We start from the raw sequence: 72,089 nt of genomic DNA, 5'->3' as shown, positions 1-72,089 counted from the left end.
GAACATCTTTAATGTAAGGGGAATTGAAAAGTCAGAAGAGAAGAGCCCTTAATTCTGATCAGTTTCCTTTATTTATAGAGGTTGGGATGCTTCAAAAAACCAGCTGAATGAGATTAGATACAAATTGGAATGTGTCCGTATCTCTAAAAAGTCGAAAAAGATAGGCTTTATCTCAATTAGGGAGTCCTCAGGCCAGGCCAAAAATTTGGGCCAATTGGCACTTGAGAAGTGCTGATCCTGCCGAGCCCGCGTTTGAGTTTTGGTCCAATTTAGACTAATTTTTTGAGGATTTTTGACCTGAGAATTGTACCTAGACGCATTTTAATCCTATTCTAAAAATTTACCCCTTTTTTTTGGATATTCAGGTAAAGTGATAATTATAATGTAGATAAATATTCCAAAAAGGCTTGATTATCCACAACTTCTTTGTTATTTGATTATCCACTTTATCCTCATGCAAGCAAGTCAATTTTTAACACTAACTAAAAGCCAATCACAAAATTATTTAATTAATTTTAATTGTCTAACTAATCAGAATTAATTCGTGGTTAGTTCCACCCAAACAAAATGCATGTAGACCATGCAAACTTGATAAAGTGATATTTTTCAATCCGAAGGTCCGATTTCGGACATACCGTTGCGACCATTAGAACCTCAAGATCATTTTTATGATACGAAATGAATAAATTAATGCATGTAATGCAACTCTAAATTTTGCATATATGAATGGTCACTCTAGTCATCTTCCAAGATTAAATTATGGGTGAAAATCGAGTGTCTACAAGTCTTGAACACAACAACAAAATAACAGCATCTAGAGTCAAGAGCCACTATCAGGTTGCTTATCTTCCTAAACCATGCACAGAGGACTGGCTCTTAGCAAACCTCATTACTTCCATGTACCTTGATGCATTACTAGTTGCATTGAGAATCTCAAATGTGACTGCCCTGCTTTTCTTTTGCCTTTTCTGGCTTAGATTAGATGTGGTATCACTTGAGTGTGGAGGTGCACTTTCGAGGTTAGCAGTGTTGGCGGTTGGAGGTGCACTTTTGTTGTTGGCCTACAAATAATCTGAGGTTAGTATAGTTATTATAAAAAAATATGCTACTTCTATTAAAAGGCAAGAGTTTAGACATTTTACTTGCTTAGTCCTCCTATTAGTTTGCTTGGCATTCCCTGGAAGGGAAGAGTTCCCCCTAACTTCTCCTTTGCAGCTTCTTCTATTGTAACCTAGTTTGCCACAATACTTGCACTGCTTAGAGATGCCTACTCCCCTTCGTTTCCTTCCACTTCTTAGCTCATCAGGCTCGTTAGCTCTCTTCTTCTTAGGCCTGCCAGGAGGTTTTCTCTTGATAGGAGGTTGTACAGGTGGAAGGCCACTGTGTCTCCACATATTTTGCCCATTAATTGGATCTATAAGTGGCTCATAGTAGGCCTGGTAAGTAGTCACTATGTAACTGATGCGAACCTCAATCGACACGCTTTGAGACCCAACAAAAATATTGGAATACTTGCCCAAGAAAGCTAAAATTCAGATTTTTGATAGAAACCCTGACCCAACGTTTATAAACGAAACGCGAACCAAAGGTATAAGTTGACCTTGACCCAATGTTATAAAGAATCACGAATCAAAAGTATAAAGTTTGAATGCCACAAGGAAAAATCCTTGATAAGTTCACAGTTCTTGAAGAACCAAAAGAAGAGCAAAGCCTCACATTTTCTGATTTTTATTCAATAATATTCTGAAAAACGTTTACAGACTTCAAGGCCTATTTAAAGACTCCACAAAACTTGACAGACAAGAAAATATATTCTAAAATAACTCCTAATTGATACCTTACCATATCAGGAATCAAGTTTGACCTAAAAAGCATTAAATGCACCTAAAAACAAGGAAAATACCTAATAAACGTACTAAATAATAAAACCCTAAATAAAAGTTGATTTGGTCTGAAATTAGCAGATCCAAAATAGGAAAAAATCTGCCTTAACTGATATAGAGCTGGAAAGTTAATCAACCATTAATTCATGCCATAAATCACTCCTAATTAAGCCAGATCAGCCCTAAATAGCTTGAATTAAATTTATCACACTTTCATCTTCCTTTGGGCCAAGCTTGGAATGTCCTGCGTTAGAATTAGCCCAAATCTCTTGAATCAGCCCATTAAGTGCTTCTTGGATCTTCTTGGATCCTGCTTTTGTAATAGGCCCAACTGGAACATGCAATGGATCCTTGAATGCTTGTTGATTCTCATCAGTAACAGTCATGCGCATAATTTTATGCATTCTCTTTGTTGAAAAATATGCAAGAAATGATATGGGAACATGGTATAACTGTTATGTCTCATTTCCTACAGCTGCACTTGGATTCAGCCAGGTCCATAATGAAACTTTCTAGCATATTTTCACTTCAAAATTGGTTTGACTAGCCCAATATGCTAGCCACCTACTACTTCCCATTTTCACTTTATATATTCTCTTCCTAATCCTAGGACACAACTCTGACTCTACCTTCAAAATCATCTCCCTATTTGCTTGAAATCTTCCCATTAAATAGCACCTAATGCACTCAAGCTGCAAGCACATACAAATAGACAACAAATGTATCATTCGAAACACATATAACTAGGAAATAAAAACATATACAAATATAACTCATACCATGCTGATTATTGGCTTGCTTCTAAATTTAAGAATCCTACTGTTGAAGCTTTCACAATGTTGTTGAGCATTGTATCACTTTATCCATCCCCACTAAACATATGCCTAGCCCAAATAGTTGTTGAATGGGCATTAAGGCAATTATATGCATCTTCATCAACTTCTTTTAGTTCATTCATTGTCCTCTCCAACTCTTGTTTATATGTTGCCTTGGCTGCTTTCTATAACAAGTCTAATGAGCACACCATGATGATTTTTCCTCAAATTATTGTATAGATTCTTGAAACAAATCATGTGCTCATACTGTAGCCAATTATCGACAAAGGCTTGGACCAATCCCTGCCAAGAACAACAACTCATTACAGTTAATATAGAGCATATTCATATCATAATTTGAAAACCAAGTAGGTCACATTCAATACATATCTTTTGCTGTTCTGAAATGAAAGTCCATCTTTTGCCATCACCTATGTTAGCAAGCAACAAATTTAGAAACAAAATCCAGGAATCCTTGCTTTCAGCCTCTACCACTGCAAAAGCTAAAGGGTAGTACTCATCATTGGGGTCTCTGCCAATTGCACTAGAGTGACCATTCATGTACGCAAAAAACTCCTCTTGAAACCCTCTATATATATATATATAATCTTTCAAAATAGGGCACACCAACTGTCAAGCCCATCTCAGCTGCTAAATCACCCTTATTAAAGGTATGGACCTTCATCAGCAGTATGCTACCAGGACTGCACCTCCCCAACTCTTCACAATACTCCTACAACTGGTTGTATTGTTGTATATGAGCCACATCAACAAAATCTTGAGCCTTCTCTAGAGCCCTGCTTGCTTTGCCTACACTTATATTCACTATATATTTCTCATGGACAACATCTAGAATATCTTTCAGTTTGATGTCTAGTTGTCTCCTAACTTTCTTCACCAACTTTTTTCCAATGTATGTAAAAGAACACCTTGGATTTTTATAACTCCTGGTGCATGTGTGTTCAGTAATCAGTGTTCGTAATTAATAGCTCATCTCCCTTGTCACCTTTGTCAAGCATGCTACAAATTTGCATCCAGGATGGGAATGGGCTCTAACTCTCTGCAGGTCAATTTTTACAAACCTTACACCACAAACTCCATTAACTGCATAATCAATAATAACATCCTTAAATTGCTTAGGTGAAGTAAAAGCATATCCTTCTCAAACCTAATATGCTCAGCTTTATCTACTGGCTTAAATATTGGAAACTTCCTTCTCTTGACAGAGTTTTCTACCTCATCAGTAGCAGAATGATCTTCATCACTATCATCCTCACCTTGAGCAGTGTCAGATGATGATTCATCAAGACTATGCAGCTTCTCACTCTCATAATTTGAATTCATTACCCCAACACCCATTTGGACTGGTTCATCATGAACATCTTCCCTGTTGTTTTAACTCGTAACTATCACTACTGTCATCATCAAAACTCCTTCTAATAGAGTGCAAGTCTGGTTCCTCTTCTAGGTCACTTTTCCTAGTGCCAGTACTATCCTCTACAGCTTCATCAGCCGGCTCCTCTTTTTGCTCCTCAATGATTGGTTCTTTACCAGCCCTCTTAGAATAGAATTGTTTAGCATCTACCTCAATAGGATCATCATGGTTATCATTGTCATACTCCTTATTATCATGTCCAAACTCACCACTATCATGTCTATAGTCCTCATTATTCTGCCCATACCAATAATCATTATCATTGAAGTCAAAATTATAATGATAATCATCTTCATTAGTAGCTTAATCATAATAATGATCACAAACATCACCTTTAGAATCAACCTCATCTTCATAATAGCTAGCATTATCATTATAATCTACTGGGTCATCAACTTCAACAACTTCAGGGTCTACAACTTCTAATGCCTAATCATTCCCAACTTCTGCTCCTAAGGACTCAACACTAGCTTCTTCACCAGGTTGTAATACTTCTAATGGCTCAATACCCTTAACTTCTAACTCCTTAGGCTCATTGTAAAGTTTTAGACCCCTTAACACAATATGTTTAACCTAGTTATTTAGCCAAATGATTACTTAGATAAATTATTCAGTTTTAGGTTAACACATATAAATCATATCATGTAAATAATGCGGAAATATAAAGAACACAACGATATGATAACTCAGGAAAACTTAACCGGTAAAAAACTTAGGAAGGATTTAACCTAGATCCTCAAGGTAAAAAGCAGATCCACTATGAAAGAATTGAAGTTTTTACAATAAGACTTAGACCACTAACATCCTATTGCTACCTCGTGTAGAAAATTTATTACAATGACCACGTGACAGCTTCGAGTCCATGGACTACTTCTTTTCTTGATCTGCTGCGACCATAAGTTCTCCTACTTGTGACTTTGAAACTCTACTCAAAGGTTTCAGATCTTCTTTAAATTCTTTAAGTAGTGACTAAAGCGATCATCAAGCTCTTGATATGAATCTTGATCTTGATAACCCTATGTGTGTGTATGAAGGTAAACACCTCAAGATCTCACAAAAGATTCACCACACAACACTCAAAAGGCCTATAAAACGTAGCTAGGGTTTTTCCTTTTATATGTGAAGTAAAACATAAAACCCTACACGTCAAACGGGCTTGGGCTGAATTGAAAATTCTGCAGAAAATTAAATTTGCATGAGTTTCGATCGATCGAGTCTAATTTTCGATCGATCGGGCCTTGCAGATTTTGTTCAATAATTTCTGCAATCACTCGATTCCAATTTTACAATTAAACATACTTTGAGCAAGCCTAAACCTAGACTCTATGTTTTGATCATGGTTTTCCAACACATTACATATTGAAGTTATAATACATTAGTCCCTAAAATCTTAGAACTTAACACTCATCTACTGGATGATCAACATATATGTGAATCTCTTCATGACCTTGTACCAAGTCCATCATGAACATTGCAACATCATCATCATCAATAACTTTGTGAAAATTTGCATGCTCTGGGTTCACACCAGGCATTTTAAACCATAGAGTACTCATTGCATTGTACCCAAAATCCCTATATATACCCTTAATTTCTACCTTTGACCACTTATCAGGGTCACAATTATCCACAACACTAATTGTCCCTCCCACATATTGTTAGGAGTCCCAAGTAAGATGCCCACCATGGTGTATAGAGAGTAAATAACTCATCCATCCTGCATATAATATACAACCAAACACTTTTCAACCAAAAAACTAATTTTTAAATTAATAAACTAATAATAAAATAATTAATATACAATACATCCAAACACCTTTCAACTTATATACTATTTTTTAAATTAATAAACTAAGAATAAACTAATTAATATACAATACAACAAAACACTTTTCAACTGATAAACTAATGTTTAAATTGATAAACTAATAATAAACTAATACAACCAACCACAGGAACAGGGGAACACATGGACTACGAAAAGGAACCATCAGAACACAAAAAGCAACAAACAAAAAAGACAAACAGTATTATACAAATTCCAAAACAAAATAGTCAAACTTATTTTATCATTGTGGTCCACACAAAGAGATCGAGAGAGAGAACATACCTTTAGGATAAAGGGTCTTTTTTCATGTTTGTCTTCAGATCAATGTGGGTATTTCGCTTTTTTTGGGTTGGCTTCTTTTGGTATTTGGCTTCAATGTGGGTCGATGTGGGTTTTCAGAGGAACAATTTCTTTATTTTTTTTTGATGAACAAGGGGGGGGGGGGGGCGAGGGCGACCATATGTGGCATACCCCCAGGGCGTGACCTAATAGGGACACCCCCTACTAGGGAATGTTGGATTGAGTCATAGCTATTGTGATTGGGGTACTATAGACCTCACCCTAGCACCCTAAGAGAGCCAGCAGATGAGGCGCAATGCATGCCAGGAACCCACCCCCCATATGGTACCCGCCACGAGTCGAGCGAGGGACCTCATGCATGCACGCGAGATCTCACACCAATTGGGTCACCTCTCCTAGGACAGGAACAATTTCTTTATCGATGTAAGGTTCAATCTAAGGTTTCATTAAATTTGGGTAAGGAGTGTGGCTGAGGATGACAATGATGGTGAGCGTATTTTCTAAAATTAGGGTTTAACACTAGAACATTTGGGGTTTTGTTTGTCACACGCTTGGGTTGGACGTGTGAGTGTGTCATGTGAGGCTCACGTGCAAGAAATTAAGGTGGGAAGGTGATTTGGCAGGAGTAGTGACACATAAGAGAGAGAAAATAATATTTTAATCCGCTGTTTGTCACATATGATAAATCCATTAGGGTACTGACAATAGGGACTTAAACGGATGACGTTTTTCTAAATAGAGACTAAATGTGGTAAAAATAAAATGTAGAGATCAAAACGGAAATCAAGCCAAAATGTAGAGACGAAAAGTGCATTTTCATAAAAAAAATTAAAATATTATTTAGGTCCCAAAATTTTTCATCACTAAATTTTAAAAAGTTTATTTTTTGTGCCTAAATTGTTGAAAATTGTTTTTAGTTCCTAAACTATTAAAATGTTTTACTCTCTGTGCTTAAGATTTATTAAAAGTTCTTTTTTAGTACTATTGTCTTTAAAAAAACAAAAAAAAATAAAAAAACAAAAAAACAAAGAAAAAGAGTTATTTTATTTTTTATCTTTTATTTTGTTTATAAATTATCTAAAAAGCTCTTTACAAATCTTAAGGATGAAAAAAGGTTTTTTTTGAAATTTAAGAAGGTAAAACAAATATTTGATAAACTTTAAGAATCAAAATAGTATTTAAAATAAAAAAGGAAAAAAATGGTAGCTTCTTTGTGCCTCCATCAGTAATAATATATATATATATATATATATTAGTCTCATACTGTGCACAGACATTTTACAAGTATAAGCTTGAATAAATTAATCTCATACATGTGCAAGGACAATTTCGGAGTTTCCTCCTAGCATGAAGTAGCATTGTAGGAGCATTGTCTTAAGCCTTAATACCACCGGCTTGTCAACTTGTTGACTTCTTCTTCTTCTTCTTCTTCAATCTTCACCAGATCCATTCAGTTTCCAAGTATGGATTCTACCGGCGCCGAACCAACCACTGTCCTCCACGCGGTGGCGATGCCTTTCCCATTACAAGGCCACATCAACGCTATGATGAGCTTGTGCAAGTTATTATCTTCAAGAAAACACAACCTTCTCATCACCTTCGTTGTCACTGAAGAGTGGCTACACTGCATCGGCTCCGAGCCTAAGCCAGACAACATCCGCTTCGCTTCTATCCCTACAGTCATCGAGCGTGCAAAAGCTGTTGACTTTGGCGGCTTCAACGAAGTGGTCAAGACCAAGATGGAAGCTCCCTTTGAGCAGCTCCTTGATCGGCTTGAGCCGCCGGTGGCTAGAATCATTGCTGACTTTGAGCTGCAGTGGTCATTTGGGTTCGGAATTCGAAGAAATATTCCGTTGGCCTCGCTTTGGACCATGTCCGCTTCTTTTTTCTCGTCGCTACATCATTATCATGTTTTCGCACAAGCTCAACCACAACTTTTGCCACTTCACTTAATAGGTTTGCGCACTAGTCCTAGTATTGCTTACTATACTATAATTTTCATGCTAACATATTTATATCTTTTTCTCATAAAATAATTATTAATGTTTTTTTTTTTATAGGAATTATTAATGTTTTAGTTGAAGCAGTTAGGAGACAATTTTTGAATCAAAATTTTTATCTTAATTCTAATGTGGTCAATTAAAAATAGTGGAGGAAAAATATTAAGATCATATGAAAGTGATAGTACATTACATACAATTGTCCTGTTTAATAATTTATGACAAAAGTTGTTGCAATTGTGCTTATATATAGAATATTTTCTTATAAAAAAAAAAAATCAAAACAAAAGAAAGCATAAAGGATAGAATTGTTGACTTTTCTAAGAGCAAGGAACAAACTGAGGCATCATAAGTTGAATCTTAAGAATATTCATTTTATACTCACATGATAATGATATCCTATAAATAACACATGACTACTCGAAAATCATTAAATTTCAATGTGAACTATATTAAATTACTAACGGTAGAATAGATCTACACCTTATTGAATATATTATTAGTGCTTCTGTTACGATGACAGTTGATCTTGTCTCATCTTTTTTATTTTTGGTGTTCTCCTTTTATTGGATAATTTTTTATATATGTTTTTCTTTGAATATCAAATTTGTTCCTGGACAATTTGACAGCCTCATGGTCTGGTACGTGTAATATAACGATGGTACCTTCCCCATCTCTCCATCCTTCCCTCTTAGGTTCTGTTTGTGGTGGAAATGGAACCTCGTTACAAAACTAAAAAACAAAAACAAAAGGAAAAACAAATAAATTTAATTCATCAGTGTTGTGTGCTATGGAATTCTCTCAATTTAATTTAGTACCAAATTAATGCCCCTAAAATTGAAGGTGGGGGATATTGAATGCGGTTCTATGTAACTATAATCTATTATATGCATGTTAAAGTAAGAAGGAATATATATATATAAAAGGAACAAAAAAACAATGTGAAAATGGATGTACTAAAAATATGTATCCTTCGAATTTCATTTATTGGTGAAATAAAGCCTTGAAAGTATAACTATCAAAAATCAGGGTTCGCTGCTAGACTAATAGTAAGCTAGTTTGCACCCTCCATTGAGTGGTTAAATTGATTTTACCAGCACTCTATACACATATAAACATTTAGTAAATTAGAATATATGTGTAATGTAGAAATATTCAAGTGGGAGCAACTTCAATTCTATTTCAAGTTTTCGTAACTAACCACTCTTTGTTATTTCACGAAGCCAACCAATATATATATATATATATATATATAGTGCAAACAATTGATTTGAGTTTGGTGCATATTTGCTTAATTTGGTGTGATAGATCAAGCAGAAGAGCATGTGGATAACATATCGGGAATTTCTTCAACACATCTAAAAGACTTACGAACAGTGTTTCATGAAAACGACCCACGGGGAATGGAAATGGTCATGGAATGCATTTCAAAGGGGTCCAAAGCACAATATCTTCTAATGAATTCTGTTTATGAGCTTGAACCTCAAGCCTTCGACACTTTGAAAGCAATATTTCATTTCCCTGTGTACCCTATTGGCCCTGCCATACGTTACATGGAATTTGAACTTGAACATAGTTCCTTTAAAACTACAACTAGTGACAACAGCCCTAACTATCTAAAATGGTTGGATTCCCAGTCTGCAGGCTCTATCTTGTATATTTCATTGGGAAGTTTCTTTGTGCTCACAGACACCCAAATGGATGAATTTGCAGCTGCGCTTCGTAATAGTGGTGTTCGGTTCTTGTGGGTGGCTCGTGGAAAAGCTTCTCGGCTGAAAGAGAGTTGTGGTGATACAGGGTTAGTAGTGCCTTGGTGTGACCAATTGAGAGTGTTGTGCCATCCTTCTATAGGGGGGTTTTGGTCCCATTGCGGGTGGAATTCTACTCAAGAAGCTGTTTATGCAGGCATTCCTATGCTTACTTTCCCCTTATTCTTGGATCAAATTCCTAACAATAGGCAAATTGTGGAAGACTGGAAGATTGGGTGGAGGATGAAGAGAGCACAGGTGGGAAGTGAAATATTGGTGACAAAAGAAGATATATTAGAACTCGTATAAAAGTTTATGGAGCTTGAAAACTGCGAGAGAAAAAAGACTTGGAAAAGAGCAAGAGAACTAAAAAATATGTGCCATCAAGCGATTACTGAAGGTGGATCATCTCATTCTCAGTTGGATGCATTTGTTAGTGACTTTTCAGAAATCAAAAACCATTAAGAAGTTTCGTTACCTTGTTCTGAATGACTGGAAAATTGTAGCCACTGAACAATTTTTCTTAACTTAATTATAATAATTTGGTCATTTGGACATTTGGACTTTGTTTTTTGCTAGTTGAACAATGGATTAGAATGCATATTTATAAAACCATGTAAATTTAATTAATGTTGATAAAACACGATTTCGCTTCGTTAGTATGTTTTTTGTCAGTGCAATAGACGACCTTGAGATCTTGATAGGCCAAGAATGTACTAACCCCTTATGATAAATTAACCAATTAATTAGCCAAGTTAATTAATTAATTTAATTAACATGCAATATGCGTGGTAGCATAAACAAATCACTAACTAAGTTTATATAGTGGAAAATAAAGTTGATAAGGTGATTTGTTTACGAATGGGAAAAACCTCCAAGACAAAAACCCTACTAGGTGATTTTAAGTCACCACTCCCAAGAATCCACTATTATCATAACAAGCGGTTATAAGTAAAGGAATCCCAGTACTTTATACCAACCTACAGTTGAACTCTTACCCCAATATACAATTGAACTAGTTTTGTAGTGACAATCTCTCATTTTCAATGCACGGCTCCCAGCATGTGACTAACTAATCGATGCACGGATCCCAATATGCGGCTTACTCACCAACTTGAGAATGATGTTGGCTGCAAAGTTCTTTAGTTCATCAACATGATGAAGATCACGAAACTCCTTGGTTACAAAACCCTACGGCATACAAGCACAACAGTTTCTTTAAGAGAAAAATGAACTAGGGCAAATTCTGTCTCCGATCACAATTTGCATGAACAAAACTTTGCATAAAGTTTCTTCTAGTTGCAGCAGCTTAGACAGACCTTAAAATAATCCTTATATATGTTTAGGGTTGTGAGAAAAGAAAGTCTAAACACATACACATGGATATGCATGAAATCAGATATGAAAAACTGATTTTCGTAAATCTCAATAGATTGGTTATCTATCGAGTAGCTATTGAGCATCGGGCTAAACAAGTCTTTTAAACCTCGATAGATGCTGGTTGTTGAGCTAGCTGTCGAGTTTTAAAATCCAGAACTTCTTCACTTGTTTCTTGGGCAGATTTGCATGGCTTCAATACTTGGACTTGAATTCTTGTTTCTTGAAGTATTAAACACATCCTAGATCTACCTAATTACATGTAAAGTGCGTTTTGTAATAGGATTAGCTAATTCTAAATGACATATGTTCTTAACATGATTCATATATGTCCTAACAGGTCTTGTATGAGAGAAAACACTAAGTAGATAATGACACCGGTTTGGGGCCTGCCAAGGGCCCTCCGATACTTAAATTAGCTTAAACTCTTTAGAAATCAGTAACCTGTAGAGTAATTTGTGTGTGTGTGTGTTCAATGTGTATCACTTACTTGTCTCTCCTGACTTTATATAGCCTTTGTGTGAGTAAATATCCAATCTATTGGCATCTCCTTACGTTGTACCTGAGCTGGAGGATTAATGGCTCAGTAATGACCAATTAATTCCAGCCCTTTAATGTTTGTAACGGCCATTAAATGCACAGAATTGGACAGTGGTAATGACTCTGCGCTCATTCATCATTTGGTCATTAAATGCTATCTAGGATTAATGCATTTACGCTTGTCCATATTTTTTCTTATCATTGGCATGGAAGGTTTGCAATATGGATGAGCATTTTATCGCTATCCGTCAAATGTGTCGAAAGGTTTATTTGTTGATCCAGTCAGTTTAATGTCATTGATGACCTTAAGTTGCTCAATTAAGGTGACCAATAGCATCATTGTAGTAGGAGAACTAAAAGAGATTTGTCATTAGATGATTAGTGAAGGTGGGTCATTTGATTCTCACTTGGATGTATGTGATAACAACTTTTTAGAAGACAATAACCATGTAAAAGTTTCCTTATTTGTTGTTAGTGACTAGACTGAGTTGTAATCATTGAACAATCGTTCTTAAATTGTGTTCATTGATGAGTCAGGAAATCCTACTCTTCTAAACATGGCAATGGACGAGGAAAGAATCATAGATGAAGCACAGGACCCGAAAGGTAGCCAAGGGAGAGAAGGCTCAAGGAGAATAGAGCAGTCCAATGAGGCAAATAACGACCTCCTGAGAAGCATGAGGAAGGAGATGGATGAGCTCAAGAATGCTATCAAATTAAATAGGTTAAAGAATTTGGATGGGATGGTGAGAAGAACTGATTCCTCGTTCACACAAAAAGTCCTAGAATGCCCCTTACCACTAAAATTTCGACTTCTGCAGTTGGAGTCGTATGACGGGCTTAAGGACCCATTAGATCACATCTCTACCTTTAAAATTACCTTGAGTTTGCAACAAACCCCTGATGAAATAGTGTGTTGTTTCTTTTCAACCACCCTCAAGGGAGATGCCTGAGTATGGTTCAGTAAGTTGGCACAATCTTCCATTGACGATTTCGATCAGCTCAGCAACCTGTTCGTGCATCATTTCGTAGGTGGACAATGCTGGAAAAGACCTATGGATTACTTATTGGGGATCAAACTAGGAGAAGGGGAATCCTTAAGATCGTATGTGAAGTGGTCTAATAGAGAAGTGCTGGAAGTTGACGAGGCTGAAGACAAGGTACAATTAACAACGTTCAAAGCGGAGCTGAGATCCAAAGAGTTAGTAGTAGTGCTCACCAAACGCCCACCAGCATCAATGATGGATTTGCTTATAAAAACTCAGAAGTACATGAATGCAGAGGATGCTCTTGCAGCGATATAGGTGGGTGGACCTCAAACGTCCAAGGTTGGCTCTCTAGATGACCTTAAAGGACAGAAGAGGGAAATGAAAGATCACCTGTCCAACAACGACAAGGGCAAGCGAAGGGACGACAAGGCTCAAAAAGTGGTAAACTTCACACCCTTGGTAATTCCTTTTGACCAGATTTTAATGTAGATTAAGGATGACCATCAGCTTAGGTGGCTGAAGCCATTGAGCGGTTCACCAATGCCTGGAACAAGAAAAAGTACTGCCGTTTCCACTAAGACCACAGAAATTACACGGACGAGTGCAAAGATCTTAAAGAATAGATAGAAGAGCTAATCCAGAAAGGAAAGTTGCAGAAGTTCGTCAAGAAAGACACATATGGACGGTCAAAGTAGGAAAACCGAACCAGGTTAGAAGACAAGCCCAAAGATGACAATAAATCACAAGAATAAAATTAAAAAAAAAAAATCCATAGGAGAAATAAGAATGATCAATGGTGGTCCAACGACAGGAACCTCTTTCAAATATCTCAAAAAGTCACAGCAGAGATAGGTTAATAGCGTCCACATGATGCCACCATTGAAACACAGGAAAAGAGATACCATTAGACAAGGAGAAAAGGAGACCCTGAGCTCGTACATAAAGCATTTCACTCGAGAAACTTTAAAGTTCGACAAAGCTGATGACAAGGTGCAGCTAACAACCTTCAAAGCCGGATTGAAGTCCAGGGAGTTTGTGGTCTCACTTGCAAAGAATCCCCCAAAGACGATGGCAGAGATGCTCTTGAAGGCGCAGAAGTATGTGAACGTCGAAGACGCCCTAGCAATGATAAACGATGTGGAGAAGTCCAATGAGAAGGGAAGAAAGGAAGACTATCGGAGAGGACGAAAAAGGGAGTGTACAAAACGTTAGGACAGCAACGAGAGTAAAAGGAAAGATGATAAAGCTCCTCGAACGGTAAAATTCACTCCTTTAGTTATGCCTGTTGACAAAATTTTGGCACAGATTAAAAATGAGCACTACCTTAAATGGCCAAGACTGTTACATTCATTACCTAATGTATGTGTGCAAGAAGAAATATTGTCGTTTCCACAAGGATCATGACTACTACATAAAACATTACAAGGACTTGAAGGAGTAGATAGAGGAACTCATACGAAAAGGGAAGTTGCAAAGGTTTGTGAAGAAGGGAGAGCCCAGCAGGTCCAGGGATGGTGATAAGGACAAGTGTGAAGCCTCACAAAGGGACGAAGACCACGCGTCCCAACGACCACCAAGTGTGATTGGGGAGATAAAGATGATCACAGGAGGGCCATCAACAGGTGGGTCGTTCAGATCCCTCAAGAAATCATATCAAAGGCAGGTGAACAGCATCTATAGGACACCACCCATGAAGCAAAGACGGACAGACATGGATACATTTTTCTTGGAAGAAGACGTAGAGGAGTGAAGCAGCCATATGACAACCCCTTGGTCATAATGCTTATGATAAAAGGGTTCAGCACTAGGAAAGTCCTCGTGGATAATGGCAGCACCGCAGACATCATCTACCTCTCCGCTTTCTAACAGCTAAAGTTGGATCCAAGAAGGCTGCACCCTTTTAAGTCCCCTCTCGTTAGCTTTAGTGGGGACGTGGTGTATCCCAAAGGCATAGTGACGTTGACGGTCACGGTGGGGTCTTATTCGTGACAATTGACTTGTTAGTTAGACTTCCTAGTGGTAGATTGTCCCTCTGCATACAATGTCATCATCGGGAGGTCCACATGCAATCGTTGGAAGGCAGCCACGTCCACTTATTGCCTGAAGGTAAAGTTTCCAATGAAAAATGGTGTAGGTGAAGTAAAAGGAGATCAAGTATTGGCTAGGGAGTGCTACCAAGTAGTGTTGGCTGTGAAGGAAAACCATACACAAATGATCGAGGAAAAGGAAGAGGAGAAGGTGAAAGCCCTGGAAACTGTAGAGTTGGTAGACGGAGAGCCAATGAAGACTACAAGTATAGGGACGACCATGAGTATAGACATGAAGAGGAAACTAGTCCCATTCCTTAAGGAGAACCTAGACATCTTCGCCTGGAGCCACGAGGACATGCCAGACATATTAACGGAGATCATCTAGCACAAGTTAAACGTTGACCTCGAGACGAAACTCGTCGAGCAGAGACAATGAGTGTTTGCTCCAAAACGAAACCAGACGATCATGGACGAAGTAAATAAACTATTAGTAGCAGGCTTCATCTGCGAGGTCTATTACCCGAACTGGCTGGCTAACGCCATTCTTGTGAAGAAGACCAATGGGAAATGGAGGATGTGCGTGGACTTCACAAACCTAAACAAGGCCTACCTAAAGGACAGCTTTCCCTTGTCGAGGATAGATTAGCTAGTGGATTCCACAGTAGGACATAAGCTCCTGACTATTATGGATGCATTTTCGAGGTAAAACCAGATAAAAATAGGGGAGGAAGACTAGGAGAAAACTGCATTTATCACAAGCCAAGGGCTCTACTACTACAAGGTGATGCCTTTCGAGCTGAAAAATGCAAGAGCCACCTATCAGAGGTTAGTAAATAAAATGTTCAATAAATAGATTGGAAGAAACATGGAAGTATACGTGGACGACATGCTCATCAAGAGTAAAGAAGAGTCTACCCACCTGGATGATCTCCAAGAGATGTTCATCACTCTTAGGCTAACAGGCCAAAAATGTATTGACTCCTTGTGATGGATTAATTGATTAATTAGCCAAATTTAATTAATTAGTCAAATTAATATACAATGTACGTGGCTATACAAACAAATCACCAAATAACTAAATATGCAATGAAAATTAAGTGACACAGTAATTTGTTTACGAATGAAGAAAACCTCCGAGGCAAAAACTCCACCGAGTGATTTTTAGGTCACCACTCCCGAGAATCCACTATTATCAAAACAAGCAGTTACAAGTAAAAGAATCCCAGTACCTTATACCAACCTACAGTTGAACCCTTACCCCAATACCCAATTGGACTTGTTTTGTGGTGACAATCTCTCCTTTTCAATGCACGGCTCCTAATACGTGACTAACCAATAGATGCGCGGATCCTAGTACACGGCTTACTCCTTTACACGAATCCCAGTATGTGACTAACTCCACAGCAACCCTTTGGTTGTTGTAGTTGATTTGCAATAGCTTCACATAGAAAGACCAATAAGATCTTCAATGTTGGTGCAAGAGACTTTGCTTGGTTACAGAACCTAAAGGTGTATAAGAAACGAGCAAGAACTCTTTCTTCTGTAGGAGGAGGCTAGGATTTCAAAAAGAAAACCTTATGAAGCTCTCTAGGGTTAGGTTTTTCTTTTTCCATCTCCTTTAAATAGGAGCTTAATAGGCTCTCCTATTCCAAATAGGTTTACACAAACCTTGGGCTTTCCTAGTCCAATAAGGATTATTCAAACCCATAAACAAATAGCCTTTTAGAGTAAAAACGTTGCTAGCTATAGTCTGAATCCCGTAAGCTCGATAGATCAAGACATGTGTCGAGCTTTAATGAATCTCGATAGATCGAGCTTCTGTAAAGGAGGTATCAAGACCTACAGATTGCACTTTTCTTAAGTAGTTCTTGAGTAATCTTTCTGTCTTCAATTTAACCACTTGTAATGATCATCTTGAACTTACTTAGATTTACCCAAATACAAGTAAAGTGCGTTTTGTCAAAGGACATGGCAATTACATAAAAATATGTCCTTAACAAAGGAAATGTTAGATGAAATGAAACCCCAGCAAGTGCACCTTTAGGGTGGCGTTAGGAAAGTTCTTAGGGTTCATGGTGTCCTAGAAAGGAATAGAAGCAAACCCAGAGAAAGTACAAGCCATACTGGAGATGACGTTGCCCAAGACCATGAAAGAAGTCTAGAAACTCACAGAGAGGATAGCAGTGCTCAATAGGTTCGTCTCGAAAGCAACAGAAAAATGCCTGCCCTTTTTTAAGACACTAAAGCAGGCCTTCACTTGGACAAACGAGTGTGAGAGAGCTTTCCAAGAACTCAAGCGCTACCTGAGCAATCCACCCCTCCTAAGCCCATCCAAGGAGGGAGAAAACCTGTATTTATACTTAGCGGTGTCAGCTACAACTGTGAGCGCAGCTTTGATTCGAGAAGAGGACAATAGACAACTCCTAATTTACTACGTCAATCAGGCCTTCCAAGGGGCAGAAACCAAATACCCACAGATTGAGAAGCTCGCATTCGCTTTAATTGTAGCTTCATGCAAGCTGCGCCCCTACTTCCAAGCGAACCCTATTTTGGTGATGACGAATTAACCCATAAAGAAGTTAATGAACAAGCCTGAGGCTACAGGAAGGATGATCCAGTGAGCCATCAAACTTAGCCAATTTGACATTGAGTACCACTCCAAGACAGCTATTAAGGCACAGACATTGACAGACTTCATCGCGGAATTTACAATCCCAGACGAGGAGGGAGCAATAGTTGAAGTGGAAAGATGGATGATCCAGACTGACAGTTCGTTAACCCGAAAAAAGGGTGGAGTAGGGGTCATTATCATCACCCCCAAAGGAGAAATGCTCAAATATGGAGTTCAGTTAACATTCCCGGCCACCAATAACGAAGCTGAGTACAAAGGAATACTGACAGGACTAAAGGTCGGGAAGGCGTTAGGAGTCAAAAACTTGCTCCTCCAGAGCGATTTAAAGCTCTTTGTAGGTTAGATAAAGGGGGAGTTTGAAGCAAAGTAGGAAAGGATGCAAAAATACATAAGGTTTACGAAACTTTTGATATAAGAGTTTGATCGGGTGGAGTTCACACAAATCCCTAGAAGCCAAAATATGGGAGTTGATGAGCTAGCGAAGCAGGTGTCATTAGAAATAGGACCGATGAATACAGACCTAAAGATTGAAGTCTAGAAACGTCCCAGCATCGAAGAGGTCCTCACCTTCGTAATCCAAAGCGAAAGCAGCTGGATGACCCCAATCCTGTCCTTCCTTCAGGACAGATGGCTTCCACAGAACGTCGAAGAGGCCAGGAAGGTCAGAAAAAGGGGAGCAAGATTCACGATCCTGAATGACACCCTGTACAAAAGAGGCTTCTCCATACCTTACTTGAAGTGCGTCAACAAGGAGAAAGCCAAGTATATTCTAGAAGAGATCCATGAAGGAATTTACGGAGACCATGTAGGCTCGAGATCCTTGGTTAGCAAAGTTATCAGAACATGTTACTTCTGGCCTACTTTGCAGAAGGATGTGAGGAAGTTTGTCAAGAGGTGTGACAAATGCCAAAGGTTTGGGACTGTCCAACACATACCAGCAGAGAAACTAATGCCAATAACCTCCCCATAGCCGTTTGCCCAGTAGGAACTTGACATCGTCGGCCCGTTATCCCAAGGTAAGAGGCAGGTAAAATTTTTGCTGGTTGCTATTGACTATTTTACAAAATGAGATGAAGCAGAAGCACTTTCCACCATAACAGAGGCGATGATCCAGAACTTCGTGTGGAAGAATATAGTTTGCCGATTCAGGATACCATGGACGATCATATCAGACAACGAACGATAGTTTGGCAGTCAAGGCTTCAAGAACTTTTGGTTGGGATTAGGAATCAAGAATCAATTCTCATCACCTGGTCACCCCCAAGCCAATGGCCAGACAAAAGTGACGAATCGAACGCTGCTCAAGATCATCAAAGCTCGGTTAGACGAGGCAAAGGGTGCATGGCTAGAAGAGTTTCCCAACATCTTGTTGGTGTACAAGACTATAGCAAAAACCCCGATGGGAGAGACCCCTTTTAGCCTCACCTATCGCACTGAGGCAATAATTCCAGTCGAAGTAGGAATCGCCAGTATGAGACGAGAAGTCTTCCATGAAGGCAGCAATGATGATCAACTAAGAGTCAACTTAGATTGCTTGGATGAATTGAGAGACAGAGCATCCAATAAGATGGCAAAGTACCAGTAGAAGATGACTGAGTACTACAACAAGAGAGTAAAGCTCAGACAACTTAACATAGAAGATCTCATCCTACGCAAAGTTACACCTGCTACCAAGGACCCGACCCAAGGGAAGCTTGGCCTAACCTAGGAACGACCCTACAAAATTACCCATTATTCCAGGCAAGGCAGCTATCACTTGGAAACGTTGGACGGGAGGAGATTGCCACGACCATGGAATGTCAAGCAATTGAAGAAATACCATCAATAAATGTAATGGACAATTGTATTCATGTTTGAAGTAAAGCAATGAAAGAATTATTCAGCCAACGTGATGCGTGTAAATCTAGGAACTTAAAAAAAAATTGGCTAAGTAACAAGATTTCGCTTAAATGGATGTAAGTTACTAACGAAGCTAAATGAAAAGATCCCTTCAATGGGTGTAAGTCACGAAATTGGCTAAGTAACAAGATTCCACTTAGACAGATGTAAGTTACTGACGAAGCCAAATGACAAGATCCCTTCAATGGGTTTAAGTCACAAAATTGGCTAAGTAACAAGATTTTGCCTAGACGGATGTAAGTTATTGAAAAAGCCAAATAACAAGATCCCACGCGTAGGGATAGGTTGCAAAAAATTGACTAAGGAAAATCCACCTAGGTGGACATAACTTACTGACGAAAGCAAGTCGTTTCCTAATTAAGCAAACCCCCCAAGTTGAGGGTAGACAAGCAACGAGGCAGACAGAAGTCACATACAGACAAAAATTATCATGCATAACAATGCAGAAAAGTAAATAGGTAAGCATAAATAGTCAATAGAATTGAAAGCCCCAAAAACATCGGCCAACTAGTATTGTTCCAACTTTAGAATTAAAAGCCCAAAAACACTGGGCAAGAGATATTGTTCTTAAATTAGAATAAAAATATTGTTCTAAAAATAGAATCAAAAAGCCCAAAAACACACTAGGCACCTAAAATAAGAAAGAAAGAAAAACAAACGAGAAGCAGGAATATGAGTAGGTTCAAGCGGCGGCTTCATTATCACCAGCAAGAGGAGGCAGAGGAGGCTTTCTAGAGCATCACCCCCAGGAGCTGTAGACTGGGAGGCCTCATCATCTGCCATTTCCTTATCCACCTCCTCGAGATCCAAGTTCTCTAGATCCACTCTGGTGGGGTGCTTGATGAGGTACTGTCTCAGGAGCTCAAAGCCTTTATAATACCAGCTAAAAAGCATAGTATTGCACTCCTCCGTTTGCTGGAAGGCCTTGATGGACTTGGTAGTAACCATCTTAATCTTCTCTTTTGCGGCCAGAAGCTGCTCGTCGTTTACCAGTGTCAGCTACCTCTCCACCCTCAAATCATCAGACAAGACCTTAACTTTCTCCTTTCTGGTATTGGCCTTGTCCATGGCAACAATAAGGTCCTTCCTCAACTTTGAGTTTTCCACCTCCAAAGCCACCACCCGAGACCCCGCTGAAATGGCCTTCGCCTCGTGGTTCAGGTACTCCGAGATGATATGAATGGTCTCCCCCAATACCTAAAAAGGAGATCCAATTTTCAAAACAATACAAAAGAGGAGAAAGGTAAAGGAGAAATCGCACAAGTGCACTACTTGGACGAGTTTATGGATATGAAGACTCACAACCTCGTTAGAAGGCACGCTAGAGAAGACCTTGAGCTCCTTAGTTGTAAAGACATCTTGTGCCTTCGTCAACACAAGGTCTGTGTCTTCCTAGAGGCTAGACGAATGGGAGTTAGCCTTTTCATTCCCTTTGTTAGCCACGCGTGGTTTATTCAAGAGTGGGGTAATTTCTTCCATCGAGGTAGCCAGGGACGCTGTCCTCGTCGTCTCAGTGACGGGGGTAAAAGGAGTGACAGAGACTCCTTTCTCCACCACGCGCACCACCCTATTCTTGAGGTTGGAAAGGGGCTCGTTCTTCTTGGCCCTCATCTTCACGTACATCCCCTGGTGGAATTTCGTCTTCATCTTTGTGAAAGAAAAAAACACTTGTAAAAAAGAAAAAAGAAAAAAGGAGTAGCAATGACGAGTTGAGTAAAAACTTACTCTTCTTCTCCTCTATTTCTATAATGCGCAGGATGTAAGCAGAAGGCTCTTGACCAAGGCAATAAAGAGCTAGGGTTCACGGCTCAAATAGATCATCAAAATCGTCGATTGTCCTCCCATACTCAATAGCTGCCTCGACGCGTTGCCTGTACCTGCTCTTGAGCTACGACCGCTTCTTAACTATGCACAAGACAACAAACAAGAGAGTTAGCAGAGATAAAATATGCAAAATAATGAAGGACGAAGGACTAGTAGAGAAACGATGAACCTAGACTCAGGGCTCTCCACCAATGGAGCAACCTAGGGTCGTCCCCCTAAACTTCATTAGAAGGAGTCTCCCATTCATCCCTGGAGACAAAGTAGAATCGGGACTTCTAATATCAGAACAATGAGGGCAGGCCCTTGACGATCCTAGCCTCCTTGACCTAAGGGACGAGCTCATAGTACCCGTATTCCTTGGACTCCTTCAAATGATACAAGTAGGTGAAATCGTCCACCTTAATCATATCTCCCTTAGTGGCAGCCAGCCATATCTTCATACAACTGATCACTATCCTCCATGAGTTTGGCATAAATTGCCTAGAAGCAATATTAAAGTGACTTAAAAGCTCCATGATGAAGGGATGGACGGGGAATCTAAGCCCACACAGGAAGGCGGCCTCGTAGAAGCACACCACCCCGGGCGAGAAGTGACAGGCTCCTTCCTCCTTATGGGGAAGACGAACCTTAACCCTCTCAGGAAACTGAAACTTGTTGATAATCTAGAAAGGGTCGCAACGTCCAGCCCATACTCCTCCCCAAAGTCAGAGAAAGCTCTGACCTCCCTTGGACTAGAGGCTGCAGTATCTTCCTCTACGAGGTTGTCGCTAGACAACATCCCCGTCTCAAGCCCACTAGATCTCACCTCCGACATCCCTCTTTGCTCACCTACCAAATTTTCAAACTAGTCAGCGGATTGATGAAGCAAGGGGACTAGACTAGCTAACGCCACACCCAAACTATTACCCTCAGACACAAAACCCTCAACTAAAGGGGAGAAATTGCGAGAGACTTTTAGAGAAGCCCCTAAACGCACAAAGAGGAAGGAAACAGAAGGACAAAGTGTCCTAACCTTAAAACTACTAAGCATGGAACTCAAAAAGTAGAAGGAAAGGGGCAAGATCCTAAAAGAGACCCCAAAAAAAAGAAAGGGGAAATTAGAATCCTTTTTGAAATTGCTATGGTAAGAAAAATAGAAAGAGAAGGAAGAAGACGTACCTTAGAAACGCAACCCAAAAAAAAAATGCAGGCAATTGCAAAGGAAGTAGCTCGGAGAAGAAAATTGCAAAACAACAATGGCGTAAGAGAGATGAAAAGTGAAGAAGAAAGAGAAAAGGAAGGGAGTTTAAAAACTAAGCACAAAAAAAAAAAAAAAACTGAAAACCAGTGGGAAACCCAAAGAGTCACATAAATGGAGCATTAACTTCGCCAGCCATAACGCGCCACGTGGCCACGATGTGTATAGCGCTGCCACGACACATTAATTCTTTGCCACTTCACATCAAATGCGGAACATAACCCCAAGAGTCATGTCTAGGCAAAAGACCTTTCACCTCCTAGTGGTCGTATAGCTGATGGGACCAACAAACCCTCTTGCCCAGGCAACCTCACAAAACGCCTTCGTCCATCTTGCCACGTCATGGATGAAGGGAGGCAAGTCATTAATAAGAAGTTTCAATGCCCTGGACGATTACCAATTAGCTTTCAGATAGTTGGGAGCTCATAAAAGCCCATATTGATAAACCCAGAGGTGTAACGAAAGGAGTACTAAAGCCACAATTAAGGCCCCAACGGCTAGAAATTACGAAACTATTTATATGCGCCGATCAGAACCAAACTAGGTACAAACACACACACCCAAAATACACTAGCATACGTAACTCTAATATTTTAAGTTTTCTTACTTCCTTGAAAGCTTCTGTGCACTGACATAATCATTGGAGGCGTTGTGGCAAGCACCACATCGGTGACCATCTGAGGAAAGCTTCGCACTACGTTTGCAGGTATAGTGACGAGGGCTCAACTCCATCTAGACGAACCTACACTACTGACAATTTTCACATCATCAACCATTAAAGAGAACTCACAACCACGATCACAATATTTTTTTTGATACCATTTTTTAAGGGAAAAATGAAATTAGAGATTATTTTTATTGAATAGGTTGAACAAATTACAAATTTAATTGATTAGTGGTTTTTATCTTTTTGTTCACTTGTTGTTTGGTCTTGCCTTATTTTTATTTGGTTTATATTTGTTGTTATTTGGACTAATATTTACTGTTATTATTTAAGCCATTTTTTATAGGGATTAAGGATTATGTTTAGGGTAGAATTAATTTTGGAATAATGCTACGTCCACAACATTTTTACAATAACTAATGCAAATAACTGTTATTGGTCAATAAAAAAAATATCACCATTAAGCCTAAATTATAATTAGTAACAGCTTACCACATTGAAATTATTGTGAAGATGCTATGAATTATTATTCTTATTTTTGTTGAACCCAAATTTTTGTAATTATCAAGCCAAAGTATTCAATATTTTTATTAGGATGATCACCTAAATTATTTTAGCATACAATTTTTTTTGGCAAATGTATATGTACTTTTTTTTTTTTTGGGCTTGCCTTGTATGTGGAGCCACTTCTATATGGGCTAGAAGATCCAACATGATATTACCTAGGTAGCATGTTTCGATGAGAGTAAACTTATCCAAAATTGGGATATTCATTCGATGTAATTCCCACCAATTGTGTCCAGTACTAGCATCAGGGAAGATGGTTGTATCATATGGTCATTCTCTTGAAGACCTCTATCTTTTTTTCCAAAAATTCAAACTACTATTATGAATATCATTTCTCTAGCGGCTCAAGAAATTTTTTTCTAAGGTAATTATTAAAAAAATTAAATTATATAAAATATAATAAAAGAAAAATTTTATATATTGAAAAAATAAACACACGCAAATGCATAAAATTTTACAATTTCCTTATAGAAGTTTATTTATTCTAAAATGGGTAAATTACAAATTATACCCTTAGAGTTTGGAGATGTTTGAATTTTACATACTAAAGTTTCAAAATTTGGATTTTACCCCTTGAAGTTTAGAGGTGTTTAGATGGTGGGCCTTTTTGTATTTTTGGGCTAGATTGCTTCCTACCGCGTTGTGGCCCAATAGTTCTGGGGTAGGAGAGTCGGGACTGGCTTGATTGAAACTCACCTCAGGCCAGCTTGTGCGCAAACTAGGATCCCTTCACCAAGATCTTGATCACTCGCTTACTGCAGAGGATGTTGTTACAAAAAAATGTTATGGCAAGAGGCACATAATATGATGAAGATATGTCTACTGCCAAAAAAAGAAGACACTTAAACCATTTTCTTAACAAGAAAACATGACTATGTGAATATAGTAGAAGTACAGTTAATGCTTAATTAATCACAATAAAAGAAGGGAAGAGGGATTAGTCAGTTGTGCTTGGTTCCTCAGCAGATTAAATCCAAGAAGAGAACCAGTCCCCAATGTGAGTAATCTCACAGGGAAATCCTGCAATAGAAATTGCTTATTTTGAAAGAATAGATCTAAATAGCTAAATTCCAAATCCTTTAACTTGTTACAGAGTAGGCTATTGAGAGGGAGAGAAGAGAATAGCCTATTAGTGCATGCCTTATTGCACTCTTGTTTTCTCACTTCTCTTTTTGCCCTCTCTGTTTTTTTGTTGTTTCCTTTCTTGCTGTTTTTCTCACTCGTTTCTTTTTACTTCTTACCCTTCCATCCTTGTTTTTCCTCCTACTTTTGTTGTGCACAGCTAGGACTTTTTTATACTGCATGCCGTGATGGGTTTTACTGTTTTACCCCTTAACTACTTTTGGCCTGGTGTAGGTGTCCTTCCCGAGCCACCCACTGGTTTGCTAGTCGTTCAGCCAGGACCACTTCCCTACGTTGGCTGCACCACATTCCATTCCCAGAAAAATGAGTTTTTGTTTTATTTTCTTGCCTTCCATGGCATTCTCATCCGGATAAGGATTGGATATTCTCTCTTACTAATTCCTATGGCATACACTTAGTGATTCCAACTCATCTTTCCCTCTTTTGGGTGGTATGTTATCCTAACAGGACATTTCCCTAAAAAAGCTTTGAGTAGAAATCCTAGAATAGATTTTCCCCTTCTCCCCATCGCCAGACCATACCCTCTCTAACCTCTGACCCATGGCCCACCGCGCCTGTAGTGATTGGGTACAAATGGGTGATACCTAAGCCTTGTGCGTACTCCACTCCCTTGTGAGTACACGGCTTGTTTGCCATTCATTCATTTGCCATTACTTGTGGATTTATCTGGTCCTTCTGCACATCCTGCAGCTTATTTTTAACCCTTTGTGGCGTGCATAAGTCACTGGGTTTTCATTCTATGCATCTTGTTTCTTCCTTGGGCTGGGCTTTGCTCGGGCATAAGTACTTCCTTCTTCAATCCAGCCCCTACCTTCTTTGTGGGTCGGCTGACACTTTTGCCATGCTGCTCCGTTACTTCTGCCATATTATCATTTAATTTTTGCTTGTTGGGCCTCCTTTGGGCCTACCATATATTTTTTCCTTTACTTAGTTCTCATTGCCCAGTACTTTTGTTGGGCTTATTCTCATACTATCTTGGGCTTCCTTAGCCCATTTTATCCCTTTGGGCATCCTTGACCCATTTTATTTCTACATTCCTATGGACTTTTGCTAAATCTTTTGGGCTTCCCTAGCCCAATTATCACACCATTTACTAATTCCTTTACTTGGGCTTTTTCGGCCCATTTTTGCTTACTTTCCAAAACTTATGATATCCATGAGCTTACTACTTCTTCCTCTAGATTCGCTTGGGCCCATTTGCTTTCTATGTGGCCTTCTTATTACTTTATAGACCTGTGGACCATTATTCCTGTCATTCAGCCTTAATGGTTTTTTCTGTTACCTTGCTAACTCTTCTTCTTTCACCTTTTTTATATTGTTGGAATTCTTGGGTATTTTTGCCAAAGTGGGCATCAACACTCCCTAATAATAATAATCTGTTTTCATGGTCAGGGTAGTCATAAGACCACCCCACCTTTAATGTAGAGCTGCCCCTAAAACCATGCCAATTAAATAAGTTTCATGAATCCCTGATCCCTATCCATAATTAGGCAAGCATGTCAAGTCTCTATTATGGTCTTAGAGCAGCGCTTGGATCTTCCAAGCTGACCTTCTCAAGATCCATGCCTTGTAAAAAAAAAAAGACTTATTATTGTTTATTTTTGGTAGTTGAACACTTGAACCCTTGACTATAACTTAATTAAGTGGTTAAGAAATGATATATTTATTTATTTATTTATTTAATATAAAAACTTGGTTTTTTATTTTATTTTATACGTGATTGAAATTCTACCCTAGCTTCTCACACCTTATTTTATTTGTGTAAAGTTTTATCCTGAAAACTTAAATCTCGACTCTTGCCTCTCACACCTTAGAGTGACTATCGCATAAAAAATGTGCGGTGATTTGATTATTCTATTCTAAATGTGCAAATAGTTTTCTCATTCCATAGTCCACGCTCCTTTTCAACTTCTCGTAGTCTTTTTTTTTTTTTTTTGAGAAGCAGCTTCCCGTAGTCGGATGAAAAATACTAACCTCCCATTTTAGACTATTTTGGATCAAAACCTCCCAAGAGTTGAACTTTTTTTTTTGTTTTTGAGAAACAAGAACTGAACTTAATAAAGGGGCTTGACAAATGAAAAATTAAGGCAGGGGACAGTGGTAACGTCTTGAGTGGCTGTTCAAACTTCAAAGTGGTCGGTTTGACTTAGTGGTCACGATCAAAGGAAGGACCACATCCCTGCTTGATGAGTGAACTGAATCCACTGCAACTTAGTGATCACGTTACGTTCAATCAATGAGAGATTTTCGAGAGAATATATATATTCGTAACATTTTTAGATATTTTCTTTCTACTAATATTAGTGTTGTTTATAAAAGGACTTATTTATAAATAGGGGATGAATTTTTCTAAGGATACAATATTTTAGAGATAGAATCAGACATGGCCAAATAAGTTAGAATTTCTTGACTTGACTTAAAAAATACCCAAATTGAATCTGATTTTTTTTTATTCGAAATAAAACGGGTTGACCTGTGACCCGACTCGTTTTTTGCGAGTCAACCCAACCTGACCCGAGATCCGAACCATTTAATAAAAAAAATTTGGTAAAAAAAAATTAAGACAATATTAGTTTAATTGTTTATTGTGAGCTTTAAGGAAATAATTGAGCCTTTTACATACAGAATACAAATGAATTGAAAGATCAATGGTTGATACATTCTGTAACAAGTAAATATTTTTTGATATCAAATAATATAATACATGCCAAGTTAATTTAGTTACATTAGAGTTAAAAATATATATTTAAAATTATAAATATGTATGAGAAACATTTATAAGTGTGAAAATAGTGAAGATAAAGTATCAATGAAATTAGCATAAATTACGAACGCTTATTTTTTTAACAATTCATGTCCAAAATAAATGATTTTTCAAATTAGATTATGATATTTCCTAGAGTGTGTATTACTTAATAATGACATGATATTCATAAAAGATATTATGTATAAATAGATAAATAATCAAACTTTAATGTATATTCTCAAATTGAAAGAGTGTTAACCACAATTGATAATAGATTATAAAATTAGTTTTCAATATTATAAATTTATTATATGTTTTTATTCTTTGTCGAATTAGTTATCCAATAAGGAATTTGTAATTTTGTTTTATGTTTTGGGATGTTCATGTTGTGTAGAAATGAAACTTGTGTACTTGTTTTACTTATTCTTTGTGCTAATTTGGTTTGGTTAGTAATGGGGGATTTGTATAATTTTAAAATTATTGAACAAGTATTAATTTGTTTAGCTAAGCTCATTCTTGATATGAGTGGAAAAATGCAAAGTAATGCATTTATACTAAGTAATTTGTTATGTGACTTTCCAAATGGCAAATACATATTATTTTCTGTATAAAAAAAAAAAATTCATGTAGAAAATTCTAGTTAACTTGACCTGAGCTCAACTTGAACCGCACGTTCGCCAAGTCTAGATAGAATAGGCCCAACAACGAATAAATTTTACCGAGTTGGTGGTTGATACAGAAAAAATTCTAACCGACACAAAACAGGCAAATCACAAAAAGTTCTATGGCATCTTTATTGCATATATAGGCTTTGCCAGATTTAATTTCTTCAATATAAAAAGTAACTTTATGAGATCAATATGTCTATATATATATATATATATATATATAGGAGAATGTTAACAAGAACCGGAGGGTGCTTGTTAAGGTTCTCCTTAATGGGTCCCGCATAAATAAATAAAAAATGGAGTAAATTAGAGAAAAAATATGACATGACTTGAAAGAAAAAATTGGACAAATTTGCCCTCTTAATATGTGACATGGTTAGCATTGGCTAGGTTTTTTTTTTTTTGGACAAAATTGCCCTCCGGTGGTTGTTCCCTCCCTTTTTACTTTTTATTTCCCACCAAATCTTCTTTTACCAATATTTTATTATCTATTGTCTTTCACTTTACCAATATCAAACTAAATTTCTTCTCCTTTACCAATATCAAAGAGAAAAAGAGATGAAGAAATGTCATTAAAGGATTGAGGAATTTTAAACAAGGTACCACTATTGTATTTTATTTGATTCATAGTTATTTTTTAAAAAATAGGTTAAAATTAATATGTTGTTAATTCTTTTTTTTGATACATGTATATTGTAGCACTAATGGATGGGGATGTAGTTGCAAAAGATTGCTTTGACTTAAATGAACCACTTCATGAAGGTATTATAATTTTATTTTATTTTGATTTACATTTCATTTATCATAAAATATTTTTAAACTCTTGTTTTTATATAGCACCAAAATTTATATGACGTTAATTTTTATTTCTAATACATGTATTATAGCATCAATGGATGGGAATGTAGTTGCAAGTGAGAGTCACTACTTTACTCCAAAATATTGTTTTGACTTAAATGAACCCCTTCAAGAAGGTATTATAATTTTATTTTATTTATAAATTTACATTTCGTTTATCATAGAATATGATGTTTATATTTTAAACTCTTGTTTTAATATAGCACCAATGGATGACAATGTAGATGCAAGTGAGGCTCATCAATTTGTTCCAATGGATTGTTTTGACTTAAATGAATTTTCTCAAGAAGGTATTATTATTTTCATTTTATTTGTAATATACAATTCATATATCACAAAATATGATGTTGATTGTTTTTTAAATTTTTGTTTTAATATAGCACAAGTTGATGATGATGTGATTGCAAGTGAGGTTCATGGAAGTGTTTCAAAGATTTTTGTTGAATTAAACGAGCTTCCAAATGATGGAAAAATTAATAATACTTATGTAGATGAAATAATTGATTGGAATGAATGTCCAATAGATAAAATGGGAGTTATTGAAGAACATGAAGATATAAATTCAATAGAAAATGAGTTTAAGCCTTTTGTTTGTCAATGTTTTCCTAGTGAAGAAGCTTTTGTTTTCTATAAAAATTATGCAAATCGATATGGTTTTACAATTCGAAAAGGTCACACTGTGAAAAAACAAGGAGAAATAGTAAGATGTGATTTCTTTTGTCATCGACAAGGTAAACAATCACTAAAAATAGTGGATCCATATAAGGAGCAACGAAATAGGAAGTCTTTAAAATGTGGATGTAAAGCTCATTTAAGTATCATTTTGTGAAAGTCATTTGATATTTTTCCTCGAGAATGACATGTCACTAAGTTTGTTGTAGACCACAATCGTGATTTGTTCTCCCCTTCGAAAGTGTGATTTCTTCCAGCCAATCAAGTTATCACTATAGATGATGAAAAATGCATTTTCTTATTGAAAGAAGCTAGACTTTCAATTAGAGAGGTAATGCATGTTATGAAACTTGAGAGGCATTTGAAACATGGAAAACTTCCATTTTTTCAAAGGGATATTCATAATCTTTATGTGAAAATGAGGAGGAAGAATGCAAAGAATGATGCCATGGATCTTCTACAATTTTTCAAAGTTGCTAAAGAAGAGAACTCTAGATTCCAATATGCATTTACAATTGATGAAGAAAATAGATTGGAGCATATTTTTTGGTCACCTACTCATTGTTTTGATTGGTACAAAAAATATGGCGATGTGGTTGTTTTTTATACTACTTATAAGGTGAATGCTTATGATATGCATTTTGGTATTTTTGTTGGTGTCAATAATCACGGAAAGACAATTCTCTTTGGTTGTGCACTTCTTCAAAATGAAACAACAAGTGTCTTGCGATGGTTAATGAAGGTACATTCTTTGTCTTATAAATTTGTACAATTATTTTTTAAATTTTATTTGGTTAATTAGTAGAATAATAACGTATATGATTTGAAATATTTTCATGCTTTAGTAAATTTGTATTTGATTAGCAAACTTTTCCATGCTTAATGAGGAATCAACCTAAGGCAATTTTGATGGACCAAGATCCATGGATTATAGAGGCAATATCAAAAGAATTGCCGGCTACAAAGCATGTCTTTTGCATATGGCATATTACTGCTAAATTTAGTGGTTGGTTTACATCAATTCTTCGTAATTAATATTCAAATTGGTGCATGGACTTCTATAAATTATACCAATTAGAGTCATGTGAAGATTTTGACAATCAATGGTTTCAAGTTATGAAAAAATATGACATGTTCTCTAACAAACATGTAATTGGTTTATATCAAATCAAGCACTTTTGGGTACCATGTTACATTCGTGGGCATTTTTTTGGTGGAATGACAACAACCGGAAGATCGGAAAGTATAAATACATTTATTAAACGGTTAGTTAGTTCTCACACAAACTTGATCCAACTCATCAAATAAGAAAGTCATTATTTACCTTACACTTTTTTTGTTGTATAATTTTTTTTTGGTTAATATTTGTAGTCTTCATGTGTCATACAAAAGTTTTTAATTTATTTTACTATTTGTAATTTTAGGTTGATCTTCCCATTGAAGATATTGAGCAAACACAATCACATGATACGATTTTGGAGACATATAGAGGTTCTTCTTTAAGATTAATGTCACCGTTAGAAGATTAAACACATAGTGTTTTGACGCCCTATGCTTTCAAGATTTTTCAAGAGGAATTTGCGAGAGCAACACGATATTCGGTGCTTCAAGAAAATGGTATTGAATTTGTGCTACAATATTATAAAGATGAAACAAGTCAAAGGCACAAAGTATTATCGGATGGTAAGATGACATATTGTAGTTGCAAGAATTTTGAATTTTAGGGTATACTTTGTTGTCATGTACTTAGTGTATTCCTTCATAAAGATTGTTACCAAATTCCATCCTTGTATTTACCACCACGTTGGTGTTGTGAAGCATCATTAAGTGAAAAGGAATTTCTAGTGGTGGATGATGAAAATTTAGTGGACAAGGAAAATATGGTTGATGCTAATGTTAATGATATGATTGATGGAGATTGCTTCATTAATTGTCCTCCACTCTCAAAGACAAAAGGTCGTCCGAAGCAAAAACGAATGAAATTAAGGTGGAAGAGAATTAGGAAAGAAAAAGAAGTCTTGTGGCCTTTGCAAGCATGTTGGCCATAACATCTCAACATGTCCGGAGAAAGATAATTGTACTTCCTCAAATGGTGCCCAAAAAAGAAAAAAAATGTACTTCAAGTGAAATTGGATTGAATCCAATATTTTCTTTGAAATGTTAGGCATAAACTCTTGAGCTTGTAAAAGAAAAAAATTATGACAATATTGTGTTTGTTAATTTTGACAATATTAAGTCATTGGACAATATTAATTTTGACAATATAATGCCTTTGTTAATTTTGGCACTTCTCTTGTTTTTTTGGTTTTTGGTTTTACATTTCCATTTTGACAATATTATGCTAGTGAATATTCACATTATCATTTTCAATATTATGTCATTGTACTAAAACACTTCTTTCTACCTTTTTTTTATATAATGAATTTACTTAAATCTTTATAAGGGATTCAATAAATACTAATTTAAATTAAATATTCTTGAAGAAATTTAAATCATGCTTAAATTGCCCATTTATAAGGGATTCAAACCTAAACTCTAATCCACGCTGATATTACATTGTTAGTCCTTAATATTTATCTACCAGTGCTTTAGTTTTAAAGTATCAAGTGAATGTTATTGGTCTTTAAAATATCAACTTTGACAACTTAATGTATTTGTTATTTTTTAAACTTTCTTTTTTGGTGTACACATAGTATCGGTGTTGTTTGTATTGGTATTGTTTGGATGCTCAATTAATTCCAGCCCAATCTAGGTAGGCTAGGTTGGGTTAGATCTTTTTTCAACCTAACTATTGTGGTGGGTATGATGGAAAATATTTCTCAACCCGGAAAAAAAAAGATTAATGTTTTTGGTCTTTAAAGTAACAACTTTGACAACTTAAGGTATTATATTGTTAGTCCCTATTTCTCCTTTTTTTTTCTTCTTAGTACTACCTTTTCGAATTGTAAATCGATTTGCATAATTTTTATAGAAAACGAAAGCTTCTTCTTCACTAGGAAAAAATTGACCAACAAAAGGCTCAAATTCATTTTTTGTTGAATTTATATCTTCATGTTCTTCAATAACTCTCATTTTATCTATTGGACATTCATTCCAATCAATTATTTCATCTCCATAAGTATTATTAATTTTTCCATCATTTGGAAGCTCGTTTAATTCAACACAATTCTTTGAAACACTTCCATGAACCTCACTTGCAATCAAATCATCATCAACTTGTGCTATATTAAAACAAAAATTATAAAAACAATCAACATCATATTATGTGATATATGAATTATATATTACAAATAAAATGAAAATATTAATACCTTCTTGAGACAATTCATTTAAGTCAAAACAATCCATTGGAACAAATTGATGAGCCTCACTTGCATCTACATTGTCATCCATTGGTGCTATATTAAAACAAGAGTTTAAATATAAACATCATATTCTATGATAAATGAAATGTAAATTTATAAATAAAATAAAATTATAATACCTTCTTGAAAGTGTTCATTTAAGTCAAAACAATATTCTGGAGTAAAGTAGTGACTCTCACTTGCAACTACATTCCCATCCATTGATGTTATAATACATGTATTAGAAATAAAATTAACATCATATAAATTTTGGTGCTATATAAAAACAAGAGTTCAAAAATATTTTATGATAGATGAAATGTAAATTACAAATAAAATAAAATTATAATACCTTCATGAAGTAGTTCATTTAAGTCAAAGTAATCTTTTGCAACTACATCCCCATCCATTAGTGCTACAATATACATGTATCAAAAATAAAAATTAACATATTAATTTTAACCTATTTTTTTAAAATAACTATGAATCAAATAAAATACAATAGTGGTACCTTGTTTAAAATTCCTCAATCCTTTTGTGGGGAGTAAAAAGACCCTGATGGTTATATGGGCCTTTGGGCCATGCTAGGGAAGGCCGACCTGCTCTTGGGTTTAGAACTTGTTAATACTACGGGTCGGCCCATATGCCGAGGATCAGAGAATCCGAGAACTTGTTAATACTTGTGAATTTCTCTTCGGACGGACACCGGAGAACCCGGGACTTCATGATAAACGTTAGGCAATGACATGGTCAAAACCAATGGTTAAAAGGGGTAAACCCTTGAATGTCCTAGAAGCACCGATGTTAGAGAAACACCAAGGATAAAGGTTGTCACCTCCACATTAAAGACCCTGCACCTACCACCCTGGCCGCATTAATGGGGAAGTGACACCTGAACAATGGAAGGGAAACTTCTGGTTACTATTCAAAGGCATTAAGAAAAGAAATATCTAGGCTAAGGGGGAGTTGGGGCAACACGTGTACAAAGTATCAAAAAGAGGAGTATTTAAGGAGCAACTTGGAACGGAAATGGGGATCCCTTCTTGGTAATCAAAAAAAGAAAGAGAAAAAAGAGAGAGAAATAATATAAGAACAGTTCTCGGCTTACGTCCGAGCAGGTTGATTTACAGTATTCCTTGTTGTTTTCAAGTGTTTACAATCTTTGGCTTGTCATTTAATCCTCAAACACTTCTAACCTAGGTTTCAAGCCCACGCTCTACAAATCATATTGTTTAAGGCTCATTGGGCCTGAGCCCGTAACTGTTCTTGGGGCCAGGTGCAATTGTGCACTTACAATTGGCGCCGTCTGTGGGAAATCTAGTCTAGAAGAGGCAGGGATACTATGGCAGGCTTAGGTGCTCACCATGCTGAGTCACAGGGATCACAACCGGAAGATCATTTCGAACGTCTTGAACATCGAAGGGATCGTGAGGGGAGTGTCCATACAGAATATCCAGGTGCTAGCCATATTCATGAGGGGGGTAGCACCACCCACGATGAGAGTTCTAAATCCATGCAGAAGGAAATCAACCGTTTAAAGAGAAAGCTACGCCGCGCCAAGCGTAGGTTTTCACCGTCCTCATCTAATTCTTCCTCAGAGGAGGATAGGGGAGCTGGTTACAGCTCAAGGTTGCGCTCTCCCACCAGTGCAACATCCTCCGGTGAGGAGGGCGACCAGCCAACTCGCAGACGTAAGAAGCCTCGTTCTAGGGGCTTAGGCAATGATGCTATGAGTAGGGCGTTGCACCAGCTCTCCAAATCTCCATTTGCACGGAGGATTGAGAAAGGAAGGCTTCCTAGAAGGTTTACCCAGCCCACTTTCACCATCTATAATGGCCGGACTGATCCGGTGGAGCATGTGAGTCACTTTAACCAGAGGATGGCGGTGCACTTTCACAACGAGACCCTGATGTGCAAAGTTTTCCCCTCTAGCCTGGGACCTGTTGCTATGAGGTGGTTCAACGGCCTTAAGTCGGGGTCTATAAGTTTGTTTGGGGAGCTTACTAGGGCATTCGCTTCACGGTTCATCACGTGTAGCAGAGTACCTCGGCCATTGGACTCGCTGTTATCCATGACCATGAGGGAAGGGGAGACGTTGAAAGCATACTCCGATCGTTACTGGGAGATGTTTAATGAAATAGATGGCGACTTTGATGAGGTGGCGCTTAATACCTTTAAGGTAGGCCTCCCTACTGATCACGACCTGAGAAAGTCTTTGACTAAAAAGCCTCGCGGATGTACGTCGCCTCATGGACCGTATTGACGAGTATAAGAGAGTGGAGGAAGACTAACGCAAGGAAAGGGAAAAGAGAAGGTTATCCGCCGGGGAGAGAAGGGATTTCAGGTCGGACGGAATATCACAGTAACAGGGCCGAGGAGAGATTACGTTGGACAGCCGCCTGGCGGCACCTCGGCCGTGAACACGCTATTCCGGGAACCAGGACATCAGAGCTGCCCTGAGAAAGTTCGCAAGGAACCCTTCTTTAAATGGCCTCAGATAAGATGGCGGAGACCTGCGAAGTGGAATAGAACCTCTTTTGCCAGGTACCACCGGGATGTGGGCCACACTACCGAGAAGCTGTCGGACCGTGGAACCATCGGGAGGCTCGTCAGGTGAGGGAAAGTTAAAGCAGCACTGTGTCACCCACGGGCGAGTCACCAAGTTGGCTCAAACAACCAGAGGAACAATACATCTCGGCCAGCATTGGGAACAATTAATATTATCTTCGCTGCCCCTAGCAGGACCGGCTCAGGTCCCACTAGGGTGATGGCGGTTTCCCATCCACAGACTGAGGATGTGGGTCACAGGCCGAAGAGGTTGAAGGGCACTTTGCCCGTCTTAGATTTCTCGGAGGAGGATAAGGTAGGGACTATCCAGCCCCATGACGATGCTCTTGTGGTTACCCTCAGAATAGGGAACTATGACGTGAGAAGGGTGATGATAGATTAGGGCAGCGGTGCAGATATCATGTACCCTGATCTATTTAAGGGGTTAAGGTTGAAGTTGGAAGACCTTACTCCTTATGACTCGCCACTTATAAGCTTTGAAGGGAGAGCCGTTGTGCCGAAGGGACAGATCTGTTTGCCCGTTCAATCCGGCCTAGAAACGGTTGAGGTGGACTTCATCGTGGTTGATGCGTACTCTCCATACACGGCCATCCTTGCCAGGCCTTGGCTGCATGCGCTTGGAGCCGTCTCCTCTACCTTACATGTTAAAGTTAAATTCCCTCGGGGGGAATGTGTTGAGGAAATCCTCGGCAGCCAATCGGTAGCCAGGCAGTGCATATCGGCTGCAGTACTGCATCAGACAGAAGCCGAGTCTTCGGCTTTGATCACCAAAGACTTATAGCAGTTAACGGCTCCTGATTCATCTGGAATGGTGACAGGAGATGAGACACATTGCGAGGGATTAGAGAAGTTTCTAGTGGCCGATGACCCAGAGAGATTCTTCCAAGTCGGTGTACTTTTGCCACACCAAGAGAAGATGGAATTGTTAGAATTCTTGAAGGACAACGTTGATGTTTTTGCGTGGGATCCTTATGAAGCTCCAGGCGTGGATCCGGGCTTCATTTGTCATCACTTAAATGTCAACCCAGCCATTATTCCGAGAAGCGGCCACCTCGGCGCTCTTCTAGGGAACATTCTGAGGCTGTGAAGGAGAGGTGCTTAAAACTCAGAAGGGCTGGGGCTATCAAAGAAGTTTTCTACCCCGAGTGGTTGGCCCATACAGTTGTCGTTAAAAAGAAAAATGGAACGTGGAGGGTATGTGTGGACTTCCGATCCGAACAAGGCCCTGCCCTAAAGATTCTTTCCCAAAGCCACGTATTGATCAACCGGTGGATGCCACTGTCGGACATCCTCGGATGAGTTTCTTGGACGCCTTCCGGGGTTATCACGGATTCCCTTGGCACCAGAGGATCGGGGAGAAGACTGCCTTCATTACACCGACGGGGAATTATCATTATAAGGTCATGCCATTCGGTTTGAAGAATGCTGGGGCTACCTATCAAAGGATGATGACCAGAATGTTCGAACAGCAAATGGGGAAAACCATTGAAGTATACGTTGACGATATGGTGGTGAAAAGCAAAACAATACCCTCACACGTGAAAGATTTGGCCGACACTTTTCAGATACTGAGAAGGTACAAGTTGCGCCTCAACGCCTCAAAATGCTCTTTCGGCGTGGGGTCTGGAAAGTTCTTGGGATACATGATTACTCATAGAGGCATAGAGGTAAATCCGGTGCAGGTCAAGGCTATTCAGGACTTGCAGCCTCCTCGGAACCCAAAAGAAATTCAAAAGTTGACGGGAATGATTGCCGCTTTGAACAGGTTCATATCTCGGTCAGCTGACCGGTGTCGTCCTTTCTTCCAACTGTTGAATAAGTGGAAAGGGTTTCGATGGACCGAGGACTGCGAGTTAGCTTTTCAACAGCTCAAGCAATATCTTTCTCGGCCACCCATTTTGTCCCGACCGGAGGCACATGAGATTTTGTTTGCTTATCTGGCAGTGGCCATCCACGCGGTCAGCCTGGTCCTGATAAGAGATGATAACGGGGTGCAGAGACCGGTATATTACGTTAGTAAATCTTTGGGTGATGCCGAGGTGCGTTATCAACCCTTAGAGAAAGCGCTCCTGGCCGTGGTTCATGCCACGCGAAAGCTTCCCCATTATTTTCAGTCCCACACAGTGGTTGTTAACCCCAATTGCCCCCAAGGCGGTGCCTTGCGTAGCGACTACTCGGGAAGGATAGCAAAGTGGGGGACCATCTGGGGGCTTTTGATGTTAAATACAAGCCTCGCACCTCGGTGAAGGGGCCAGGTCCTCGCCGACTTGGTGGCGGAATTTGCCGAGCCATTACGGAAGAAACTCTAAAAGAAGCACACATGGATGAAAAATCAGTTGGTGTGATGAGACCATGCCTCCGATTTGGAAAGTGTATGTGGATGGGGCGGCTAATCGAGAGGATGCAGTGTTGGACTTGTTCTAACGTCCCCGAGGGAATTGTCTTCGAAAAATCTTTGAGATTGGCGTTCTCGGCTACTAACAATGAGGCCGAATACGAAGCGGTCTTGGTAGGCATGAAAATGGTGCATAGAATGGGTGGAAAGGAAATCCATATCTTCTCGGATTCTCAACTGGTGGTCGGCCAGGTCACGGGAACCATGGAGGCTAGAGATCCAAGGATGCAGGAATATTTGGCCCAGATTAAGCGCCAGCAAACTGAATTTGACTCCTTCGCCTTAACTCATATCTCTCGGAGCGGAAACACCCATGCAGACTCCTTAGCCACGCTGGCAACGTCCTCGGCTCAAGGTTTACCTAGGGTTATCCTCGTTGAGGATTTACTAGAACCCTCTCTTGTCATTACCAACGCACCTCGTATCCATCTAATAAGGCCTGGACCTAGTTGGATCGACCCGGTCGTATCTTTTCTTAGGGATGATGTCCTTCCTGAGGACAAATCTGAAGCAGATAAGATACGCCGAAAGGCGCCACGTTGCTGGTTGTCCGAGGACCAAAAACTGTACAAACGATCCTTTTCAGGACCGTACTTGTTGTGTGTACACCCTGATTCAACGGAGGGGCTTCTAGAAGAATTGCATGAAGGGATTTGTGGCAGCCACACTGGGGGAAGATCCTTAGCCCACAGAGCTCTGACTCAGGGTTATTGGTGGCCCAATATGCAAAGAGAGGCCCAAGACTATGCCAGGAAATGTGATTAGTGTCAGAGGTTTGCTCCTAATATTCATCAACCTGGAGGAGTTCTTAACCCCCTTTCCAGTCCTTGGCCCTTCGCACAGTGGGGACTAGACATAGTTGGGCCATTTTCGAGGGCAACAGGCAATAAAAGATGGCTTCTCGTGGGAACAGACTATTTCACTAAATGGGTTGAGGCCGAGCCCTTAGCAAATATAAGAGATGTTGACTCCAAGAAGTTTGTCTGGAAAAACATCGTTACTAGATTCGGTATACCACACACACTCATCTCAGACAATGGTGTTCAGTTCGACAGTAAGGCTTTTAGGAAGTATTGTGGTGACATGGGTATCATAAATAGATATTCCACCCCAGCTTATCCTAGAGGAAATGGGCAAGCCGAGGCCGTTAACAAAGTCATTGTCAGTGGACTGAAGAAAAGGTTGGATGATGCGAAAGGCAGATGGGTAGAAGAGCTCCCTCATGTTCTGTGGACGTATCGGACCACACCGCGCAGGTCCACTAGAGAAACGCCATTCTCTATGACTTATGGAGCCGAGGCGGTGATACCTCTGGAATCTGGTTTTCCCACCCTAAAGACGAGCTCTTTCAATTCAGAGAATAACGCGGGACTCCTGGAGAAAGGCCTAGATTTGCTTAGGAACGGCGCGAGGTAGCAATGGTCCAAATGGCTTATTATCAACAGAAGCTAAAACGGGGATATGACGCTCATGTGAGGCTAAGGCCACTTGCACCTGGTGATCTCGTACTAAGAAAAGTTGTGGGCACCTCTAAGAACCCAGCTTGGAAAGAATTGTACCACGCCCATGGAATGTAAATAATCTTAGAAGATATTATTATTAATAAAATGTGCTTTTGTCAGTGAACATTTCAAAGTTATGAGTGCCTCTGACGCATGAAGTTACTGTTCTTAAGAATCAAACAGAAACTTGGTCAAGTGCAGTCTTCGGACCACAAACCTTGTGGAAATTGATGTCTTGTCATTTGTTAAACAGAACCTTAGTTATGCCGGGTCTTCGGACCTCCTACTTTGGAAAAATTAACATTTGAAGCTATTGTTCTTAAGAATCAAACAGAAACTTGGTTAAGTGCAGTCCTCGGACCATAAACCTTGTGGAAATTGATGTCTTGTCATTTGTTAAACAGAACCTTAGTTATGCCGGGTCTTCGGACCTCCTACTTTGGGAAAATTAACATTTGAAGCTATTGTTCTTAAGAATCAAACAGAAACTTGGTCAAGTGCAGTCTTCGGACCACAAACCTTGTGGAAATTGATGTTTTGTCATTTGTTAAACAGAACCTTAGTTATGTCGGGTCTTCGGACCTCCTACTTTGGGAAAATTAACATTTGAAGCTATTGTTCTTAAGAGTCAAACAGAAACTTGGTCAAGTGCAGTCTTCGGACCACAAACCTTGTGGAAATTGATGTCTTGTCATTTGTTAAACAGAACCTTAGTTATGCCGGGTCTTCGGACCTCCTACTTTGGAAAAATTAACATTTGAAGCTATTGTTCTTAAGAGTCAAACAGAAACTTGGTCAAGTGCAGTCTTCGGACCACAAACCTTGTGGAAATTGATGTCTTGTCATTTGTTAAACAGAACCTTAGTTATGCCGGGTCCTTGGACCTCCTACTTTGGACAAATTGACATTTAAGCTTATTGATCTTAAGAACCAATGGGAAATTGTTTAAGTCTTGTCCTCGGACCACAAACTTGATTAAAGTTAATTTCTTATTGCGCCTGGAAATTAGTGCCTTACTGGTCATTAATTCGGATCTTAAGTTTTATATCTTTAAGTGTTAAGCAAATTTGTGTAAGGAATGGTCCTCTGACCTTACATCCTACTAGAAACGGTGCTATACATTGCAAGGGTTTGATCGTTATATGAGGTTTTTTTCTTCTTTTTAATCAAGGCATTGTTTAAATATCTCAAACATGTCACCTTCTGTTAAGTCTTTAATAACATGCGCATGATTATGTGGAAGTTGTGATTGTGCAATCCTTGGAGTTAGATTTGTTTACTCTGAGAAACTTTTGCTATGTATTAATGGGAAATTTTTGCGATAAGTATAAAAAGAATAAAGTAAAAACAGATGCAACACGATTGAAAATCAAATAAAGTTGTTCTTCATTAATCATTTGGACATGCACTACATATAAATGCTGAACATGGAGAAGAGAAGCCCTAAGCTAGGTCCTAAGCTTGTGGAGGAGGATCTTGCTGAGAAGTGCTGGTTCCCTCTGTCTCTTTCAACTCCAGCTCAAAGGAAGTCAGGACTTGCTTTCCTTTGTCTACTGTCTTCGTTGGAAGGACGTTGGGTTCCACTGTCTGGCTCAAATCCTTCTCTGCATCCCCTCCTCCTTCCTTCTCTTTGTTGGAACCTGAAGGTTTTGTAGGATCTGGAATCAGCTGTGGGACCATCGGAGGCAGAGCAGGGAGAGTTGACTCAGGGGTAGGAGTAGCAACAGGAGCCTCTTCAATCTCCTGTATCTCCAGGGGAAGCCAAACGTTCTCGGACTTCCTCAGATCCGAGGATAGAGGAACTCCAGCTACGTTTAGGGCTTCCCCCCAGACTTTCTGACAGTACTCCCGGCACAAAGCCGCAAAGGCCTCTGTCAGCTGCTCCTCGGTGGTTACTACTCGGTGGTTGCTACCCCTTCCTCGTAGCTCGTCTGCTTGGCAGCCTGTAGAGAGCGTTGGAATGAGCTGGCTTCTTCTTTCATCAGCGCAAGCTCCTTTTCCAAATCCGAGCGTTCCCTTTGGGCTCGGGCGAGCTCATCATCTTTTTCGCGAAGGAGCTTACGCTGCCCTTCTATCTGGGTCTTCATAGTCTTCAAGTTTGACTCGACCCCATTCTTCTCTCTCCTCAGCTCAGCCACCTCTGAGGTAAGCTTTTCATTCTCAGCAAGAGCCGTGCCCAAGGACTTCTCAGTCTCCATCCTGATCTCCAGCTCAGTTCTGGCCTTCTTCCGAGTGTCTTTTATGAACTTCTCGGCTACAAAGACCCCCTGAATGGCCTGTAACAAAGTATGATGGAATTAGGAATAGTAAAAAACTTATGAATATTGTTAAAAGTGGAACATTCCTAAAAAGGGGGAAACTTACTAGCGCTAGGTCCCTTTTTAAAGAAAGGAATAGTTGTGGCTGGCTCATTTTTTCCAAGGTCTCCATATCCTTGGGCAGCAGAAGAGGGCGCTCCAACACTTCGGCCAAGTGGTGGGCATGGCCTTGTTGAACCGCCTTTATACTGGATTGGCAGGAGATGGGTGCGCCGTCCAGTCTTAAGTCGGGGGACCAGGTGGTCGGTGCTCGGCGCACTTCGGCCTCGTCCCTGATTTCCCCGCTTTCAACAGAGCGGGCCCTACCCTTGCCTTTGTCCAGCTTCTGAACCGAATGGGAGTTGTTGTCGTGGTTTCTTGGGGTCCTTACTGATCGTCCCCTCAATATCCCCATTTCTCTTCTTCTTGGGATCCTCGGCTGGAAGTTTTGGCTCAGCTGGAGGAGGGGGAGGTGGCAAAGATGGGGGAACTTGGGACGCCCCCGTCTTTTTCCCGGCGACCTTTGCACCTCTCTTGGTCAAGAGATCCTGCATCCTATCCATGTCTTCCTCGGATTCGTGTTCTGGTTGGGCAACTACGAACCCTGCAATTCCAGAGGCCTCGGTGGGTTCTTCCTCCTCGTCAGAAAGTACGACGAACTGAGTCCCTCGAGGTCTTTCGGTGTCTTCGAGTTGGAATTAATCTATCTCTTCGTCTAGTGTATGCGAAGAAGACACCTGCTCTTCTGGAACAACAGTCGCCTGAGAATGCACAGCGAGGGGGGTTGCCGCAATGGGCTGTCCGTATAAAACGGTGTCAGGGGCGTCAGGGAGATCGTGGTCGTCCAAAAAGTGGGGCCGGGCTACGTTTATCTTCCTTCGCCTTTGGTCACCGGCTACTATGGCGTTTTCTATCTCCTGGAAGTCCGAGGAGATGGGAGTGTATCCTAAGATCAGATGAGCTGCTCTGAGTTGTAGGTCCTCGCTGACAAACACCTCGGAGCGCAGTACCCGGTTAAGATCTGCAACGTTGCAGTGGCTTAAGCATGGGCGCACGTGTCGCTTATCTGCAAAGGAAGACACCAAATCAAACGAATATGGTCAGATTCATACAATACATGATGAACCTAAATAAACGTGAATGCATGTGAGTGTGTATTTTTGTAAATATTAGAGGAGTTTGTGCGGGGGAAGGAAGGCTAATCCTAAGGTGTCGCACCTGGATCTCCCCACTCAATTGGGCAGTGGAGGCCGTCGTGCCAGTTTCCAGAGACGATCAGGTAGTCATCCTTCATGCCTTTGTTGGATTTGGGCAGACAAGAGATTAGCCTAACGACGCTGGAGCGGGATTTAATGTAGTAACCTACTTTGGAAAGTTTATGGGACTCGTATAGAAAGACAACATCGTGCCAGGTGAGGTTTAGACCCATTTGCTCGTTTAGAGCATCGATGCTACCTAAAACTCTAAAAACGTTTGGGAGGCACTGATCGGGACACAACCGGTGGTTGCGGAGGTATTCCCTAGTTACAGGCCTCATTGGGAGGGTCATCCCACCCTCTATAAAGGCTATCATTGGGATGATAACCTCTCCCTCCTTTCTAGAACCGGCCACGGCTTCTGCCGGGCAATGTTTCAAACCTACATCGCCGGGAATGTGATACTTGGCTCTGAAACCTTCCATTCCAGCGGCGGTATCAACTAGACACTTAAACCTACCCATCAGAAAAGAACGAAAGGCTAAACTCTAAAGGGGAGAATGTCTACGAGGACGAGGGACTATATCCGAGGAGAAAAGGTTAAGAATGGAGAAAGCAAGAACTTACAAAGTTGAAGGTGTGCAAATTTCCACAGGTTTTACGGTAAAGTGTGATCGCTGATGTTTTTATGGGATTAGCCCCTGGGGAATTAAATGAAGGCGCAGGTTCCCGAAGCGTCACGATGTGCGGAAAAGCGGCCTCGAAATTATGTTTATCCCGCCCAAATTTTCGTGGAGTAACGAGGACCGTTGGATACCCATCTCGCAGTTGAACGTGGAAGACAAAGTGTGGCTTACAGTCATAAATGCGCGCGTTTTTGAAAAAAAAACCGCCAGGGTGGCATCTTACGGGACGCGAAACGATTTACGCACGTGCCATCGCTCACAAAGTGTGTGGAGTAGGTTCTCGTTTATCAAAACCCTATTTTTCTCCTCGGACGTCGAAAATTAGAGTTTTGAGGGCTATTGTGGGGAGTAAAAAGACCCGATGGGTATATGGGCCTTTGGGCCATGCTAGGGAAGGCCGACTGCTCTTGGGTTTAGAACTTGTTAATACTACGGGTCGGACCATATGCCGAGGATCCGAGAATCCGAGAACTTGTTAATACTTGTGAATTTCTCTTCGGACGACACGGAGAACCGGGACTTCATGATAAAAGTTAGGCAATGACATGGTCAAAACCAATGGTTAAATGGGGTAAACCCTTAAATGTCCTAGAAGCACCGATGTTAGAGAAACACCAAGGATAAAGGTTGTCACCTCCACATTAAAGACCCTGCACCTACCACCTACTGGCCGCATTAATGGGGAAGTGACACACACGTAACAGTGGAAGGAAACTTCTCAAGTTACTATTCAAAGGCATTAAGAAAAGAAATATCTAGGCTAAGGGGTGAGTTGGGGCAACACGTGTACAAAGTATCAAAAAAGAGGAGTATTTAAGGAGCAACTTGGAACAGAATGGGGATCCTTCTTGGTAATCAAAAAAAGAAAGAGAAAAAGAGAGAGAAATAATATAAGAACGATTCTCGCTTACGTCCGAAGCAGGTTGATTTACGGTATTCATTGTTGTTTTTAAGTGTTTACAATCTTTGGCTTGTCATTTAATCCTCAAACACTTCTAACCTGGGTTTCAAGCCCACGCTCTACAAATCATATTGTTTAATGCCATTTGGCCCAGCGTAACGTGCGGGGCCAGGTGCAATTGTGCACTTACACCTTTAATGACATTTCTTCATCTCTTCTTCTCTTTGATATTGGTAAAGGAGAAGAAATTTAGTTTGATATTGGTAAAGCGAAAGAAAATAGATAATAAAATATTGGTAAAATAAAATTTTGTGGGAAATAAAAAGTGAAACGGAGGGAACAAGCACCGGAGGGCAATTTGGTCCAAAGAAAAAAAAAACCCAGCCAGTGCGAGTTGTGTCTCATATTAAGAGGGCAAATTTGTCCGATTTTTCTTACAAGTCATGTCATGTTTTTTCTCTAATTTACTCCATTTTTTTATTGATGTGGGACCCATTAAGGAGAACCTTAACAAGCACCCTCTGGTGCTTGTTAACATTCTCATATATATATATATATATATATATATATATATATATATATAACTTTTTGTACACATGGAGTAGACCAACTAAATATTAACACGCAAAGGCAGGTCACATGACCACATAATTGTTTTAATCAGGTGCATATAGGCCCAAATCTTGTGTTTATGTAAGGACATTTCAAAAGTTTTCCATTTGAGGATTATATTTAAAATTTTATCTCTTCATCTCCTCCAAGACCTCCACTTATTTACTTGACCGTCAGCGGAAAAAAAAAGAAAAGAATGATAGAATAATATTTTGAGCTTTATAAGGTTGTTTTAAATTAAATCTCATTTTTTGAAACTTCAAATTACACCCTCTACTTTTTAAAAGGTTTCGACGTACTCCAACGTGAACAAACTACACATGATGTCAATGACCAATCCACACAAATCAATGGAGATGGAGGGTGGCCATGAAAAATGTCATTAATGACATTATGTGTAGTTAATTTTGTGGTGAAAAAATATGGTGTATTAGGTCTCTCACATTCACCGATTCGCACAAATCAAATGGAAATGGAGGATGGCCAAGTCCAAATGTATAATACTTAGTTTGGGTTTTGGCTAGGTTGTAACCACACTAAATGAGTTTGTTTGGGTACGATTCAGCTCTCTCTCTCTCTCTCTCTCTCTCTCTCTCTCAGAAGATCACATGATCAATTGGTTGAGATTTTTGTTTGTAATCTGATTGCAGTGATTAGAAATTGGGGATTTTTGGGGATCATGTATGGGTCGGTTCGAATTTTTGTTTGTGATTTTGTATCCCTGTGAATTTTTGTTTGTGAATTGGTTTTTGGCTATGCAACGGTGGGTGTGTGTGTGTCTGTGTTTAATTTATTGTGAATCTCATGCCCATAAACCAAGGAAGTTGATATCGTACCAATACAGTTGTATTGGGGAAATTTATTGTACTAGTTATTAAACTAATACTAGTAATCCTTCAAAATGTACTAGATAAAATACCCGATTGTATCGATTGTATTGAGAATATTTTGGGTGTTTCGGCTGGTACAATAAAAAAATTGGAAAAATATGAAAAATTAAAAAAAAAATTGAAAAATTGGGTTAGTTTACTTGAGCTAATTTTTACACTTATAAAATATGTGAATTTTTAATTTTATATTGATAAATATAAAAATTAATAAATTCATTCTTACATAAATAAATTAATACACACATATATGTATATAACAATAATCTCAAAATAGTACGTAGATATTAACGAGTACTAAAATATTTTGTTCCTCCGGCTAAATTAAAATAACTTCCAATACAAAATTGACTTTCTTGTTAGAAACTTGTGGATGTGCAATATTGTGTGGTTGAAAGTGGTGGAAGAATTTGAAGAGAGAAAGTGTTTTGCTACTAGGTTGGAAGGAGAAAAAAAATAAATATCTAAACAAAATTGATCTAGAAAAAAACTTAGTGTAATTTTTTTTTTCTTTGGTTAGTTTTGCTAAAAAAGTGTAGAGGTTATATCAAAAAAACAAAAGTGTAGAGGTTGACGTGAATACTACTGGTACTAAATAACTAGCTAACTAGGCGTGTGGTGTTGTAGTTATTAGTCAGTAGTCGCTGCTTTATTTGAAATTAAGTAAATAAAGTTTGAGGATAAACTGTACACTATAAGGTTGAAGTCAGGTCAAGTTGCAAAACATTCAAATACATAATAATGATAAATAATACATATAGGAATGGCTTGAATTTTCAACAGTCTAAGATATGAGGCGGATTTTCTCAAGAAAAAAAAAAAAAAAAAAAGAAGATATGAGGCGGATATGGACAATCCCCACCCACTACTTCAAGTTGAAGTTGCAGTTAGCAAGCCAATTCATCCCACTTGAGGCTCAACTCCACTATATTTTAATTCCTTCAATCCTCTTTCTTCTCTCTTCTGTCACCATAATAATACAATAAATCTTCTCTCTAGCTATATCTCTACCCTCCACAATTTTTAAGATCCACAGATGAGTCATACAAACTTGCTTCCCACCCTTCTATCACCCATCTCTCCGTTGATAATTCTATGCATCCTCTTCTTTTCCCTTGTACCAAAAAAATCCCTAGGTGCAGTGAACCCATACTTCCAAATTTGCAGTGTGCCTAAAACCTGTGGTGATGGGCAAGCCATAAGATTCCCATTCTACATCCAAGACAAGCAAAACTCCTCTTGTGGCTACCCTGGATTCAACCTCTCTTGCGACAATAATGGTCATCCAACTATCGTCATATCCAATAACAATTACACCATCCATCAAATTTTCTACCAAACCGAGACGCTTAGAGTCTCAGACTCTGCCTTCTCAAATTCAAACTCCAATTGCATACCTTCTATAAACAACATATCCCTTCCGGGTGTCCGGTTTGATCTAGCACCAAACCAGACCAATCTATGTTTGTTTTATAATTGTAACTCTTCGGCGCATGAGAGTTGGCCGCCTTCAGAGTTTTATCCTAGTTGTTATGGCGAAAACGACACCGTTCTGGCCCTGTCTAGACAGGACCCGAAGCTGATCAGCAACGTATCAATGGAGTGCAAGTCTTCGGTTCTAGCGCCGGTTGCAGCTTATGGAGGTGCGATTAGTATTGGAGAGTCATTGAGAAATGGGTTTGTGCTAAAATGGAAAGCCACCAACTGTAGCATTTGCGAGGATAGTGGAGGTTACTGTGGGTTCGATAATACTATGTATCATTTCCAGTGCTTCTGCCCAGATAGGCCTCATGTTTGGAACTGCACTAATACTACTACTCCTCTTGGGTATCTTCCTGGTCAGTTTTTCTCTCTCGAAATTTCTTTTTTTTTTTTTTGGTAATTGGAAATTTCTCTTTCTCAGTCTAGCCTTGGTATTATTATGAAATATTTGAAACTTATCATCCGTTAGCCAAATGTGTCGCATGCCAGGCTTAGCATATCCACCTGTTTTTACTTTTAGGTTTAGGAGTGGTTGACGATCCAATCAGGCCAAAAAGATAAAACTTCTGACTGTTGAGTCCAAAATTTTGTAGAACAGTAGAAGTCGAAGTAGAACGGTAAATTTTGGTGGAGGATGAGGTTTATCGAAACTTCTTTACCATTTCCATTCCTTTTGTCAGAAAATACCGTCATCTCAAACAATCGACACCCCCCGTGTTCTTATTTTATTATATATGAGAATAGAGATATTGTAATTTAAGTACAACGAGTACAAACGCTGGCCCAAATTATAAGAACATTGACCCAATTTTATAAATGTGGGAGGAACCTAGATTATAAATTATAAGTACTTTGATTATTTTAATGTCAATTTGGACTTGACTTCCAACTTGGGTTGCTCATTACGTTGTATCAAAAGTAAAGTTAATACCCGTGAAAAGCTGTTTCTAGTTCACAATTCAGATTATCTTCATTTCTCTTTCTCAAAAACAAAAAGATTATCTTCATTTCTTTAATTAATGCCCTCTATCGGACAGACTCAAAAGCGAGCTACCTGCCTTTTAACTAGAAATGTGATTATTCTAATTAAAATTGGGTTTGTTGTTTAATTATATAGAATAATATTTAACCTCTTTATTATAATTTACCCAATAAAAAAATATCTCTACCTAACTACCTTATGTAATCTTTTCGGTGGTATAGTGGTCCATTACTTTATCAAAAGGTATTGTGGTCCAATATTTGCATGGTTATTAATGGATAGTTTCAATATAAAATAGTGTCTCTGGAAAATATTATCATACAATTAATATTATAGGGGTCGGTTATTCTCTATCATCAAATTTCATGTCTGCACCCCTACATGTAAATTTCATCAGATTCACATCCTCTATAATTAAAATTGGGAAAAAACAAAAAGGAAATTATTCAATATTCTTAATAGTATATTCCCTCTTCTCATGCATGTGAAGGGTGACCTGAATTTTGAACTCCCTATTTTATAAGATAAATGGATCTTACTTTGGAAGTGCTGAAACTTGCTTGAATTCCACGTACCAATGGGTCATTTTAACCATTTTTATTTATTTATTTATAATTTGATAGATATAGAAAAAGGATTTGAATTTTGAATATATCCATTAAAATACATCAAAGGTGCTAATCACTTGTGTTACAAGGCTTTTGGTTTTTTTTTTTTTTTGAGAAATACAATAGATTTTTAATAAATAGCGTTGGATTCATGATAATTACTCTTTATCATTAAATTAAAAGACTAACTAATTTTTAATAGAAGTAAAGTTAGTTACTTGTAGATTTATATATATTATATATTATATATAGATAATTTCAACCTATGACACCCGTTTCTAGTAATAATTCTTTATTATCAGATTAAGACACCTGCTCCTAATGATGATTTTTATAGTCAATCATCAGATACTTTACCAACTGAAATACACCTTATAGAATAAATTTTTCTTTATAAGCTAAAAACCATCAAAAGGAACAAATCTACGTAATATAAGTGCATGCATTACATATTAACCAACGATATATTATAACCCTTTATTTCAATTCAAGCATCGGCATCAGGTCCTAATTTTTAAAGTCGTTGTTTTACGAATTAATACTAGCCTCAAAAAAAAAAAAAAAAAAAAAACTAGTATACCCCTAATTGATGCGTGAAGGGCACACTTTCAAACTCAATTATTGGATATCAGTTGTCATTTTATTTCCAAATTGATAGTGAAGGAGAAAACGGACTTGAGCCGAAAGGTATAATTTCAGTTTGTATTAGAGGAGACCATCAGACGGACCCCATGCCATTATAGCTATTTTGATGCAACAAACTCACTTTAAAGTCTTCAACTAATGCACTATTTATATGAATAGACAATTGTAAGATATATCAGCCATAAAACTCTATTTCTATTTCATTTAAATATTATTTTTTCTCTTTAAATAATTTTCTTTTTTTTTTTTCATCCGTTTTTTTCAACATTTTTAAATCAAACATAACCCACATCCAAAATCCACACCCCAGTTGAATTTGCATCAATTAAAAAAAAAAAACAAAAATTCACAACCCATTCAACACACAACAGCCTAGAAAAATCCACAACTAACATCAACCCCAAAAAATCCACAACCAAACCCAACGAACCAGCAACAATCCAAAATTTTGTAGTTTTAGTATTAGCAGTGAATTAGTGGTGGTTGTGGTGAGGTCCCAACCGTCGGATCTGTTTGTGTGCAGTTAGATCTATTTTTGTTGAGCTTTGGCGATGAAGAGTGTTTCGCTAGAGTAGTTATCTAGGAACTGTTCATTTGTTAAATTTACTTTGTAGTTTATATAATGTTGAGCCTAATGCGCGCATAATAGTTTTGGGTGACTTCAGTTATAAATTTACTAAAATTTTAGTTTGACTGAGCTAATGCGAGTGCTTTTACATTAATTACAAGTGCTATTAGTTGAGATTCCGGGCAATGTACATTAAGGAAAAAAAAATTAATATGAAATTTGATAAATATGATAGTTATTAATAGGAGAGAGAAAATATTTTTAATGGGTGTTTGGTTGAAGAGAGTGGAGAAAAAAAATTAGCAGAGTCCATATATTTTCTTTCCAAACTTACCAAAATGTTTTCTTCCTAAAATGAGATGAAAACTAGGTGGAAAATGCATGTGGCTTAAGCGGACGAAAATGCTCATATGGACTTTGCACATAGGTTTCGTTCTTTGCCAGTTTGCACCTAATTTTTTATTTTATTTTTTTTCCTTCTATTTTCCCTTTGATTTTTGTCTCTCTGTTATACTTCTATGATCTATCTCAATTTTTTTTTCCTTTCTTTTTTTTTTTTTTTTCTTTTTCATCTTCTTTGATTTTTGCCTTTTCCTGTACTTCACATTCAGTTTTATTTTTATTTTATTTTATTTATCGTCTTCTGGATTGTGCTCTTTAAAAAAAAATTGTGTCCATACACAATTATTTAATAAAAAATGTATTACTTTTTATTTTATTTTATTTAATAAGGATATATTTGTAAATTTATACTAACTTCATTTTTCACTAAACAAATGGGTTTTCAATATCTCATTTTTTTCATTCTCCCAACCAAACTCAAATGAGAATAAACTAAATCTCTTATCTTCTCCTATTTTTCTGCTCCTTCCTCATTTTCTATACTCTTACTTTTCTAGCCCTCTAACCAAAAGGATGCTAAGGGTATAAACATGATTATGACTCAATTAACCACATTTAATCCAACCAACCAAGTGAGTCATGTGCATTGCACATGATAAGAACGTATACTAGCTTAGGGCTCTAAACATGTTTGAGACCATTTTTTTTTATTTTTTTAAGTTGTATCCAGTGCAAAAAGCTCACACTTTTATGGAATATGAGAGAGATTATGGTAAACACCCTTACCTCCAAATTTTATTATTATTATTATTTTAAAATTTTTAGAAGAATCTCCAATTTATTAGTGAAACTTATTCATGCACTTCAACCCACAACATATCACTTTTGGTGGAAGGAAGTTGTAAGTGTTATTAAATTTAAAACCATGGGAGTCAATTTTTTGTGCTTCTTTGGCAAGAAGTGCCTTCTTTATTTCACACTGTAACATTAAACATGCTTCAAATGGAGCTGAAAGAATTTATTATTGGACTAATTTAAATATTTGACTCAAACATTGATTTGTAAATTAAAAATAAAAATAGTAAATATTGACCTGACCTCTAGTTTGAATTTATGATAATTCTGACCTCTTATTCTACAGCTTTGAATTGTACACGTAATAAGTTTTTAAATCATAGAATACATATCATATCACAATAAAGTCAAAATATATTTCAATATTTATTTTTATTTATTATTATTATTATTATTTAATCATCTATTAGAATTGTTTGAATACAATAAAAGTCTTGGTAAGTTATATTTTTGTTGATTTTAGTAATAGTTGGTTTTTTTAAGATTAATTTGACAAACATTTAGTAAGCTATAATGTATTATAGAAATTTTGACTCATACTATTTTTCTTATTTTTAATTTACGTATTTTTAGTTCACCCGTGCTATCAAAATTTATTTATTTATTTTAAATTTTGATCAAAAGTGTGTTATTGAAAATTCTGGGGACATTTAATTTGTTAATTAATTTGTATATCGTATGAGTACCTTACTAACAATATATAATAAGTGGGAGAGAAAGAAGGTTGAACTCAACTCGTCTATATAAGGAAAATCGGGTAATAACTAATACCACTTAATCACAATGCTCATAAGTCATAACCTTAAAAGACCATTTTCTGACTTACAAAAATTATACTTCTTATTATAACAATCGAATAGGTTTTATTAAATCTATAAACTTTCAAATTCAGCTACTTCTCTTAATCTTCTTACTTAGCAAAATAAAATGAAAACACATTAAAAGTTCCTAAATTACCTTCAAATTTCGAGTATTGCTTTTAAGGTGGGCTTGGGACTAACACATTGTCAGTTAGGTTTTTTCCTTTTTTGATAAGTACACATTGTTAGGGTTAATATTGAGCAATAATTTTGTAGTGATAAACTGATATGAAGGAAAAAGATAAGTTCTATAAAAAAGAAAAAAAGACGAAAGATATATTCCCTTAAGAAGATTGAAGTCTGAAGATATTAGGCGATAGACAAACGTGAAACACCATGAAAGGATTTTTTTAAAAGTAGAGAAAGGTAAGCTGAAAACTGAATGCCACTACACTAGTACTAATTAATAATTCACTCCTCATCATGCCTCTATATTTCTTTGCTAGTTCTCTCCCATTGTTCTTCAATCATGTCACTCCTAATGGTCTTACACAACTCATTCAGTTGGAAGGCATTTTTCTTATTTAGGATCAACATCCTCATCTTTACCTTCTTGTTAGAGCCTGTTCTGTCATCAAATAGTACAAGATATGAAGCTTGCAAACCTACAAATTGCGGTACCGGCCCAAACATAAGTTTTCCCTTCTATGTTTTTGGGAAGGAAACAGATCACTCTGGCTACCCAGGTTTGGGAATTGTCTGTAATCGAAGTAAGCCTAATTATAAGATCTTCAAAAGGAAATATGTCATCCAAGATATCTTCTATGAAAACCAGACAATTCGGCTGGTTGATAGAAGAATTTGTTAACGATTCTTGCTTTGCTCATCCTTACAAGTTCTCCTTTGAACTTTCTTTCCTTGAGTTTCTTCTTTTTTAACTGCACGGCACCACTTTCTGTTCGTTTTGAGAGCCACAAGTAGTTCCTTTGTTGCGTTAGTGAATAAGGATGAGCGCTTGAGCGAGAGTACGTACTGCATGTAAGCCTTACGCGATTGTACCTGTTGAAGTGGAGGGAGGGTACTCTAATCAAACAATAAAAAATGTGCACTACACGAAGTTGTTGAGGGATGGATTCACATTGAAATGGAGAGGAAGAGGATACAATTGTGGTGACTGTAAAAGAAGTGGTGGGCGATGTGGGTTTGAAAAGGGGAAGGCTGTATGTTATTGCCTCGATGGAAAGACCCATAAGAGAAACTGCCATGATTGTAAGGCTGCTAGAGATTGCTCTGCCGTAAGCTTTATTTCTTTTTCTCGATGAATTAGCTTTGCAGCTTTGCTTCTTTATTATTTTAGATCTAGATCCCATTCTCATATATATATCTAAGTCACAGGGAAACTACAAGAGCCATAATTGGCGTGGGGGCAGTTCACATTTAGTTTCCGGTGGGCTCAATTTGGGTTCAGCCAATTTTTATTTGACTAGTTTGATAAACTTCATTCGAAGCATTGCACTTTCATATAGGGCCTATAAAATGGCTACCCAACCCATGCAAATAAATTCAAGGTAGCGAAGCCCAAGGCCGAATAGGCCTGTTAAATTTATCACCCCGTAAATGGGATCAAATTTACAGCTCTTCCAAGTCCATGGTGTTACTTGTTTTCTTGTATAGAATATGTATGAGTACATGGTGTTCATGATTTCCATTAGTTAGTGAACCAGTTAGGTACTCAAAAAAAAAAAAAAAAAGTTAGGCACATGAAATTATTTCTTGCCCTTTGTGTTTTTTACTGGGTAGAGAGGAAGTCAAGCTCAGCCTTAGTGAGTTGGTGTGTCGAACCTGATCTCATCCTTCGGAATGCCTGGGGCGTTACTAAGTTGAAAGGCCTATACAAAACTTTTCGTTTGCTTTGATACTTGTTAGAGACTTTTGTTTTTGTCAATTTCTGTGTGTGAGATAGAAGATTCCTTCTTGATTTTTTCTTTTTTTTTTCTTATTCCTGTACCTCATTTTCTTAATCGCCAGTTGTTGCATTACCTTCCATCAATTAGGCCCATTTGTCTGTTTTGATTAGGAACAAATTTCATAGCTTCACTCCACCTGCTCATCTAAAAATACAGAATTGGGGTGTTCCTAAAAAAATAAATAAAAAATACAGAATTGGGATAAGCTATAGAAACGGAAAGGCGCACACATGCCTCAGGCCGCCCTAATGAATAGGGAGATTTGAGAGAGACAGGAAAAGAATGGCTAGAATTTTTGAAACAATCCTGAACTTAAATATTCATCTATGACTTTACAATAACTATGTTCCTTTGTCAATTGTCACATTCTCTTTAGCCTTCACTCCGTCTCATGCTTCACTAACAAATCGCAATGACCGCTACTGAAGGAAAGGCCTATTTTCTACGCCCATTAATTAACTTCAAGAAATCAGATGTGACCATGGCCAGGTACAAATGTTAGATATGTCCCTCTAGCACCAACTACGTTAATAATTTTCAAAGATGCCCAATGCTTTTCCTCTTTAAATGGGTTTTCTTTTTCTTTTTTTTTTTTTTTTACATAAGATTGCTGAAGACTTTTCCAAACTTTGTGGACCTCACAGCAAACTTTTTGGTTTATCCTGAGAAAGACGCGTAATTCCACTCAAGTTCCCATCTTCTTCTTTTTGGTTCAAAACTGAAACCAATCTTCTTCGTGTAGATACGAGAATTAGATAGCCGACGCATTTCAGGAGCGTTTTCTTTTTCCCTCCTTCTTGGTTTGAGTATTTTACTTAAGCCAGCAGAAAAGATTTCATAACAAAGTTTTGAGTGTTGAGAGGTTTTGAAGAGTCAACGAGTCAAGTTTTTCTACTGTGGCTCAATGGGGAAGGTAAGTAGGAAACTCTCTTCTGTTGACTTCGTAACTTGGTATATATGAAGGGATTTCCCGATGCACAAATCATGTTTCACATGTACTTCCACCTTGCTCTAACTTTTAGTCTGCTTTTACAAGTCTTTCATACCCAATTTCCAAGTCAGCTACTGTGTTAACCAGAGAAATTACTTATATTAGTGACTAAAGATGAAAAGAAGCTACAAGAACACGTGGTTTTGATTAAGAGTAAGAGGTTATTCTTGGTGGTGATTGGAATCTTGGAATGGCTTCTGTCTTTCTGTGTGTTTTCTTTTTTATCTCGCACCTTGTGTTGCTTTATTCGGCTGAAGGAGAAGAGATACACCCCCCAGGCTGTCTAGCCTTTGTTTGCGGAAAAGTCGGCAAGATTGGTTTTCCATTCGCCAATGACACAAGCCCAGATTGCGGTTTTCTCCTCTTACATGATTGCGGAGATCCACATCAAATGAAAACCCCGAAGATCAAACTGGAGAGGAATGGAACACTGTACGATGTTGAAAGCATCTCTCAGGCTAATACCATACAAATCAAGGACCCACAATTGCAGTCTGCGTTGCGTTGCGAATCCCTAAACAATTTTACTCTTCCAAGCTTTCCATTCATCTCTTTTCAACGAATCAAGGCCAACAAGATCCTGACCCTGTTCAAATGCAACCGCTCTCTCAATATTACTCCCCCTACAGGTTCTAATAGAACAAATTGCAGTAACTATGACATCTATTATAGTCCTCCACATTATAATTTAACGCTCACTCCACCTAATTGTCCAATTATTGAGCTCCCATTGAACTTGCAAAGTAAAAGTGATGACCTGTTTGAATTGTTATCTGTTGAGATTTTTATTGAAGTGCGTGTTACTGAAGATTGTCACGAGTGTTATATTAAAGGTGGTCAATGTAAGACTGACAACGAAGGAAAATATTGTTGTACCAAAGGTACGAAAGGTATGGGTATAGGAATAATGCAAATCTATTTGGATGTGCATGACATACATTCATGAAAAAAGCACATAAAATTTCTTTATAAATTTTAGGTAGTTGTAGTTATTCCTAATACATGTACTGCTATTTCCGCCCAAATTAGTTTCAACTTTGAGTTATGAGACAGAAATAATTATGTTCAATTAAACTTGTATTAGATACATATGCCAATTTGGCTGCATCACTTTAATCTTCATTGTTAAACTAACACCGTTTTTGTATATCTCTTCTTGCAGGGAAAATCAACAGGGTATTAGTGATTGGACTTGGTAAGATGCCTCAATCATATTACTTCTTGAATTTGATATTCATACATAAATAGAAATCCAATTATTCTTTCTGAAAGTGATAGATTTTGTTTTTAATCGCATCTAAGTTGTCAGTTTGAAGAGATCATTCTTTTCCTCTTCACTGGGTATGGCTAGTAATCAAAGCTTTAGAGTATTAACTGCATGCTAAATTTCCTCATTTTCTCCACTGCTGTAATCCCAGAGGATTTGCACTGTACCTTCAAATATAATGATGAATAATAAGGATAACATCACAAGACTTACAATGATGTCCTTAACTATCAAAATTTATGTGTCCGCATAAATTCCTCTGTAAACTTCAAATAGAAAATTTTCACTCTCATGAATTTCCTTCATTGCCGCCCGACATTCTAAACTTAAATTCTTCCTCTCTTTGCTTTAGCTACTGGATGCTCGGCCCTCTTAATTTTCTTGGTCGTTGGCGTTGCTATCTGGGTTGTTTACAAGAAAAAACATGCTTCGCAGAAATTGCTGTCAAGGACTACTTATTCCGATAGATCCTCAAGATCAGACCTGGAAGGGGGGAGCGTCTACTTTGGAATCCCTGTTTTCTCCTACACTGAACTTGAAGAAGCTACAAACAATTTTGATATTGAGAAAGAGCTAGGAGATGGAGGATTTGGAACCGTCTATTATGGTAAGATGATAAACACACTGCTTGAGTTTCAAGATCACCTAATTACAGCATAAACTTTTCAAGCAAAAGTGAAAAAAGAAAAAAAAATTAAGGTATAAAAATTAAAAGAAAAAGACTTGGCATGCATCTTATTACATGGTCTGTTTTTCTCAATTAGGCAAACTCCATGACGGGCGGGAAGTAGCAGTCAAGCGCCTATATGAACACAACTACAGACGAGTAGAACAGTTCCTGAATGAAGTTAAAATCCTTACGCGCTTGCACCACAAAAATCTTGTCTCCCTTTATGGGTGTACTTCACGCCATAGCCGTGAACTACTTCTTGTGTATGAGTTCGTGCCTAATGGTACTGTTGCTGATCATATTCATGGCAATCGAGCAACACCAGGTTCACTCAAATGGGCAACTCGTTTGAGCATTGCCATAGAAACTGCCAGTGCTTTGGCTTATCTCCACGCTTCTGACATCATACATCGTGACGTAAAGACTAATAACATTCTCCTTGATGACAACTTTTGCGTCAAAGTTGCAGATTTTGGGCTTTCTCGGCTGTTCCCCAATGATGTCACCCATGTCTCTACTGCTCCTCAAGGGACACCGGGCTATGTTGACCCAGAATACCACCAATGCTACCAGCTTACTAGTAAGAGTGATGTTTACAGCTTTGGAGTTGTCCTCATCGAGCTCATATCATCTCTGCCAGCTGTTGATATGGCTAGGCATAGGCATGAAATTAATTTGGCTAACTTAGCCATAAACAAGGTTGAAAAGTGTGCATTTCATGAGTTGATTGATCCACATCTTGGATTTGAGTCAGATAATGAAGTTAAAAGGATGACCATATCGGTGGCAGAGTTGGCCTTTCAATGTATACAAGAGGACAAGGAAATGAGGCCTTCCATGGATGAGGTTTTGGAGGCTTTGAAAAAAATTAAAAGTGGTAACAATGATTCAGAGGAAAAGGCATATGATGATGCTGGGATCTTGAATATGCAGCAAACAGCTTCACCGGATTGTGATGAGGTTGGATTGTTGAAGACCAAGCAACTGCCGCCACCTTCACCAAAAGATGTGACTGATAATTGGACTAGTAGGTCTACCACACCTAATGCGAGTGGTTAAATTTCTTCTCCCTTACAATTTTTCACGTAGATGATAATATTATGTTTATAGAATCATTATCAGTGCATTTGAGTGGGTTGAAATTTCATTTTCTTCTCCCTTTTTTCTTTTGTGTTCATATAAGGCATATTATTGATAGGTTAATGTTTGAGGGAATGTGCATATTATTAAATTGAGTTATATTTGTAGAAATTTTTTATTAACCACCCCCCCCCCCCCCCCACCTTCTCACTTCTTTTTAGAACTTTGCCGAAAATGAAATAAGCTGTAGAATGCATGGTTTGAATTGTTAATACTGCCTTGCTCAGGTGTCAGTGACAATGCCCAATGGATGTGATACAATCAAATGATAATGTTTGAGGGAATATGCATATTATTAAGGGGGTGAGGTTCATATTTTGTAAAATATTCTGATCAATCCCCTCCCCCTCCCTCTCCCCAAAAACCCCCCCTTTCGCTTTTGATTAACTTATTTTCGGAACTTGTTTAAATAAGAAATAGGTAGCTGACTACATGGTTTAAATAGATAATATTTTGCCAAGAGCTTTGTAGTTCATTTAACTCTTCTTATTTTTAAATAAGACATTCATGGTTCAAAATTTTTATTTAAAAAAATAATAATTATTGACTCAAATCAAAATTCAACCAAAGCTATAAAAGGGAAATAAAATACTTTCTAATGGGAAATTAAAAAAAAAAACACAATACCAAAACACTTTTTTTTTTTTTAAAAAAGAACTATAAACCTTCATTAGAGTTATAAGAAAGAAAAAATCTACCAAATGAAAGGAGAGAGAGAGAGAGAGAGAGAGAGAGAGAGAGAGGGGGGGGGGGGAGTACTCATAGTTTTTGTGTAAGAAAGATATGAATTGAATGGGAAAAATAATAATATCAAATTTATACAAAATAAAATGGAGAGAAGAAAAGTCAAAATATAAGAAAGAAAAAAAATGAAGGAAGTGTGTGGTGGGTCTTTTTGCTTTGTTGGGCCTTGATCCCTTTTGCTGCATTACGACCCGTAGGTCTGAGGTAAGAAAGTTAAGATGAGCCTAAATGGGGCTACACTTTAGGCTAGCTTGCGCGCAAGTCGAACCATCCCAATATAGACGTGGGTTGGGCGTATGGCATAGCTATGATAGGAATAACTGTTATAGACCTTATGGCATGAATACAGTGTAGCAGAATAACTACAATACAAAACGAAATGAATAAAACTAACACCAAGAAAGAAGGTAACTAATAAAGTTTCGGTAGAATAATACAACAAATAAAAATAATGCTACAGTAGAAAAGACAAACAACTTAATGATTGAATAGTAGGCAAATCACCCAATAAGTATGAATAGTAAAAGAAAAGCTTGTTTGCTAGAAAGTAGGCTTAGCTTTTCAGCAAAAGCGAACCTAAGAAGGGAATCAATCTCCAACGTGAGTAACCTCAAGAAAAGGCTCTTGTCGTAGAAGGTATGCACTTTGGAAAAATGACCTAAATGATTTAAGTTTCAATTCTCAATCCTTCAGGAAGTGGGTTTATCATAAGGGAGAGAAAATGCGGTCTATTGATGCATGCCTCTATTCCTACCATTTGTATCTCTCTAGTTTTTCTATGTGTTCTTTCTTTTTCTTTATTCTTCCTTTTTCTTTTCTTTTTTTACCTTTCCTCCCTTCCATTCATTCACTGTTCACAACTACCCCCTTTTTTATACCATTTGTCATTGTGAGATTTATCATTTTTACCCCTTAACTGCTTTTGGCTCCTTATGGGTGTCCTTCCAAGATTGCCCACTGGCCTACCGGCTACCTAACTAGTACCTCTACTCAAAGTGTGTTGGTTGCACCACTCTCCATTCCTAGACAAAATTGGTTTTCTTGTTTTTTTACCTCTCTCCATTTTCACTTTACTTATCCAAATAAGGATTAAGCTACCTCATCACCCACCTCTATGGCAAGCATCAAATGGTCCTAGCCCATACTTACATCTTTTGGGTGGGATGCCATCCCAACAAGACATCTCTCCCAAAGAAGCTTGAACAGGAACCCCAAAATAGACCCCTTTTTCTCCCCACTGCCAAACCACACCCTTTGAATGCCTTGGCCTGTGGCTCACCTCCCATGTATTGGCTGGGTACAAGTAGGTAGTGTCTTGGTCCTTTGTGCATGCTCCACTTCATCTGAGTTTGTTTCTTTTTGGCCTTCACACCATTTCTGTTGCCTCTGCGTTTGTTTGATTTTGTTGTATGTACTAGTTGATGTTATCTCTTGTGGCGTGAAGGATGTGTGGGCTTTTGGGCTCATATTTTCTATCTTTTACCCCTTCTTGGACTGGGTATCATTTGGGCATAACCCTTCATCTTCCTACTGAGCCCATGTCTTTTCTTTTCTATGACCGTGGGCCTTTTGTCCATTGATTTCGCTATATCACTTCATCGTGCCTACTATAACTTTACCTCTCTTTTTATTTCTTATTAGCTTGTGGGCTTGTGGGCTAGTGTTCTTGTTGTGTCAGCCCATTTTTTCATCAATCTTTTGCTCAAGGATTCCTTGGTCTACTTTTCACATCTTTACCTCTTTTGGGCTTGTTTATCAACATTCCTACCGTGCTAGTCCATTTTTACTACTTTATTCATTGGGATTCCTCTGCCCATTTTCTCATTCTTTACCTCTTTTACTCTTATGAGATTTTTGTTAAATCATTTGGGCTTCCTCGGCCCAATTACTACATCTTTATCTCTTATTACTTTTCGGGCTTATTGGCCTTTAATCCAATCTATTGAGTTTATTAATTCATTTCCCAGGTTTTCCCAGCCCATTTACTTCCTCTTTACCTCTTATTATTCCCATGGTCTTACTAATTCGATCATTGGCCTTCCTCAGCACATTTACTTCTTCTTTACCTCTTTTTATTCTTGTGGACCTGTTGGCCATCAATCCTGCCATTTCAGCCCACTAGGCTTATTTCATTATTTCTTTACCGTTTTTCCTTCTTATCTTATCTATTGCCGGGGTCCTTTTGTTGTTGGGTCCTTTGTCAAAAATGGGTATCAACAAAGTGTAACCGTAAAGTAGAAAGTAGTGAGGAGATAAAAATGCAAAAATGAATGGGAAAAGTTGGAAAAAGTGTAATAATACTTGTGAATTAATAGGGAAAAGAAGGATTTTTTTTTTTTTTTTTTTAGAATAGGGAGAAGAAAAGTTTAAAAATAGAAAAGAAAATATAAAAAATAAGTGGATGATATAATTGTTGATGTGGCTCAATAAAAGTGTAGTAAGTCCCAAGATCCAAAGGCTAAGAGTTGGCCATCAATGAATAGTGGTTGATACGTTTGAAGGCAGCCTACACTCCTTGTAAGTCGATCCCTCCCAAGCCTTTTTGTCTTCCCCACCACCAAGATCACCAGCAGATTCTTCAACAATGGTGTCGTTACATTATCATTCGGTATCCTAAAATGCATCTCTTCTTTCAAGGAATTCTAGAGTCTAGGTGATATTGGATTTGAGCTTCTTGAACATCCATTCTTAGTTGCTTAAAATAATTGATAAAATATAACCTTATTTTTTCTTGAGAGTATAATAAAATATAATTTCATCCCTTCTAATTTGGATTATATCATGCGATAATATCCAATGAATGTTGTTCTCAGCTGGTTTAAAAAGTTGTCTATTTTAACATTAAAAAATCTACGTTTTATTTTTTATTTTTAAATTTTACATAATCATTTTTCAAAAACATATGTATCATATTATCTATTTTACATTATATTTCATAAAAATATCATTTCTTTGTCAATTTTTTTTATTGCTCTTTCAAATCAACTCTCTTTACCATTGAGGAGTGTGTGACTTGAAGGTAGGAGTTCTCATATTGCTTCATGTGATGCTTGGCAAGAATTGAGCGGTTTGAGTAGTTGCGCTTTAACGAATGTGTTGTGCCCACGATGATAGTCCCATCAAGGCCTTGGTAGTACATATGGTATTACCCATTGTCGTTTATATGAGTAAAGAAGTATTAAAAAATGGGCTATAATGCAAAACTGACCTTCTAAGTTTCACTTTTTGTCATTTTAGTCCTTTAAGTTTCAATTTTGTCATTTCAATCATTTAAAAGTTTCAAATTTTGTCAATTCAATTCTCCGTTAGCCTTCTGTTAAATGGTGTCGTTTACTAACCAAAACAACATCTTTTTGGATATTTTTTAAATTTCTTAATTAAAAAAAATCTTAATTACCAAAAAAAAAAAAAGAGAAAAGAAACTAGGGGCTTAGGGAACTACATCATTCCCCTAGCCCCCCTAGCTCCTAATTCCTTCTTCAACAATGGAAAGAGGAACTTTCTTACACCTGTTTTGTTCAAAGACGATAATGCTTGAATTCATTTTCTCGCAACTACTTCTCAAAAGGTGTAGAGTAAAATACTTGAATAATTAAATCAATAACAAATACCATTAAAGAAAAATCATATTACTAACAATAACTTTAGATTTTTTATCATGGGCATTTTGTTGAGTAGGTTGAGTGCAAGCCTTTCTTTCTAGTTTTTGCCGCAGTTCATTGGAGGAAGCCAACTTTACTTGCAATTCCTGTAACTTCCTACCATATTTTTCCTCAGTTTGCCTTTGCTTCTATATCCAAACAAAAACCAAAATCTGGGCCCTATTTGGTACACCATTCCAAAAAAAAAAAAAACACATGTTTTTAAACAATATTATACGTATTTTCACACACATTTTCACTCACAAATATTTTCACACATGTTTTCAAACAACAAAACACATATTTTTAAGTGCATGTACCAAACACCCCCAATTTTTCGAGAAAGTAAAAAAACCTCAAGTATTTAGACAAATTCTTAACTAAGTTGCCAATATGGCTCTAAATTGGTGGCATCTTTGGGAGCTCATAGGCATAATTGGGGGACTCCGGTGTGCTGTGAAGGTCTTTTGGTCTCGCATTTTCCTTCGGTTTTGGATTAATAGTTGCTCTACCATTATCAATATCTTGTTTTGTGCCTCCAACGGCGCAGTTCCCCTAGCCCTGAGTTGTTTTTTGTTTTTTAGTTTTGTTTTTCGTAATTAACATTTTTTTATTTTTTTAAATTAAGAAATAAATTTTTTTTTTAAATCATCTAAAACGACATTGTTTTGATTAGTAAACGGAAGCACTTAACAGAAGGTTAACGGAAGATTGAATTGACAACACTTGAAATTTAAAGGACTGAAACAACAAAATTGAAACTTAAAGGACTAAAATGACAAAATGTGAAATTTAGAATGTCAATATTGCATTTTAGCCTAAAAAATATAATTGCATGTGAATGGTAATCATGCATACTTATATGGTTATTATAGCTTACATTTTATTTTACATTAGTTTACATGGATTGATGTGAGAGATTTTTAGAGTTTTTTTTTTTTTTTTTTATACAAGATAGAATTCTACTTTAACCTAATCTAAGTGTAGATGTGTGTAAAGCTCTCTCCTGAAGACTTGAACCCCGGTCTTTGCCCCACACACCCCACAAGAACTTATATTTGTGGAGTGACCATCGCACCAAGAGTGTGCGGTGGTGAGAGATTATTAGAGTTGAATGTGCAAAGTTTACTCCTTATATTAATACATTGAAAGATATGACTCATGTGAGTGCTCTAAACAGTGAAGGTTCTCTAGAAGCCAGCTCAATGGCATACTCCCAATTTTCAGTCTCCTGAGTTATAGATTTAATTTGCCTCCCAAAATAATAATAATAATTCAATTCAATTCAATTAAACTCAATAAAACTGTAAGTGTTGCATTGGTCCTTAAAAATTTGCCTCCCTTCGTTGTTTGTCACTAAACTTTAAGAAAAAGAAACGATCTTTAAAGTATTAAAGCATTATACTTTTCATCATTATGTCCACTTCTGTGAACTTTATATTCTAAGCATCTAACAAAATGCCTTTGTAGCATTTTTTTTAATATGTAATTTGTGTTAATTAATATGACACAGACCATAAGATTAAAAAATAATAATAAAGAAAAAAAAATAAAAAACATGCATAAGATATATGTATCTATGTATAAAGAAGGGACGAAGGTGGTGAGTAAAGACTGTTACTAAATGCTAATAAAACCATGCGAGACCGGTCAATAAAATGCATAAGATGAACGAGTAGCACAATGTGATTGGAAGAATACAATAGTAAAACCAATTCTTGAAGAATCGGATTTGATGCAATCGGACAACTTTAATATTGAGATTCCTCACCTATAGGCTATAATAATTTATTTTCTTTAAAAAGTTAATCTCCAATCTTTTTAGGGGATAAGCAATCCGAAATAGATGCAGCTAATTCCCAACAGATACTTTTTCTCCATTTTAACTATCTCCCTACAATCATTAACCATATTCAAAATCACTGAAATCTAATAAACTCAAAAAATAGAGAGAGATTGAGCACAAGAACTTGGTGATGGCCACGCCTCAGAAATCCAAGGCCAAGCCCCCAGTCCCACCACTATCAGACACTAATTCCGTTGATATTTTCGCTGCAAAAGGAGGAGGCGAATGGTCACACTCTCAATATGACCTGTTCTTGTCTTCGCTGCCTCTTGAAGAAATGTAAGAGAGAGATTATTAATTGGTAAGTAACCTGTCAATACTCTTCCACCAATATGTTCTACCCATTTTGAGTTACACACCTCTGAATATAAGATGCAAATTGTTCGGTCATATTATTAATTTTCAGTGTCTCAGATTGAAAATTCCTAATTTCGTGTTTCAATGCAATAAAAGCTTATTAGCACAACAGAGAAATCCATATAATTTAGAAAATAACCAATCCCTAAGATTTTGAAATAAAAAAAAAAAGTTCAATTGAAACCTTCCATCAGTTAAACACCACTGTTCTGTTTAAAAGTTAAAACCATATTCATACCTAGCTGTAGTTCGCTAGTTAACGTTAAATATAAATTTGAGATACATCAGAGAAACGAATAAGGCACAACCAGAAAAAGAATGGCTAGAATTGTGGAAAAAAGTCCTGACCATAAAATTTACGACCTCACCATAATTGTGTTCCTTTGTCAATTCGAATTTCTATGAATTTTTATGCCCGTCTCCTACTTAATTCACTCCCAATGACAACCACTGAAAACCTCATTTTGAAACCGAAACATTGACTTTGACGACTGAACATGGCCCAGATTGCATGACGAGATATATTTTGAGCTTATTTTATATAAAAAGTAAATCAAGTAAACTAAATAAGCCAAATTATAAGCTAAATCAAAAAATAGTTTCAATTCGATGTCCTAGTTCTCACCAGGTCAAGATTTTTGAAAGATTTCAAAGGCTTTTTCTTGTTTAGACTTTGAACAGGGTCAAACTTTTTTTTTTCCACAAGACTAGTGTAAACTTTCTAGAGTTTTTTTCTCTTTTTTGGTTTCGTCGTCACCCAGAGTTGACAATTCAAAACAGCTGGAAAGATTTCCATTACAAATTAGGAGTGCTTAGAGATTTTTAATGGTCAAGAAGTTAAGTCTTTCTAGTGCTTGTCAATGAAGAAGTATGAAACTCCCCTCAATGGAGTCTCAGGCCGTGATATGGATGTACAAACCATTTTTCAGATGGGTACCCCACCCTGCACTCATTCTACTTCTTTTCACAAGTCTTCCATATTCAATTTCCAAGTCAACTACTTTGTTCAATAAAGTAACTACATATAATATATTGAAGAAAGGAGAAAAGAAATAATACAAACACTCCGTTTCAATTTAGAGTAATAGTCTAATAAACTCTTGCTGGTGATAATTGGTTTTGCTTGTGAGTCAGAAATTTTTCGATGGCTTCTGTCCCTCTGTTTGTATTCTTTCTTCTCTCACAACTTGTGTTGCTTCAATCGGCCGATGGGAAGTGGAATCACCAAAATTGCGCATCCTTTCATTGTGGAAAATTCGGCAGCATCGGCTTCCCATTCGCCAATAGCACAAACTCATATTGTGGTTTATTCCCAGTAGATTGTGACGAAACAACTCCGATGATCCAACTGGGGAGAGATGGAAGATCATATGATGTCATAAACATCTCTCAGTCTAACACCAGTTACGCCACCATACGTGTCAGGGATCAGGTGCTTCAGGAGCACTTAAATCTCCGTAGATGCAAATTGTTAAGCACTTTTAACTTTTCCAACTCTAGCTCTTATCTCTTTTGAAGTCACCAGTCCCAATCAGACTCTGTTCATATGCAAACACACTCTCAATCTTACTTGCCCTAGAAATTTTAAAAGTACAAGCTGCAATGACTATAATATCTACTATAGTCATTCAAACCATGCTTCTCCAAGTTTTCCTCCTGAATGTTCAATTATTCAGCTCCCAAAAAATGGGACTTCAACTGATGATGCTGACCTATATGCACTCTTGACTGCTGATTTCAACCTTGAAGTGCATGTGTCTCGTGATTGTATCAGCTGTTATAATAGAGGAGGTCGATGTACGCGACATGAAGAGAGAAAATTTCATTGTCATTTGAAAGGTATAGACCATAGACATAGGAATAATCCAAAAATAGTTTGGCCCTCACACACATACATTCCATTAAAATGCGCATAAATTTCTTTGTATTTTTTGTGTTGTAGTTATTCGTAATACATATGTTACTGTTTTTGTTCTATGACATAACCCTCTCCTCTTCAGCAATATCCATAGCTGATTTGGATTAGTTTTAAATTAGGTGATGAGAAATAGAAATAGCTTTGTGCCAATGAGTTATGGCTAAGTGATAGTTCTTTCTCCACCCATTTGTTCAAGACCTACTGAGTGCATGTTTAACTTACCAATAAAAAATACAAGAAATAGAATTATAGAAATAACTTTGTTGTAATGAAACTTATTTTAGGTAAATCTGAGCTGGTTTTGGCTGTGCTTTGTGTAACCCTGTTAAGATCCCGAAGGATGCCAATTTAGCATCACTTCAATCTTCACTATTTGAAATTAGCACCATTTTTATTTGAATCTTCTTACAGGAAACAACAAAGGGAAGTAGTGATAGAAATAATGCAAAAATATTTGGATGACACACGCATGCACATTCATGAAAATGCTGGTGCATATAAATTTCTTTAAATTTTTACATTGTAGTCCTAATACATGCGCTGCTACTATTTCTGCTAAATGTTGAATTCCAATCCTCTACAGAAACAGCTTTAGTAGATTGAAGTTAGTTTCGAATTTAGGTTATGAGATAGAAATAACCTTGTTGCATTGCAACTTATATAAGATACATATGAGCTGGTTTTCAAAGAATTTTTATAATGCTATAAAAAGTTTTAAACATGCCAATTTAGCTGCATCACTTGAATCTTCATTGTTTAGCTGACACCATTTTTGTTTGTAACTTCTTGCAGGGAAAAACAAAAGGAAATTACTGATAGCATTAGGTAAATTGTTGCCTCAATCATATTTCTTGTTGAAATTGATATTCATAAGTGTGCTTGAACAGCCAACCAAATCAAATTATTCCACTTAAAGTGGTATGTTATGTTTATATCACATATAAGTTGGCAGATGCAAGCCATCATCCACCCCCACCCCCTTATAGGGTGTAGCTAATTATCAAAGCTTCGAAGTGCTAATTTTATGTTTCATACAAACATAAGTTTTCAAATTTCTTCTCACACCTTGTGCTACTTTACTTGGCCGTAGATGTGACCTGTTAAGCAATTTGACTCTTCCCAACTCTTTTGAAATCACCATTCCCAATCAGACTCTGTTATACACAAGCACAATCTCAATTTTTCTTCACCTTAAAATTTAGAAAGTATGAACTGCAATGACTAAGATTTACAACACTCATTCAAACAATAAATCTCCAAGTTTTACTTCTGAATGTTCTATTGCATCTTGATGACCTGTTTACATTCTTAACTGCTGAGTTCGACCTTGAAGTGCTTGTGTCTGATGATTTTATCAGTTGTTCTGATAGAGGTCTATGTTTGCAACACTAAAAGGGAAAATTTTGTTGTGCCATTGCAGAAAAAGGTATAGACACAGGTGTTAATGTAAAAATATTTGGACCCACAATCACATATACATTCCATGAAAATGCATATAAATTCTCTGTACTTAAATTTCATGGTTATTCTTAATACATGTGCTGTTATTATTTCTGTTCTATGCCATAAGCCGCTCCTCTACAGCAACAGCTTTAACTGATTTGGATTAGTGTCAAATTTTTGGTGATGAGTGACAGAAATAACTTTGTTGCAATAGAACCTATGTCAGATAGATTTGAGATGGATTTGACGGCACACTACGTAACCTTGATAAGATCACAATGGAAGCCATTTAGCTATGTCACTTCAATCTTCATTTGCTTATCAAAAAAACTTCAATCTTCATTTTTTGAAACTAACACCATTTTTATTTGTATCTTCTAGGCAGGAATAACAAAAGGGAAGTAGTGATGGAAATATTACAAAAATATTTGGAGATACACACCCATACACATTCATGAAAATGCATATAAAATTTTATGTTGTAATCCATGTGCTGCTACTATTTCTGCTACATGCCATAATCCACTCCTCAACAGAAACCACTTTATATGATTCAAATTAGTTTCAAATCATGAGACATAAATATCTTTCAAAGGATGGCCTGGTGCCTTAAAATATATCGATCAATAATAAGAATAACATCACAAGACTTACAAAAATGTTGTCATTAAAATTAAATATTGTCTCGCATAAGTTCCTTTGTGAACTTCAATGGAAAAAATTTAGCTTTCATTCCTTTGTGAACTTCAATTGAAAATTTTTAGCTTTCATGAATATCCTTCATAGCTGTCGGTCATTCAACTCCTTCCTTTTCTGCTTTAGGTATTGGATGCCAAGCAATCATAATTTGCTTGCTCTTTGTTATGTGGCATCATTACAAGAAAAAACATGCTTCTTCAGAATTGCTGCAAAGGAATACCTATTCTGGTACATTCTCAAAATCAGACCTGGTAGTGGGGAGTATCTACTTTGGAGTCCCTGTTTTCTCCTACAGTGAACTTGAAGAAGCCACCAATAATTTTGATCTTGAAAAAGAACTGGGAGATGGAGGGTTTGGGACTGTCTACCACGGTAAGATGATACACAAAATTGCTTCAGTTTCAAGATCGCCTAAATTACAGCATAAACTTTCTAAGAAATGGTGTAAAATAAAAATTTTAAAAATAAAGACTTGGCCAGCATCTTTTCACATAGGCTATTTTTTCTCAACTAGGCAAACTACATGATGGGAGGGAAGTTGCAGTCAAGCGCCTATATGAGCACAACTACAGGCGAGTAGAACAATTCATGAATGAAGTTAAGATCCTAACACGCTTGCGCCACAAAAATCTTGTTTCCCTTTATGGGTGTACTTCACATCACAGCCGTGAACTTCTTCTTGTGTATGAATACATTCCCAATGGCACTGTTGCTGATCATATTCATGGCCATCGAGCTACACCAGGTTCACTCACTTGGCCAACTCGTATGAGCATTGCCATAGAAACAGCTAGTGCATTGGCTTACCTCCATGCTTCTGACATCATACATCGTGACATAAAGACTAACAACATTCTCCTTGATGACAATTTCTGTGTCAAAGTTGCAGATTTTGGGCTTTCTAGGTTGTTCCCCAATGATGTCACCCATGTCTCAACAGCTCCTCAAGGGACTCCGGGTTACATGGACCCAGAATATCACCAATGCTACCAGCTTACTAGTAAAAGTGATGTTTACAGCTTTGGGGTTGTCCTCATCGAGCTCATATCATCTCTGCCGGCTGTTGATTTAGCTAGGCATAGGCTAGAAATTAATTTGGCTAACTTAGCCATTAACAAGATTGAAAAGTGTGCATTCCATGAGCTGGTCGATCCACATCTTGGATTTGAGTCAGATAATGAAGTTAAGAGGATGACCATTTTGATTTCAAAGTTGGCTTTTCAATGTATACAACTGGACAAGGAAATGCGACCTTCCATGGATGAGGTTTTTGAGGCTTTAAAGAAGATTCAAAGTGGTGAGGATGCACTGGATGTTCAAGAAAATGCATATATTGATGCTGAGATCTTAAATGTTCAGCAGCCAGCTTCACCAGATTGTTATGAGGTTGGATTGTTGAAGAATAAGCAGCTGCCACCTTCACCATATGCTGTGACCGATAATTGGACCCATAGGTCTACTACGCCTAATGTCAGTGGTTTAATTTCTTCTCCATGGTGTTAACTTTTCAAGAGATGATAAGATTATGTTGGCACTCAAAATCACTTGTACATGTGTGAGTTGAAATTTTATTTTCTTCTCATCTACTTGCTTTGTGGTTCATACTACGCATATTAATGCCAGGCTTTGAGGTCATGTACATATGAAATGGAGTTAATGGCACTGTTCTTATTTTATAGAAATTTTGGATTATTGAAAAAGGATTTTTGATATTCTTTTGAACCTCTATGAAGGCATAGCAAATGGGATGTACTAACTTAAGGATTTACCTACCCAAAGAAACCACATTTACTTGCCCACTAGAACTAGGACGTATGTGTTATGAACGCATGAAATGTGAAGAAACCTTAGTTTTAGGGGAAGTGGCAATTGACACTTAAAAGGAGGCCTATCGGCACTTCCCTCATTGCCTCAAGTAGGGGTGTTCACCAAATCGCATAAACCGCAAAAATCGCACCAAAACCGCCCGCAAAATGGCATAACCGCACCGCACCGCACCACATGGTGCAGTGCGGTTTTATAATAAGAAAACCGCACAAAGAAACCACATTTACTTCCCCACTAGAACTAGGACGTATGTGTTAAGAATGCATGAAATGTGAAGAAACCTTAGTTTTAGGGGAAGTGCCAATTGGCACTTAAAGGAGGCCTATCGGCACTTCCCTCATTGCCTCAAGAAGGGGTGTTCATCAAATCGTATAAACCGCACAAACCGCAAAAATCGCCCGCAAAATGGCATAACCGCACCGCACTGCATGGTGCAGTGCGGTTTGCGGTTTTATAATAAGAAAACCGCACAAACCGCACCGCACCATACCCTCTCTATATATTAATATATTTAATTATTTTTAATATTAAATATATTATTAATAGTTTAATAACCCTAGTTTTCAACCCAAAAAAAAAAAAAAAAAGTTTGATAACCCTTTTTTTTTATATAAGTAGTTTGATAACTCTAGCAAGTGTTGATTAGGAAAACAAGCCCAAAATAAAGAAAAACTAGCTCAATAGTTTAAAACTTAAACCAAAACAAAGAAAAAAATTAGTTTTGGGCTGGGTAGAAAAAACCCAAAATTTGAAAAATATACCAACTTCAAATCATTCAAATCGCATTTTATACACCGCATCGTATATGTAACCGCAAAAATGAGGTGCGGTGCAATTATGGTTTTGGCTAAACTTTAAACTGCACTGCACTCCACCACACCGCACATGTGACTGCAAAAATAAAGTGCAGTGCAGTTATAGTTTTAGCTAAACCGCACCGCAAAGTGTGGTGCTAAAAATGGCCCAAAAACTGCACTGCACCGCACCGTGAACACCCTTAGCCTCAAGTGTTGATCGATACTCCTTGGTTTGTTTGGTCTCAAATTCACATGTT

The 72,089-nt window shown here is 37.6% G+C and overlaps 3 protein-coding genes and 2 pseudogenes across 4 annotated transcripts; all 5 read left to right on the top strand.

Annotated features, from left to right (window-relative positions):
- The first annotated feature begins 7,576 nt into the window (after positions 1-7,576).
- On the top strand, positions 7,577-10,566 carry LOC142608047 (UDP-glycosyltransferase 87A2-like). The gene is made up of 2 exons (XM_075779751.1): positions 7,577-8,217; positions 9,570-10,566. Exons 1-2 carry the CDS (start codon positions 7,725-7,727, stop codon positions 10,316-10,318), a joined length of 1,242 nt encoding a protein of 413 aa, XP_075635866.1. The 5' UTR covers positions 7,577-7,724; the 3' UTR covers positions 10,319-10,566.
- Positions 10,567-29,029: 18,463 nt separating this feature from the next.
- Positions 29,030-41,319, top strand: LOC142605948 (protein FAR1-RELATED SEQUENCE 11-like; annotated as a pseudogene).
- Positions 41,320-47,145: 5,826 nt separating this feature from the next.
- Positions 47,146-48,272, top strand: LOC142607666 (LEAF RUST 10 DISEASE-RESISTANCE LOCUS RECEPTOR-LIKE PROTEIN KINASE-like 1.2). Its single transcript, XM_075779237.1, has one exon. It carries the CDS (start codon positions 47,280-47,282, stop codon positions 48,123-48,125), a length of 846 nt encoding a protein of 281 aa, XP_075635352.1. The 5' UTR covers positions 47,146-47,279; the 3' UTR covers positions 48,126-48,272.
- A 6,803-nt stretch (positions 48,273-55,075) lies between these two features.
- On the top strand, positions 55,076-58,682 carry LOC142607665 (LEAF RUST 10 DISEASE-RESISTANCE LOCUS RECEPTOR-LIKE PROTEIN KINASE-like 1.1). Of its 2 annotated transcripts, none has more exons than XM_075779235.1 (4): positions 55,076-56,364; positions 56,646-56,678; positions 57,103-57,357; positions 57,515-58,682. In XM_075779235.1, exons 1-4 carry the CDS (start codon positions 55,674-55,676, stop codon positions 58,477-58,479), a joined length of 1,944 nt encoding a protein of 647 aa, XP_075635350.1. In that variant the 5' UTR covers positions 55,076-55,673; the 3' UTR covers positions 58,480-58,682. The 2 variants fall into 2 exon arrangements, with proteins under 2 accessions (XP_075635350.1, XP_075635349.1); XM_075779234.1 differs by having other exon boundaries at positions 55,076-56,373.
- Positions 58,683-66,292: 7,610 nt separating this feature from the next.
- On the top strand, positions 66,293-70,856 carry LOC142608247 (LEAF RUST 10 DISEASE-RESISTANCE LOCUS RECEPTOR-LIKE PROTEIN KINASE-like 1.1; annotated as a pseudogene).
- Positions 70,857-72,089: the final 1,233 nt, after the last annotated feature.

This window comes from Castanea sativa, chromosome 8, assembly GCF_040712315.1.
Source record: "Castanea sativa cultivar Marrone di Chiusa Pesio chromosome 8, ASM4071231v1".
In the NCBI taxonomy this organism is placed as follows: domain Eukaryota; kingdom Viridiplantae; phylum Streptophyta; class Magnoliopsida; order Fagales; family Fagaceae; genus Castanea; species Castanea sativa.
The sequence above is the reverse complement of the archived record's forward strand: the minus strand, read 5'-3'. Positions and strand labels throughout refer to the sequence as shown.

Coding starts and splice junctions, on each gene's coding strand:
- LOC142607666 (XM_075779237.1), top strand. CDS start 47,280: ATGAGTCATACAAACTTGCTTCCCACCCTTCTATCACCCATCTCTCCG.
- LOC142607665 (XM_075779234.1), top strand. CDS start 55,674: ATGGCTTCTGTCTTTCTGTGTGTTTTCTTTTTTATCTCGCACCTTGTG. Junction 56,374..56,645: donor TTGTACCAAAGGTACGAAAG/GTATGGGTATAG, acceptor CTCTTCTTGCAG/GGAAAATCAACAGGGTATTA. Junction 56,679..57,102: donor GGTATTAGTGATTGGACTTG/GTAAGATGCCTC, acceptor TCTTTGCTTTAG/CTACTGGATGCTCGGCCCTC.
- LOC142608047 (XM_075779751.1), top strand. CDS start 7,725: ATGGATTCTACCGGCGCCGAACCAACCACTGTCCTCCACGCGGTGGCG. Junction 8,218..9,569: donor TTTGCCACTTCACTTAATAG/GTTTGCGCACTA, acceptor TTGGTGTGATAG/ATCAAGCAGAAGAGCATGTG.